This window comes from Cavia porcellus, unplaced genomic scaffold, assembly GCF_034190915.1.
Source record: "Cavia porcellus strain 051 isolate PalLab524CR breed Dunkin Hartley unplaced genomic scaffold, mCavPor4.1 scaffold_29, whole genome shotgun sequence".
Lineage (NCBI taxonomy): Eukaryota > Metazoa > Chordata > Mammalia > Rodentia > Caviidae > Cavia > Cavia porcellus.
In genome coordinates, this window is record NW_026947512.1 from 47,095,840 (window position 1) to 47,167,928 (window position 72,089).

Below are 72,089 nucleotides of genomic sequence, written 5' to 3' on the forward strand. Positions count from 1 at the left end.
ACAGCCTGAAAGAGACCAACACTGAAATCCTCTGGACATTTTCATAGAGGACATTTGTAACAAAGGTTGGAGCAAAACTAGAGGAAAAAACCAGAAATTAATGTATTATATTGGGTTAGCAAAAGCAAACCTTTATCATATCCTGGTGTGAAGCACTATGAAATGCAAGTGCCCAGAAGTTAAGAGTCAGTGAAGCTAAAGTGCTCATCTTTAGCCTTTGTGAGACATATAGCTATCAGCGATGCCTGGTATGGAGAGACCCGTGGAGCCCTTACCCCAAACTCACTTGCCCTGCCCCTCTCATCTGCTGATTCTGCTCCTTACCCCGGGGAAGAATCTATATGAGAGATGCAAGGCAAAGTGAGCCTTTCACGCAGCCTCGCATCAGCCCAGAGGATATGAGCAGATGGCGATGAGTGGAGCCTGGATCTGTAGTGGGCAGAAGGCATCCACCATAGCTCCGAAGAGGGGTCTTGGAAATCATTTCTAACCACAGTGACTCCAGGTCAAGGAGAGCATCCTGATATTTCTTTCCTTTTTTTCCTGAGTTTATTATCGTCATATTTGGTTCTTATCTCTCTTAGGAGTCTCCAAGGAACTGCTCTGCTGAATCTCTACTGAATATATTTTATACATATCTGGCCAAATATTCCTCACGTATCAAAGCTTAAATCAATACATACTCTTTTCAAGGGAACTTTACTAACTAACTAGAAATGGCTTTTAGTCTCAACTCTTTTTAAACACATAATCCCTAGACTGGTTTCCTAAGCTCTTAGATCACAGAGCCCCATGAGGAAAAAAAAGAACACACTTTTTAATCTGTCTTCATTCATTCGTTTACTTATTTACATGCATGAGCAGTCTTAATATTTATTTCTAAAAAGAACATATAAATAGATATTAAAATATTAAATTCATATAAATAGAAGTTGAAAAACTTTCCTTTTGTTCTCCTCATTGTTTGCTCCATGCTGGACACTCTGGGTCTCTAGCCCATGTCTACTGGAATTTTTCTGTTCTTTTGTGTTCATGATTGTGTTGCTCTGATTCCTGTTACTGTGACTAATGCCTAAGGTAAACACCTTACCAGAAGGATTAATTTTGGCTCACAGTTTGAAAGAGTCTAGTCCATGCATATTTGGCCTCATTGTTTCTCCGTCTGTGGTGAAGCAGAGTACATGGCTGCAGCCCGTGGTGGGATAAAGCTGCTCACCTCATGATGGCTGGAAGGAGAAGGTGCCAGGATTACAGGGTTCCCTCTAAGGGCACACCCCAGTGATCAGACTTCTTCCTTCTAGGCATCATCTAGGCAGCTTTCCAACACCTCCCAACACTGTCATCAGCTGGGGACCACACCTTCAGCACAAGAACCTCAGGGGAGCGTAGCAGACCCAGATTGTAACAATGATATTTTGATTTCACAATGAACAGTTGCAATATACAATGCACTGTTATAACCAGCTTTCTTAAAAAATAAATACAGTAGAATTATCGTTATGCTGTAGGGCTGGTCCGTTTTTCATGAATGTTTGAAACTTGTTTTTATTTGTGTGCGGGAAGAATGTGTGCCTCCATCTGCCTGCAGCATCCAGATGTGCGTACACTTGTTGTGGCGGTATGTGTGTGCACATAATTGCTATGTGAGGTATGTGTACATGCATCCTCCTGGTCTTGTGCACTTAGTTTCTGTGCAAAACTTACTTATCACTGCAGATGTTATTTAAAGATTGGAGAGATTCCACCTAAGCAGTGTCTGTCTGCCAAGATTCTGCAACTGGATCTACTGCACATCTCTAGGCCAGTACTGAGAGTTTGTTCTCCCCTCCAGGAGGAATCTCAGATTCTCTAAGATGCTCTGCTTCATTTTCTCCCTGATTAAAACACATAGCTCTTCACTGCTGCTTAGCTCAGAAGACTGTCCTGTGTTACTACACTGTTAAAAAATGAACTCCCATTTTTCAATTAGCGTGCAACCTTGTGTAAACATATTCTTTCTTCCCAAAATAAGAATCATAAAGTTTTCATGATTAAAGGCTTTTGAAGATCATTCTATTCCACTACCACTCCTTTTTTAGATAAATAAAATTCATGGTCTCCTTTAACTAACTCCAAAATAATTCACATAAAAATAGAAAAATAAACAGTAAAGACAAATATAAAAATCAAGAATATTTCCAAACCTAGAGACACTTGGTAATAAAATTTTAGCTTTCATTGCTAGATTTTTCCACAAATATCATTGTTATAACCAAATAAAAATTGTACTTAATTTTTGAAATCTTGTTTTTACATTTAATATATCATGAACATATTATTATATGCTAATTATAGTTTGAGAATATGATGTTAATCATTGTATCATAAACATCTTGTGTCCTATAACTTAATAATTCCCCTACAGTTAGAAAGCTAAATTGTTTCCAAATTCTCACCCTAATAAGCACTCATTTCCAACAGTATCTCTGAGTCTCTTTAAAATAGTACAAATTCTGAAAAGACTTACTTATATTTCAAAAATATAAAACTTTATAACACGACTCACTTCTAAACATATTGTTCTCAATTATTGTAAAATGAGAAGTTGAAAATTTATAAAATGGAGATTATATTATTTTTACACATTTGGTGATTAGGTAAGTAAAATTTGCTAAATATTTACAATCATTTCTTTGATTGTCAAAATGTATACTTTTTCAAAACATTCATTAAACTAGTTTCATTTGTCCTTTTGTAATGGCCTGCTTACATATAATTTACCCATTTTTCGGTTGGATAGAATGTTTTCATTTTAGAGTTCTTTATACTTTAAAAAATAATCATTTGCCTGTCTTATATGATCCAAGTATAAAATCCTGGGCTTCATAAGGACCTGAGTTAAAAATAGGCCTCATGAACTTTACGTGGTGAAATAATCCATCAATATTAAGGTAGATTTCTTTAGAAACCAGATCTTACCAAGACCTACAGGCCCTCTTAGAGACTATGTTTATAATATAAAGGTAACCAAATACATTGCTTATAGATGAGATTTACTTTATGTTTTGCTTTACTCAGATGTGGGGAAAGCATGATACTTTTGTACTAGTTTGCATTTGTCCCTTTCCAACCCTTCTCTATGTTTTTTTCTCCAAAAGTCAACAGAAGAAAATAATTTGTCCTGGAGTTGCATAGTAACCAAACAGTCTTCTTTGGTAGTTTATGATTCTGACACATTGTATTAACAACGAAGTTCCAACACTACAGAGAGACCAGGTTCTCTTAAAATGTTGAGACAATTATCCCAAGTAAATCACGCTAATCTGACATACAAAGTGTCTACTTAAATGTGATATAAAGTAAGCAACTTGGAATGTCTAAAACGGCTATTTATTTTGGAACAATTTCCTAGGAAATAACTTCTTAGTGATCTCTAGCTCATCTACCTTCACATAAAGAGGATGAGAAATGTTTGAAGCTCTTGACTTGGGCAATTGCCATTAGCATGGGGTTTGGACATCCCCCGAGGCTTGAGAGTGGAAGGCTGACTGAGATAGGGACCGGGAAGGGGCGGCACCAAGTTGGACATCTTTTTCCGGTCATCCGTCTTCTGATCATCATCATGGAGAGCATTCTCTTGAAATAGCATCGGAACACCAGCCCCTCTGCTCCCTCCTTCCCTCCAAGCCACAAGGCGGGGTTTCCTTTTCCCATCCCCACCTGCTTTGCCACAGGGCGCAGACCTCCAAAACTGAAAGCCAAAGGAAAACTTTCTTAAAAGTTGATTATCTTAGATATTTTGTTACAGTAATAGAAAGCTGGCTAACAGTACTGTGGCATTCTTGTTTTAACAAGATATTCCTTAGAACCTTGTTCAAATCATCCTCTTGGGCTTCAGTCATCTCAAATGTCAAACAGCAGTGAATTAACTAGCTAAAGAAAAGAAATTCCTTCTGAGGACCTGTTGAATTAACCCTTTTCTTCAAACCCTTCTATGGACAAGCCATTCCATGTTCTTGTGTTGGTCTTTGCTGCTCCACAATCCCAGCTGAGTATAACAAGCAATCCAGGAGGCTCCTCATGCCTTCCAACCAAAAGAGAACGCTTCTTAAGTATCTCTGCTACTTTTAATAACATGCAAAGTCATCATCTCATCCACTGTTATAAAGGTATAAATCTGCTTTTGCCTCTGGAAGGAATTTAAAATAAATCAAGCCTACACCGATACACAAATTCCAAAGCGTTTGACAGAAGTGCTCTGTGCTAGCTGCCACCAGGCAGTGGTAATAGTGGTTAACAGCATATGGTGAGCATCTGTATCCTGTAGTTGGAGGGCTCTACACTACCTCTGTCTCCATGTATTCTTCCAAAATTGAGGAGTTTTAGCATTTTCACAGAAGTTGTTTCTTTCACTATTGTACTACCTAGTTAGAGCAGCACTCAAGCCTACATTTTTATTTGACTTAAATTACAGAATTATGCCACGATTAGCCATTTTATTCTTTTGCCTACACATCTGAAAACTGAAAATGAGTGAAACACCTGATAACATTCTCTTCTACTTTCTTAAAGCATTTAATTTTTCAGAATATAAGAAGTTTTTCTTCAAATAAGCATAATCCCAACCTATATATTTTTCTCACTTCTAGATAACAGTGTTAAAACTTATGCAGAAAGTCCACCTCGTGAAGTTATTATGAAATATAATATAGTAACATTAATAAAAGTAGCTAAAATTATTGAATCCAGTTGCATAAGACATAAATTGACCAGTTTTTGTCCTTGGTTCCTGAAAAACAGATTCTAAATTTTTGGAATTTTCCAAGTGATAGGAGTATCTTTGTTATTAAAACATCACTAGGACCACAATTTGAGATCAGCCAAATCTCTGTCCCAATTTCTGAGAAGGGAAGAAGGCTCGATACAAAGTTGAATCATTTGGCCGGTGATTACATCAGTAGTGCCTAGGTAAACCTCAATAGAATCTCTGCAAACTGAAGTCTGATGGCGGTCACAGCAGAGTTCATGGTGATGTTCAGCAGAGATATTAATCCTGTAGTTCAGAGGAAAAAAAATGTAGATTGAAAACTTTGAAATAGGAATATTTTTCTCAACTTAATGAGACAATTCCTGTCTATGTTCTTTCCTCAGTCCTTATTCTCAAACTGAATCTTGTTTTAGAATCGGCAATTCAAATCATGTCTGTGAAAAGCACTTAATGACTATAAACTTTTCATCTTAAAATTTGCTTTGATGTGAGAACAAAACTCCCCAATATATGAATTATATGCAAACAATGAGGGGAATGTACAATTGAAAATTCAGAAACTTAAAGGTCACAGAAACATTCTCTAAATTAGAATGAAATAACTACTTTTTTCCACATTGAGAGACATTAGGTCCAGAGATTTGACCTGGTTATTGCTCAAATAACTGTACTTTGCAGTTAAAATCCTGGAATAATATTTCATATAGCAATACAATGAAAAGTATTTCAATTGAACTGGTGGCCATGAGCTGGAATACGTGAGTTCTTAATGGTATTTCCAAGTAACACTCAAAAGACTCAGTGGATGGGTAGCAAGAGAAATCTCATTGTCACATTGCTTTCAAAAATGACAGAAGAAAGTCAGATTTCAGCCCTGAGGAACACCACAGGAGCTAACCACTCGCTCAAATAAAGTAAATCCATCAAGTTTTACAAAAACTTGGAGAATAATTCATTGAGCCTAAAAACTAGTATTGTGCTAAGGAAAATTAAGGTGGACAGAAAGAAAAGGGAGGGAAAAGAAATGCACGTAAACTGAAGTTCAAGTTAGCAAATGGCTTTGAAAAAAATAAGCACTAAGTACAAACTTCAGAGCAACTGAGCTGGAAAATAAATGCTATGCACAAGCAGCAAGTTCAGTGTACAAGCAGCTTTTGAAAAGGACCCTCCTCTACACCGCTTTGCCAACGCACCAGAATTACAATGTAAAACCCGCTTACTAACCTCAACTATGAACAGCGTCGCTAATTCAGCCTTCTCTGCCAACATGCATTTGCCGAGATTATAGAGATTACACAATAGCACACAGTTCAGAGGAAAGTCTTCATCAAAGACATTAGAGGATTGAAAGAAATACCTTTAATCCCACCAATTTCATTATTCTATAATGAAATTCATCCTAATTTTCCTAAATAGATTAATTAATATCAGTGAATAGTTTGCCTTTTTAAGAAATTCTAAATATTTTTGCATTAAATTTTATTCATTTGTTTTATAAGTATTTTGTTAATAATTAATGTTTTTTCTTCCCAAACACTACTTCTGCCCTTTCTCCAGGTTCTCTGTGCCCAGCAGAACAATCTCAGCTATCTTCTACAATATCATTTCTGTACCATATTAGGTGAATTTCAATTCACTTTCAATTAGTCATTGTACCATATTAAGAAAACACTATGTAAATTGTCAGTGACTTACAATATCATAAAAGCTCGTAAACGCTCGTCCTACTGCGGGTTTAAGACAGAGTGTATTTTCAATACTTCTCTTTGTTTTCCCTTCTTTGTTTCAGAAATATTATTAACTTACTGTCTCTGGCACCCTATATCCAGTTAATTTCAGATTCCTCGCAGAATTGACCTTTTCATTCTTACCTCCTAATTATGAAGCCCTATAAACTCCAGCCCTTTAACATCTACTAATGTTTTTAGTGACTTTTCCCTTGCTTATATTCCATATAGATTCACATTCTGACCACTTCCTGGTCTTCACCTGAAGTTTGGGGATTGAAGAACAGTATAAACATTGAGTCACATTATCCCAAGATACTTGTCTTATTCTTGTCATTTACTTAAGTATGACTTAAAGTATTTTGTTCCCTCCTTGTAATTTGACGAGAATAGTATTGAGCGCCTGACATTATGTCACTAAGGACTTATATAGTATTTTCTTAATATGGTGCAATAAATAATTGACTATTATAGAGTCACATAATGTAATGAAAACCCAGAGATAAACTCCTCTGAGAACAGGGCATGAAAGGAGGGACCAGAGCTCACAGGTAGACGGCTTGCCAAGCTTGGGTAAAGCCCTGGCTTTAATCCCCAGCACAAAAACCAAACCAGACAACATGGATAACAAGAAAACACCGAGTGAACAGAGGTGATGGTCATGAGAAGGCTCACCACACTGCTACAGGACAGCGAAACATGCAGGCACACACAATGCCACCAAGTCTGCCAGTGACAAAGGAAAAACATCACGCCCTAAAGTTCCAGTGACATAATTGAGATCGCCTGGAACTTGGCACACTTACATCTGGAATAGTGGCACCAAGGCTCCAGCAGAACAATGACATCCCTTCCTCTCTCAAGCGAGATGAAAGCACAAGTCCCCTGCGAGGGAAATACAGGATTTCCCCGGCCAGGGATCAGGCCCGTGAGTCATCGGCGCTGCACTGAACAATGGACGGATTCACAGCCGGCGCGGCCTTCATCCTTCTCCTTTTATAGGTCTTTTCTCGGTAGCCCTGCTGATGTCTCTCCTACTGCCTCTGCTCACTGCTGTTTGTTAGCCATGGCACCTCTAGTTATCCAGCAAGTGTCAAGGCTCTGCTCTCAACCAAAATGAAGGGGAAAACATCTGAACACTCAGAAGCTGTGGGTGGCTAGGCTGGTGCCTAAAGTCAGCTGTGGATGAGCTGGTCATCTGCTCCAAGACAGGCTTAATTCATGCATGGAAGGGATGCGAATTTTATTAGGAGTTGGTGCCCCCGGATGGCTTCAATGCCTGTTTACCAAGGCTGTTTTCAACAGTGTTATCCAGAAGCAGATACACAGCTCTGAACCTGGGAAGCTCACCTGTTAGACAGGTGAGTTAGGCACGTGGGATGGATGCGTGTGATGCAGTGCTTGGGCTGCTTGACCTATTGCAGTCCTCTCTTGATGAGTTCTAAAATGCATATTCCTCACTGCCACTATCTGTTATCTTGCAAAAATGATCACACAAACCCAAAAAGTCTGAAGGAAGCCCCACATTTCACACTGGTTATCTGTTATGTTCTTATCCTAGGAAAATTCATACATCTTTGTGCAGTCTGAGAGTGACCTGATTACTCCTGAGCTTCATCAGGGATACTACCCTTGGTCTATCAGACAGGGATTGTATTGGCTGCAGGGATCAGAAATCGCAAGTCCAGTGCCCTAACCACAATAGAGTTTACTTTTCTCACCGGAGTAGACCGTCCAGGTTTAGTGTGGGGGCTTCAAAATCGCATAGGAAGTCAGTACTCTATGGCTTTGTGCTCCTCCATCAGCCTCCGCGTGACCCTCACCCACATCCTCCCGAGAGCTCTTGTGAAGGGAAGGTAGAAAACAGTGTGCCATCCTTTGTGCTGTTACAGGATATTTTATAGAATCATACTCAGTGATTTCCACTTAGAGATCTTGAATCAGTCATATGGCCACATTTTACCATAAGTGAGGCTCGGGGAATACGATGTCTGTCAAGCCTTGCTATGCTAGGAGAGGGAGAGGAGAGATAACCTGCAGGTCTTTACTGCAGTGGAGATGGTTAGCCTTCTGCCTCTCCCTGGTCAGCACCTGTCTAGACAAAGTGATCTCAAAACCTCCTCCATTTACCCAGCAATTACTGTTTAGTTATTAATGGGCCCACAATAATGAAGGCTGTTATATGTTGATCATCACATACTACTCACATATCCTATTTGTAATTTTTGCAACAATTCTTTATTTATATAGCACTGTTAACAATCCTCAAAACAACACAAATCATTTAATCATTAAATAAATATAAATATACCTATAATATATTTCTATTTTCTATGTTCTTTTTGTTTCTATGTTCAATTTCTATTGCTTTATATAGAGTTTCGGGTGGTGTTTTGTTACAAACTACTTGACCTAGCTATAAATTTCTGTACTGAAATTTACAGGGACTTTTAACATGCCTCTATATAGGCAGATCAATGTCTTTGGATATTTTGGTTGCATCCTAAAGAAAGATTCAAGTTCTCTGTTGTTTTACCCAATTAGATGTTAATTCTCTCTTTCAGAAAGGTATATAATGGTCACACCAGCCCAGGGACATTTCACATGTCATTAAAAGAGCACTGGGCACATCTTTCCTCCAGAAACTTCTTTTCTTTTTCCATTGGTCCTCATTTTATATTCTTCAGTTATACCATTCAATCTCCAACAGTATTGGCGTTATACTTAGGATTCCCATGAGCACATTAGGTAGATATGCTTCTCGACCATCACACCCTGAAAAAATAAATACGTTAGAAACTGTGTGTTAGAAAGCATTTGTTTTTGCTTTCACTGGTCCCACATTGATGCATAATATTTGTGATTACACAGCAGTGAAATCAGTTGGATTCCACTAGAAGGGCTATGATTTGCCTACTAATGCACAGGAAGCTAATTCTCATTCCTCAAATGTTCCACTTATAAATTTGCCTACTAGCTAATATTTACCTGGGGTTCCAAACCCAATACCTGTAGCACTTTGTGGTCATTTGCAGACATATACCCATCGCAATGCATATGTGCTACTTGATCTATGGGTTCCCTATTGGAGCCTAAGAAAACGGAATTCTACTTTGTGAATTATAATATAGTCATTTATCCTTTGGCCAATATGTTTAATGTCACATTTTCTACAATTTTTTGATAATGATTTTGCTATTTAAAATGACCCCATGATGCAGGAGTTAGAGTTCAGTGGTAGACTGCTGGCTTACCATTCATGAGACACTGGCTCCCATCCTCAGCATGTTCCCCCCCCCTCAATAAAAAGGCCCAAAGGTATGTGCTGTCCATTGCCCTGTAGCTCAAGAAAGCTATGATCTCCTGGGTGAAGAAAATGTGCTGCTAGACAAGCTTTGTTCAGGTACGATCTATAGAGCACTGTTGGCTGTGAAACACACATAAAATACTCATTAACTGATCAATGAAAATGCTAGGACCTAAACCTACAGCTCCCATAAGAGCAATGGTTACTTGTTTGCTGATTCAGTGTTGCCAGTGACTAATGGACTAAGTTCCACAGAACGAGAATCAACTGTGTTCTCCACCAGCCAGCCCCCCAGTGGCTCTTTCTCTGTGAGTCCTGTCAAAGTGCAGGAGCTGCTTTTCCTATTCAGACCTCCATCACCCCTGCTGCTCAGCTCAAGACTTCACTGTTACCATGGTGAAGAGAGAGCCAAAGAAGAGCAGAGACACTCTGACCACCTGATTTTGAATAACAGTGAAAGACTCAAGAGTGTGTACTTCTGGGCTCTTTTAGTGGCTCTTGGAGTCTGCATTTTTCCATCACTTTAATTTTAGTTTAGTTTTAGTATTTCCTAGTAGATGCATAGATGCACTGTGGTGGCTCAAGACCTCCCATAGTTCTAGCTGTCATTAGAAGCTGCAACCATACTAAAATAGCTCTCTCTTCTCTCTTCTCTCTCTTATCTCTCCTTTCTTTCAGACCACACACAGAGAGAAGCTCACGTGAGGTTCTGCTCTTTTAAAAATCATTCAACACCATTAATTTATATAATGAATGTTTATCTGGTGTTGATTACGAGCTACATAAATCATTCTTGGAGATAAAAGTTGATGGCAATTTCTTGGGAAACTCTGAATCTAACAGAGCAGGGAGGGATGAAGGAAGACAGTGGTGTGCATATTCCTGATGCCATTTACATTTTGCTTTTTGACCTAGATAAAGCTAAATATCTGTAAGCAGAACTCCTTGCAAATTCACAAGACAGGGAACACGTTTCCAAATGTGCATGTGTTTGCACGTGTGTGTGTGTGTGTGTGTGTGTGTGTGTGCACATGGGCATTTTTCCAGCCTTCAGCGTCTTTGTCCCTGTACAAAGCACAGGCAAGGAGCAAAATTTCCCATGGCAGTTCTCTGTGTGTGTGACCACAGTTGTGATTTTCTTCAGCTTTAATTGGGATCTGTTTCGTGTTGCCTTGTGAACACTTTGAATGTGTTACAAGTTTCAGCTTTGTTTACAAGGCTTGGCAACTGTAATTTACCTAAAGTCACTAATAATTTATCTTCTCTTGAACTGCACTATTAGGAACTCAGGAGATGGCACTGAACTTATGGGAAGTGTTGGACTATTAATTTTCAATGAGAATCCAAAATTCATCATATCATTTCCTTCCTGGTTTTGCATAATGAGATTAATCCACGCTTCTATCAGATAAGGAACAGCTGAGCACTGCCTAGCAAAATGGAAAATGGATCCATAGTGTTTCCTGGAGAAGCCATTCTATTAGAAGTCTTCCTTAAAGCTCTATTGATAGAAAGAACATTCTTAGATTTTGTGACTTTGAAAAGTCATATAGTAAAACCTGAACTTAATCCAACCTCTATTTCTCAGCTCTCAGAACTCAGTTTTAAATGTAAGATTAAAAGCTAAAACTAAAGCAAAACAAATGACAAACGCAAAAATAGAGATAAAGGGAAATAACAAATTATCAAGTAGACGGGGGGAGGGAAGGATGGAGGGAAGAGAGAGCCCTTGCTTGTTAGCCCAGCCTTGCAGTTAGCCCTGCTACCGCCACACATTCACAGCCTAACTGCTTTCAGGAATTGAGAGTCTATGAAATTAAATATTAATAATTAAAATAAAGATCAAGATCTTGAAAAGCAATAATGAAAGGAAAGCAGTTACAAAGTCAGGAAACACTGACCAAAGATATTTACAAAAATTTAATGTTGCAGTTTAATTATAAGGTCTATGCTGCAGAAGCAAAAGCTGAAAGTTCTTAGAACAGAAATTTCGTGTCACCCTGTTAGTAGAGACAAAACCATTGTCTGCAGAAATGTCGATGTGAGCAATGTGGTATGCTGAGGACACCTGGAAAATACCCTTGATCTGTGGAGCCTTTGCTCTTGTGGACTCCTTTGGAAAAACAGTTCTCAGGGTGTAAAAAGCTCATGGAGAGACTGACTGTTCTAAAGGCCCAATTACACTCCCAGCCAAGAGCATGATCTTCACCGTGTAAGCCAGCTATCATGTGCAACCTCCTTGAAATTTAGAGGAGTGTAGTTCTAACACCACCTGTCTGCAATTATATGCGGAACTGTAAGCTACCAGAGAAAAGCACTTTGCTGAGCAGGGCATCTCTTAGAATCATGGCATTTAACGACACTGCGAACACATTAGCATTCAAGGTCTTACAAATGTACATGTCCCTGTGTGTGTGTGCACTTGTGTGTGTGTGTGTGTGTGTGTGTGTTGATAAGAGAGACTTGAAGAAATGGTCTAAGCATCATCTGAAAGAAGATAAAAAGTATTGACAAAAATATTTATTTATTTTTGTACCAGTGATCGAACTCTTGACCTCGCACTTGCTATGCAGGAGCTTGTGCCCTGAGCTAAAACCTCTACCCCAAAAAATATTAACATAAAGATGAAGGTGCTTATTGTAATTGAAATATTTTAAAGGTACAATAGTTAAAATGCAATCATTGACATCAGAAAAAAATTAGGCAGGAAAAGAAAAAGATCGACTAAAGCAACCATAGTAGTTTATTTGCAGCTAACTATAAATTAAGGTGTAACAAGTGTAATTATAATATGACGTCTGTGGCTGCAGGCCTGGACAAATATGCTGTGCTCTCTCACTTTGGTGACAGCAACGGCCTCGTATTTGCTCGCTTGCTTTTTCTCTGGCCCAGCTCCAAATCTTTTTGATCTGAGTAGGCAGAGTGAACACATCGCTTTCACCTTTGGAAGCTGTTTTCAGCTTTGAAACCCATAGTGCCCCGCCTGCTCTCTCTGGGTCCAGGACAGCAGATCCTGTTTCCGCTCTGACGTCATTGCTGCATTGTCTGCCGTGATCCTGTCCCACAGGCCTTCCCCTGGGGCGAGCCCAGGGACTCACTCTCCTTTTAAAGCCTTTGAACTCACTGTTGCTCAACGTGCCTGAACTGGGGCTGCCAGGTACGTGGGCACCGCCTCTGACCATCTGGAGTCTTTCAATGCCCGGTATCCATCTCCCCCAAAATTAAAAGCAAACAGGCAGCCCCTAGTGCACATGGCCTTCACCTGTGCTGATTCATTCTACTCATAAACTAATCACTATCTCACAACTATTTATTTATTTACTTACTTGGTGGACCAGTTAGACTGAGCACTAGGAATGACTGCTGGTATCTTGTAAACCTCCAAGTGTTAGCAGTTCTGTTCCTGGCATTTTTATGGATGTGGCACCTAGACCTGTGTCCACCCTGTGCCAGGAATTCAACAAAAATTTTTGAGTTAGTGTATAGTACCAATATTCTTTCCAATGTACAAGCTTGACAAACCCATTATTATTCAAAAAGGACATTCAAACAATGAAATTCAGTTTTTACATAGCTAGAAAGGAGGCAGAGGACTTTATGTTGGGTGGAGACGGAAATGTACTTCTGGAAGGTGTGAAAAACTGGCACCAAATCCATGGAAACATATACTTAGGTCATAATTCCACATGTATTAGTTTACTCTTAAGAAAATTATCAAATGTAAGAAAAGATTTACAGACAACAATGTTTACTGATATTTCTAAATTAGCAATAGCCTATGTTTTCAATAGTAGAATGCTTGCTAAAGTCACATTCATAAAAATTCACATAGAATGACAGTGAAAGAAACCATATTTAAAGAGCTCCCAAAAGAAAACATGACACACAAACCATATGGTCTGAGCTTTTGATATAAATCTACCGCCATGCTAACAGTCCTTCTTAGAGGCTAGAAAAACTGACCAATTTATACTATCTACATTATATTTTTTGAGTTTTCTAAATTGTTATAGAACTACAATACTCTCATGTTAGCTTTAAAACTAGCATTAAAACAGTGACATTCAATACTCAGAAAATAAGAGTTCTTTAGTATTATTAAACAATATATCATGAAAGAGGCTGGATTTTGATTTACAAAACTTCAATTTTTCTCACTGAAATATATTTGATTTTTCTGTGTTGAGATTCATCTTATGAATCTTGCCATGTCTAAAACCGTTTATAGTTAGGAAACAAAAAGTAGTATCAACTCAAACTCAATGAAGCATATCACATGATGAATTATAGTATAAATCATCAGTTATTTAGTAGAAACCAAACTCAGATTTAAAAATCATATTTTTCCAAATTATATGGAGTACATCACAGTTACTTAGGGCCCTCTTATTCCATTTCCCAAGAAATGGGACCATGTAAAAGTAAATTAATAGAAGTGTTTTCACTTAATATATTTAGTTTAATTGGCATCGATTCTTTTTTAAATTAACTGTTGTTTCAAGTCTAGATGTAAACTGTAGGAATCACACTATTACTGTTACTTAAGTGATACCGAATCCCATCACAGAATTAATGCTAAAGAGCTTTGTTCAGAGATGATGTAAGTTCAGTTTCACTGCTCCAATCACCAAGTTCATGTTGTCACTCAGCAGACATTAATGTGGATCCAGTATAGTTGTGTAATGTCTAGGTGTTTGTTAAATCAAATGCACAATCTGTACCTTCCAATGCCCATGTATTATGTTGAAATATTTGTATTATAAATATAAAGATTTTGGTGTAAACATTATAAATTAATACATTTACTACATCCACAAATGCGTAAAAATTATTGCAGAGAATTATAAATACTATGCATAAAGTAGAAATATGGGATACTGAATCCATTGGGGGAGCACTGTTGATTGGATTCTGAATCACTTTCATACAAAATACCACAAAATGGGTGCACAAAGCAATGTAGAACGATTTGCTCATGGTCCTGCAGACCTGAGGTCTACGATCTGTGGTGCTGGCAGCCTGCACTCTCTCTCTCTCTCTGTTGTTCTCTCTCTCTCTCTCTCTCTCTCTCTCTCTCTCTCTCTGTTGTTCTCTCTCTCTCTCTCTCTCTGTTGTTCTCTCTCTCTCTCTCTCTCTCTCTCTCTCTCTCTCTCTCTCTAATACTCTTTGCTTCTTTTAGCCTCTGGTTGTTATTGGAAATCCCCGAATTCCTCATTTTATAAATGCCTTCCTCTAATATTGGCTTTCTCTGTCACCCCAACACATATCTGTGCCCCAAATTCCTTTTACTTCATAAAGACTCTATCAACCAATTAGAACCTACCCTGAACAGTATGATGTCAGTTTAACAGACTGTATTTTTAAAGGCACTATTTTCAAAGAAAGTAGTACACATGAGCAGGTGTTGTCAGAACTAAGATCTGAATGATGGGGGAAAGGGAAGCACAAGACAGCCCTGGAGGGAAAATACTCACACTAATGGAGAGTATAAAGGTCCTGCAGAGGCTCAGGAAAGAGGTGAAAGCTCAGCTTCACAGATGGAGGCAGGAATCCCAGCACGGCTAAAGAAGAGGCAGAGAGGAGGGAAAGCTGACCCTACACATGTGCAGGGCTACATGGATGTCAGCTCTATAATCCAACATAATTCAGAGTTTTGTTCACTATGAACATGCTGAACAAGTTTATTCAGAGAAAAAAAGATCTGTGCATTAGCAGGAAGATTTTGGCTGTTATGTGTGAAAGAGTGAAGAAACTTCTGCGTTAGTCCAGGTGAGGAAGAAGAGGGCCATGGCACGTAGGGGCCAGCTGAGTTAGTGAGACACATTCTCAGAGCTGGGCTTGCAGACTGCTGAGAAAGTAGAGAGAAGGAAGGAGGGAGAGAGGAAGAGAGGGACGGGGACAGGGACAGGGAGACCCGAACGGATACTGTGAGCACCAGCCAGTGCAGTCTTGTGGTTGTCGTTTCCTCCATCAGCATGAGTTCTTCAGTGGAGAAACTGTAGTGCCATGTGACACTGTAAGCACTTGGAAAACATTTGGGGGGCTGGGGTTGCTGCTCAGTAGTAGAGGTCGGACTAACAGTAGTGGTGAGGTTCTAGATTTCATCCCAGCATGGCAAAAGCAAACACAAAGTTTTAAATGCGTTTTCATCTCTCTGAAGTCTAGTAGACTTCTCATCTAATTCAGGACTCTCTTTGCATACTGACTTCATGTATATGTCATCTTTACCCATCGCAGAGCTCCTCCCACTTTATTCACTTGCCTCTAACACAGCTGGAAAATTTGCAGTATGCATAAAGCCCTCTTTCAGATGCCCCACAAGTGCTTGGTACTGTGGGGAAAGCAGAGACTGGAATCACACCGACTGGTATAATCATGCGTCCAAGCTATTTTCTGTTTTGTGTACTACATAACTTCCCTATGCTTTAGTTTTCTCAAGGCTTCAAGAAGTTGCTGTGAAACTTATTTTAGATAATATGCAAGAGGCAATCAAATATACAAAGAATAAGTTTTTAAAATTTGTTGTAAAGGACACATTGCCAAGTGAGATAAGTGTGTTCAAAGCAAGTTAGAGTATTTGGAACATCTTGAAAGGAGCTTGTTTTTTATTGTTATAAATGTTTTTAATTCAAAAATTCACAATATCTGTTGATCACACCTCACTGATGAACTTCTAATGGAAATTTTTTCAAAGAAAATTTTACAGTGTGCCTTCATTTATCTTATTCACTGGATCTAGTATCATATAACTTTTAGCACTTCCTCAATGTAAAAAATGACCATGAAAGGTAAAGGTTTTGAATAGATTCAGGACATTTAGGTAGCCAGGAGACTGTGACTAAAGGCACTCATGAAAGAGGACTTCCAGACTGCTTCAGAAAGTGGCCAGAATAAATGTGTTGACTGTGAGAGGGAGTAATTTGAGGGAGATTCATGGCAATGTGTCTCTTACTGTAGTAACTCTGAAAAATTTAAACATGCATTGATGTTTCTGATCTCTCTTTGTGTGTCTTGTAGATAAAATGCATCATGAATGCAGATATGGGAAGATAAGGGAAGGAGACACAAAAACCTCATCATGGTAACATCTGGTGATGAAATAGTTTGGTGAATACTCAGATAAAGCCGAACAGAAGCAAGGTTCTGGCTAGAGGGGTAGCTCAGCAGTAGGACACTTCCTGCCTTGGGGGAAGCCCTGAGCTCTGTTCCTGTCACTGAAGAATAAAATGGGACTATGCATTCACTCATTAACTGCATTTTAGTTTCCACAAATATCTATGCATCTCATAGGACTCTGACAATGACTTCTAAAATGTACAAAAGGCACCCCCAGTAGAGGAAGTAATATTTCCTTCTTTCCTCTGTAGACATAGGGAGAAACGCTGGCTCCAGTGCTATTTATTTATGATCATCATCATTCTCGAATTCAATTGTCCAGATTAACTTTTTCTCAATATGTTCCAAAAAAGAACATCCCATCACAAAAATAAAAGTATCTGCTAGGTCAACCGAGCACCAATCTTCAGGGTAGAAGAGAAATGAAGAGAACATTCAGCCTGCCTCCTTACAGTGATCTACGTGTGGTCTGAACCTATGACGCAGAGATGGCCCATTCTGTCCTACAGTTTCAGGGTCTCTGAAAACAGGAGTCTCATGGTGCTGCGCTTGGTGCTGCGCTTATGCAGATCTCAGAGAAGCCACCGAGAAGTAGTCTGGCTGATAAGGAGCATCGTGACTTCCCTTGTCCCCCTGTGAGTCTTTTACTGGATTTCTGCAATGCTGCAGCCCTCTCAGCTGTGCTGGCTCAGAGGCACTGACAGTGGCTGGTGTTTCAATGAAGGCAAGAGGCTCAGCCCCAAAACCCTTCTCCAGACAGGAAGCATGATGTCACGCTAGCTTTCTAGGCTTACTGGATTCTAGGCAAGCAGAAAACTATGATCTCAACTGGGATTTTTTAAAATTTTGTTTAGTTTTTTGAGATAGGGGATCACTCTGTAGCCCAGGCTGGCTGTGAACTCATAACAATCTTCCTGCCTCAGTCTCTTAAGTACTGGGATTACAGGTGTGCGCCACCACAGCTGGTGAGGTCTGTGTTGTTTCGTTTTGTTTTTGAGACAGTCTCATAATGTAGTTCAGGCTGGCCTGGAACTCAGAGTGATCCTCCTGCCTCAGCCTTCTCAAGTACTGGAATTATAGACATGCACCATGGCACCTGGCTGTGTTTTCCTTTAAGTGTATCATTCTGGATTTGTCTCCCATGTGGGGCATGTGTATATGTACACACGCTGGGTCTCTTGCATGCTAAGCATGCAGTCTATCACCTAGACACATCCTACCTTGAAGTGTCATTTTCCATTAGTAACTTTCTGCCAGGAGTATAAGGAGAAAGGCAAGTGAGGGGGCAAAACAGTCAAAGTCTGTTTTTGCAAGGGTGAGCCACTCTAGCATCCCCAGGGACTTGCGACCCTCCAGCAGAAGGGGCCCAGTGTGTGATACTTGGAGTTGCTCACGTGGCAGCCTCTGGCTTTCCCTGTGTCAGCCCGGGTAGGAACAAGTGTGCCAAGGACCCAAGTACACTGTGAACGCTGCGCCCAACTGCACAACAGGTGCCTCTGGAGCTCAGCGTTCTGAACAGTCTAAAGGTTAAACAAACAGAATGTGGGAAATGCAGTCAAAGCACCAGCCAGAGCTCAGGTGAGCTCCACTTGCCCGAATGCTGTCTACATCTCTTTGAAAGCCAAAAGAAGTGGACGTCCGAGCTAGACACGCAGCAGACCCTCTGCGGTCTTGCAGTTTATGGGCATCTGTCTGTCAGATGTTAAATCCAGAAAAGATCGATGAGGATGCATCTGAGAAACTGTGACCAGGAAGGAAAGCTGACCGTGTCCATCGACCAGGAAGCTGGAGTGTACGTGATGCGAGGAGGGAGACACAGCTCAAGTGCAAACAGTGCTCCAGAAGGTGCCCGGAGTTACTGTGGTGCGCCTGTGTACACAGGGCTGGCTCCAGCCACTGGCAGAACAGCTCGTGCCAAAGCAAGGCCGCTGGTACCTGGCCAAAGGCAGGAAGGCAAGGAAGCCAGGACACAGCCGATCCGGCTGTCCCTCTACCTGGATCTGCAGGAAATCAGCTACTGACTTGTCTGAGTTTTGCTAGGGCTCCAAAAACTAGGTTGTATCCTCAGAAAATTGCCTTATTTTCCTGAGTCTGGTCTGGTTAAGAGGATACAGTGCTGTCCTTCTGTTAAAAAAAAAAAATCCACACAATGGGACACATGGCAAAGCTGTGCCAACAGATCAGCTGAGTTCATGATTTTTTAATCACCGAAGAATTTACTTAACGTAAAGAATTCCTAAGTGAGTCTAAAGTGACATTTGGAATGCAATGAACTAGAAATAACATAACAAGATTTGAGAACATGTGTAGACTGTTATACCCTGAGAAGAAAAAGACAAAACAATAGAATAAGCCGATGTCAAGGATATTTTAAAAAGGAAATTACAGGAAAATAAATGAAGGTCAGAATACTCTAAAAGGCTCAGAAAACAGTCAAAATAATTTGGTGATTGTGGGAGGATTTTTTAACCTTTGAAACAAAGTTCCCCATGATACATTCCCTCTGCCTCTAAAACACAAAATCTGTAAATTCTTGAGTGCTTACCTCTACGCAATCCTGTCCTAGGACAGGATTTTTTGTCTGTCCTAGGACTTGGGCTTGACAAGCTTCAGTAGAAAAGCGAACTCATTTACAGAGATAGAGAATTAGGCTGTATAGCAGTTACCTATTTCGTCTGGCATGCTTGGGAATCTACGGTTCATATATCAACAGATAGTACATCAGAGGAGGTCAGCTTTTTACCCTGTGCACACTGACAACGTGGCCAGAGAGTGTGTGGGCTGTGACTGCGCCTTCCCCCCACAGCACCCGTGGCCTGCACCCTCATTCACTGTACCTGCTCGGTCCTTTTGGAGGCATGGCTAACAGAACTCACAAACACAGTGCTGTCTCCTCTACAGCAAAGTCGATGGGATGTACGTAAAACAACATAAAATTTTGCCAAAGAATGGACACATGATTTAAAAGGAAAGAACACCTGTATGAGTCTAAGCTATTGAGGCACAGTATGTGGCTCTACAGTTCACTGGTAGATTTTCAAATAACTAAAAATAATTAAAGACCCCCCTCAGCACTGGGAGTCTGCTATTCCCGAGTGAACTTGGTGGGGGTTTTAAACACAGTTATCAAAACAATGACAACAGCAGCAACCTCAGTAACTCATCCTGTGAAAGGTGACTGAAGAACATGATGACACTTCTCTGTTCGAATCACAAAAGTCATTAAGATTATCCAGCCCAGTGGTTTTTAAACTGTAATTTGTGGCCTGGAAGTGAATTGGGGCATCAGCTTAATGGGTTGTAAGCAGCCATTTTTAAAAGATGAGGAAGTAGAGGGGAAACAATGCAACATAGACCAGGGAAGTTGTGTTTAAGTTATAATTTTACCAATTACAAAAGCATGTTATTAGGCAAAGGCAGATATACATGTATATATTCTCATGCATAGTGATTGAAACAAAAATGTTATATTTTAATATGCGTGTGTCAATTGGTCATACAACTATAGATCATAAAAAATAATAAAAATGTACAACATCTAGTGCCATTAATCACATGCCTCTCAATATGCCTATTTGATAGTCATCTAATTTTACTTGAGTGCCCTCCCCACTTACTTGATTGTTAATTCTGTCTTTAATTTTATCAAGTGAGAGAGGAGCTAACCTACACACCTAGATTCTATCCATAGGTACTTTTCAGACAAGCCTAAACTTTCTCCTGTGTAATCCTTCCAACATCAAAAGAGGGATGTGTGGGCTGCTCAGACCATCGGACCAAACATTCCCCAGCTTCAGCCCCATGGATCTGGAGAACCTTTGCTGATTAGATTTCGCTCAGCCCCTCTCAAGCCTGGCCTGTGTATAGTTCTTAAAAAGTCAGACAGAATTGCCCTGCAGAGAGAGAAGCCAAATGTAAATACCCCATTTAGGAAAAGAAAATAAATAGATGAGGCTGTCCAGGAATGGCCGCAGTGTCATCTGCAAGCTTTGGGACACACAGGCAGGGAACTCTCATTTCTCTTAGTAGGTGCACTTTTGGAAAGGCTGGAGTCCTTGGAGGTCAGCGCTCAGGGAGGCACACAGGGAGTGGGTGGGCATCTGACGGGGAGAAGAGGGCTCACCAAGGCTTATTCTGGGTTTAGTCATAGATTCCTGAAACACACACGCTGCTATAAATATGTACAAATATCTCGTGCTCACTTCCTGAGAAAAGCATGTTAGTTTATGTTCACAACTGTTTTCTTTTTAAAGAAGCTATAAATACCAGTGGCTCAATATCTGAATCTGAACAGCTAATTAAAATCTTAAAGAGGAACAGCTTATCTTCAGCTCCATTTTTAGGAAACATTTCAAATATAGACTGATGGTTTAATCAAAGACAGCTGTTCCATTTCACATGCAAAAGCATAGTTTAAAAGGAAATTCTTTGTGAAAGTGGGTTTAGCTGTGAGTCTTTTCAATAAAATTGTGAACAACTCCCACTTCCAACGTTTGACAGAAAGGATGTTAAAGTGCATTTCTGTGGATTTGTTTTTTTTTTTTTTTAATTTTTGTTGCTTTGGAATTTATTATTTCCATTCTATAATTTAACTAAATGTCAGAATAAAAACTTCTAAATGAAACTACCACTCCTTTTTTATCAGCACCAGTTAAAACTTGATGATACATTTCACCAAGTTTACTGAGAAAGTTTGCTCATTAAATTTAAAGAGGGACGGGGGCAGAGGATTTAGCTTAGCGGCATAGGTGCCTGCCTTGCAAATGTGTGGTCATGAGTTCAATTTCCAGTACTGATAAAAAACAAAAAGACAAAAAAAATTTTTTAAAGAGGGATTAACTAAAACAATAGAAGAAACACATCTGGAATATGTCTTATACAAAAATAGAGAATATAATGAAGTCCCTCAAAAGAATTACAGAAGAGAATGATTATCTTTTTGAATGTTGAGTGTAAAAACACAGGAGAATCAACATCAAGAGAAAGGCACCAATATAGCCACTAACCAACTTCTCATCTTAGTGTGTTACTTGTGCCTCTGCGGGCTAAATATTAAATACTTTAATTGAATATTTTTATTACCTAAAATAATTCTGAACTATTTAAGGTCTATATCGTGCCATTCACTGTTTGGGTTCTGGATTTATATGCAGGTTAGGGAACAAAGCTATAGTCGATGATGATTTCTTCGGTTATTACCGGAAACTTAAAAGGAATTAAAATCACACACAGTTTTTCCTTGTGAACTGTGGCCCCGTGTACTGTCCTGTCTTCTGGGTTGGTCCCCAGGAATTTCGGGTTTGCTGCTGAATGAGTGAACTCAGGATCTCTCTCCCACACCCTCCTCCCCACACCGCTGTTCGCCTGCCCTTTCCCCAGCCTGGGATGTTCCTCACCGTGTTCTCGTGAGTTCCTTTCCACAGTACGCTTAGAATAATCTACTCTCTAAAACCACAATTATTCCCTGTAGTTGTCTTGATTGCTCAACACGTAAGTTTTTAAAAATCAAATTTGAAACCCTGAACAAGGCCCCATGCATGCATAAAGATGCTCTCTTGAGTTCTCCGACGGGACCATCAATATTCAACCTTCTCTCAAGTCTGTGCTTATAGACAACTTCTTCAGTGATGCTTTTCATGACTCAAAACAGTTTAAGGGAAACCTCATGTCATTATCTCTGTACATCATTTGATGTTTTCCATTCGGGGACTTATGCTTGTCTTCATGTGACTGGGTCCTTACTCATTTGTTTAAAGTATCTTTTTATTTTGAGAGCTCATGTTCCACAAGCTGGAAGACAGTGTCATGCAATGCTTGCGTGGCCCTCCAGCATACAGCGTTTTCCCTGTGCTTGGTGAGTGCTTCAGCAAATATTTGGGAATGAATCTGCAAATCACTGGATGAATGCACGAAAAGACAAATGGAAGAAAGGTGTGGTCACATTTTTAAACTACAGAAGATACATAAATCATTAATATAATCCAGAAAAAAAGGCAGATACAGTGCAAGATTCGGAATTAGAAAATGATAGTGTCAGGTTAATTGTATCATAAAACTCCAAGATTTGAGTAATTTTACTTAACTTCTGTAATATCCAGGTTTTTTAAGATATCTGTAAGATGAGGATAAGATAAGTGATGCTGGAAAAGTCAAATGAGATGATACATGTGAAAGCATTTTGTAAATTATAGCATACGATGAGACTTCTGTGTTAAAATCAAAACACACAAGGATAATGTGATTGAAATTTAAGGTATAGATTTTAGTTTGCTGGTTTCTAACCTCCACTCATAATCATGAATTACTGGCAAATTAATTATTACACAAATGCAATATTGAGATGAATTCACTGTGCTTACTTTCTTTTTCATAAATGAGCAACTCAGTTGCATATATGCTGTGTACCAATCGATATGCAAAACATGACAGGTAGACATGAGAATGGGCCATGACTTCTAATCTAAAAAAATAAACTGAGGGTACTGATGGGGTCAGGAGGAGAGTAAGTGAGCCGACCTATGGTCAGGAAAATCATCCTGCCAGAGATTTTGGAGATTAAAGAAATTTGGAGATGAATTCAAGTTTCACCCCTTATCGTGGGCCTCTTGCTTGTCTTCCCTGGGTCCAATTCTTTGACTCTATTTTTATCTTTTATATTTCCTTATTTTTTATTAAGTTTATTGGCACAGTTTAGGTATACCTAATGATCACATTCACCGTAGGGATTTTGTACCTGTATATGATAAACCCTCTCTCCTTTATATTTTTACAATTCCCTCCACTTCTTCAACCACCTTTCTGCTCCACGTTTATAAAGCTTTGTTTCCATTTTTCCTTCTTTCACTGTTTTTTCCTTCCTCCTTTCCCCCTCACCTCTTCCCGGTCCCCTTCCTTTTGTACCAGCTCTTCCTATTTCATTCTATCTACTGTAGTCTACGCTTAGGTCCTGATTTGCCTTTTCAGTTTCTCATACCAAAGAAACAGCGCAACCTTTGTACACCTGTGTCCGATCTTTCACTGTATTTAAAACAAAGGTCAGTAATACCAATCTCCAGTCTTATTCAGAAGAACGATTTAGATGTTCTATGTGTAAAACTGGGTACATTCATCCCTGTCCCTCAGTCAATGTTAATTTTCATCTTTACTTTTGTTTTCTCAAAACTCTTCACAGAGCATGTACTAACGGAGCCCCTTCATTGCTGGACGCTGCAGTCCATTCAATCTGTTCGTGTGGTCGTGTGGTGAGCAAACACTGAAAAACTAGATGTCTAGAAAGACATAAACCAGCAGTGAAGCTGCTGAATCCCCTGCATCATCTCCTAACTTAGTCTGTAAGGTATCCATCTGCAGTTGAGGAATCCCATTGTGGAAACTTTCAGATCTTGCTGCCGAAAGTATTTATGCAAAAGAAAGAAAGAGTGGGCCAAGTGGCTTTCCAAACACACTGTGTTACCTTTGGCAGAGGGCATCAGCAGCTCATAACCCGAAGGCTTATGTCATATTTCTGGGAAACAGAAACTGACATTGTTTCCCGTGAAGGGCTTGTCCTCTACAAGGTGCTAAACTCCTTAATCTCTCAAGTTCATCTCCGTGCTTCCCGGTGGTACTTCAGGAGGGAAGCTGAGTGTTCTGTAGAAACTCTGTAAATTTCACGAGCTCACAGCTGATTTGAGAGCAATCCAAGTGGACGGTGTTAGATCAAACGCTCCCGCCTCAGGTAGCTCTGGGTTGACCTTCTCTTATAGTGAAGGACTTGCGGAGTGTATTAGTTTTTCATTGCTGTTATGACAAATTGCCAAAACTTTAGTGCTTAGATAGAAGACTGCTATTGGCTTACAGTTTAGGAAGCCAGAGTTTAAAATAGGGCTGAGAGTAGAACCTTCTAGAGAACCTAAGGAGTTTGCCTGCCTTTTGCAGCTCTCAGTCGTACCATCCCATGGTGTTGCTTGGCCCATGGTCCCTCTACCATCCCCAGAGCCCACAGTGCAGCATCTTCTGCCTGTCTGGCACTCGCCTCCCTCTTACAGGGATCCCTGTGATTACCTTTGCCGACCCAGGATAAACCACACATAAGATTCCTTTCATTTATACTTCTGGTTTCAGGGATTAAAACATAGACATTTTAGATGTTCATTGGTCCACTTACTACAGTGAGTAGATTGCTCTGTATTTCTGCTCAGTTTTTGTCTGAGCCAAGGTCTACATTGGACCTAGAACCCCTGAGCTAAGGTGATCCCCCTAACTTTGCCTCTCTTCCCATAGTCAGGAATGAGGTATGTGCCATTGGGCCCGAGTCTTTCATTTTTAACATAAAAACTGCAGTAATTTTTATTCTACTGAGTTGTTGTGAAAATTAAATAAAATTGCATACACTGTTATATATCACTACTATAAAATCACTGCACTAAGTGATCAAGGAGCTTTGCACACATTCATGACAAAGATAGTCCTGATCTGCGCACAGAGAGAGAATTTAAATCAGTAATTGCAAAAATAAATGTGTGCTTGCAAGCTACGATTAGTCCTGGTAGAGAATAGTGAGGAGTACTTGGCAAACTCAGGACAGCCTGTCTGAGCAAGGAGCTTTTAATTCAGATTTTATGAATGACATGGAATTGCTTAGTTGAAATGAAAATGTATGAAAGAACATTTCAGAAAAAGAAAAACTATGCACAAAGTTGCACAGTAGGAATCAGTGTATTCCCCAAATCTGAAGGCGTGGGAAGAAGTCAGGAAAGGATGTGCTCACATATACACAGAGAGCGCGGCAGCTTGAACTCAGAAGGGTTCTGTGGAGATGCTGGGCCAATCCTAAGTGCAATGACGTGAGAGCTATCTGCTAGTTGAATAGACACAACTCGGGGTGCTCCATAGAGAATACCAGGAGGGATACCAGGAAGGAGAGTTGGTCTTAGTCCAGGAGAGAAAGGACAGAGCGTCACAGGCTGGCTCCTGCTGAGGAAGTCAGCAGGCAGGTGGTCAATGAGAACCTAGTGCCTGAGGACCAGCGCTCTGGGAGGAATGAAATGAGGTCAAACAGGGAGATCTCAGTTCATACTGCAGATGTTCCAAAGCCCAGTGGAGCCCTCAGAGTTGTGACAGGTGAAGAGGTGAGATTTTTGACCCTCATGTTTATCAGCCATTGAGCACAGATCTTCTAAGAAAGGGAGAGGGACATCAGCTCCTTTAGGGATGGTGGCCCCCAAAGGGGCTGACCACTGAGGACAGGGTGAACTCTGAAAGGGCATTTGGGATTGTGCATGTCAACATCCCACATATGGACGCAGGGCCCAAAGAGTGGTAGTTGAAATGGAGGGAAAGCAAACAACTTTGAGAAATATATTTTGTAGCTAGAATTACAAGAACTTTGTGATGGGTTACACACACGGGCAGGAAAAATAGGACACATCAAGAATAATAGCTAACATTTTACATCTACAAGAGAATAGAAATGTGCACCATGGTTTTGTACAGTTGTACCAATGGGCTAGATAAACAAATGAGTCTACGCCTCAGAGGACGGGTCTAGGCTGGGCACCAAAATCTGGGAGTAAACAGTGAGTAAGATGTAACCGAAGTGTAGCCTACATAATAATCACCTAAAGAAGACGCACCAAGGAAGCCTTGAGCTATCATGATTGTCACATTATGTACATTTCTTGTCATAGTGTTTGGTATGATAGTAAAACCCCAGTACATCTTTGTAACAGAATAATCACTTTTGCATTAGCTACAGAAGTGGGCCTTAAAAAGCTGTTAAATAAGCCAGTAAATTCATAGTCAGAGACCTCAGAGCACAGGTTCTTCCATGGAAAACCCGAGGCCTGCATCAGCTGTCATGGTTGCTGAGGCCAATGGCCGCCAAAGGAACCCACAGAAGCCGTCTTGGGAAGAAAGCTGGGCTTCAGTCCACCTTTCGTTCCTGGCCACTTGATGGTTCAGCAGTCTCCTGTCTTTACCTTCACGATAGACCCAGAATTGGAAGGGGACCAAAAGATGGAGGAGAAGGGAGGGAGAGAAAGGGAAGACAAGATGCGCTAAGAGGGATCATGTGCATGTACTAACTCCCCACGATGAATACAGTCCCCTGTATTATAAGCATGTACTAATAGAAGGTTTTTAAAATAGACTCAGAATTGTTACACTTTCATAAACATTCCTTGCCTGGATTGTCTATTGTAGTGTTGGAGGTGCAACCTAGGGCCTCTTCTAAGCAAGGGTTCTGCCACGGAGCCCTTGTACTATCTTAAAAATTTCCTGACTAATATTCTTTCTCCTTTCTCTCTGCTTGATTTCCCAATTTATTCTCTGCTAAGAAATAAGTTATTATTTAAAGTTGTAAGTGAAATGGTGCCATTTTTTGTCTTAATTCCACAGAGGCTGACCACCCCATGTAGAACAAGAGCCTAGCCCAGCACCAGAGTTGGGGCTACACGCTGGGGCCCGCCTCCCCATGCTGAGCTCTGGGCCTGGCGGCCACGCGCTCACCCCCCCCCCCACCTGCAGTGTGGCCCTGTGCTCACACTGTGTTCTTCCTCATGCACCCGTGCATGTGTTTGTCTCCAGCCCCCTCACTTACTGCGCCCTCTGCCTAACGTTCCCTGTGACAGGTCATCCCTCCCACAGTGCCGCACCAGAAAAGCCACCCCTCGCAGTCCGTAAAGATCTCAGCTCCCCTCTTCCTGTCCTGCGACACCCTCACCACCCCCCTCCACTCCTGCACAGCTGTCTCAGCATTTCCCTCTTTTCCCTGACAGCGCGGATTCTCTACATGTGTGTTTTCCTAGTGTCTCATTGCCCTGGGATATAAATTTCATTAAAGTAGGAATTCCTTGGCTTTGTTTTCTTTTATTTGATTTGCTTGATTTCTGCTGTACTTTCAGTGCCTAGAGAAGTGCAGACTGGTGCTATGGCTTTAGTAACATTACCTGAATACTGAGAGAGGACAAAGCAGTAAGCGGACGCGTGTGCAGAAGGCTCTTCCTCAGGCTCCTAGCGAGCATCTCCACACTGTCTCCCTTTATGCATATCCCAGATCGGACTTGAGTACGGGGGGTAAGAAATGAAGCTCTGTCCTCTCTTGGAGAGTGAGAAGGTTGTCTGGGCTTTGGCTTATTGAAGGACTCTCCAGTCTGTGTGGTCCTCCAAAGCACAGGGCATCTCCATGCCTCAGGGCACTGGCAGCCTAAATCTTGTGGAAAGCAATAATGATGACTTTAAATCCTTTTGAAAAAGCTATTGTGTTAAGTCTGGGTAATTCCAAAATCAACCTTAAAACAGAAGATGGACTCCTTACTTTTGAATATCGGACCCACTGAGCTGTGTGTAACTTTCCCTCCCTGCTCTTTTGATAGCTATGAGTGTTCATACCTGTGTAAACTGAAGGAGATATCCTCTGTTGGTATTATTACTAAGCTACAGTCTAGTTCAGTAATTACAGATCAGCACCTGCCAACAGTCGCTGCATGCGTGGCTCCGGGCTGCCCTGGGTCCCTGTCAGCGGGCTCAGGCTGCTCTGCTTGGTAGTGAAGCTTCCTCTCCGTAGCTCTGTCTGAGTGGGGCCGTCCAAAGGCCACAGGCTGAGCTGCAAACGTGTGGGCTGCATGTTTACAGCTTCTTAGGTAATTCAAACTTGCCTGAGGCTGGTAGATCTCGTTCCATTGTTATTTGGAAAGACTGTGAAAGAATCAGTTACCTGTTGCTGTTTTATCTTTGTATTCTCTCAGTTTTCACTCTTTTTAAAGGGGCCCAAGTCTGCATCATCTCCTGCTGCCCAGGATGTGAAAATTCCGACAGCCCTGGCTGTGATCTCCAAGCACAAGTCCTGGCAGCACTTTACCCCCGGAGAGCAGCACACTGGCATCTCAACTGTTAAAGCTGTTAGTGGCTGTCCTTCCTTGAGATCACTCTGATGTCACCAGTGTAATCTGATCCGGGAGCTTTTGTTCACACTTTAAATAGCAGTGCTGGAATGATTTTGCCACAGACTTTCTGGAGAGCTGGGAGCTGAATTCCAGGGGATCCCCACGTTGATGAGAGAGAAAGGGAGCCAGCAAGCCATCATGTCCATGTCGCTGCGAGTCAGCCCGTCCATCCGCGGCTACCACTTTGACACGGCCTCCCGCAAGAAAGCTGTGGGCAACATCTTTGAGAACATAGACCAGGAGTCACTACAGAGGCTCTTCAGAAACTCTGGAGACAAGAAAGCAGAGGAGAGAGCCAAGATCATCTTCGCCATAGATCAAGATTTGGAGGAAAAAACCCGGGCCCTGATGGCCCTGAAGAAGAGGACGAAGGACAAACTTCTCCAGTTCCTGAAGCTAAGGAAATACTCCATCAAAGTTCACTGAGGATACAGGATGGCGAGGACCGCATCCAAGAATGAGCACCCACCAAAGGACTCAGTAAGACTGAGATGCCCAGCGGGCAGCGTGCTGTGGCTGGCTGTATGCGTCTGTCCTGTCAGAGCTCCGAGTGCAAAGGGACAGAACTGACCAGCCACCTTCAGCCCGTGCTGTCAGTGGCGACAAAATGCCTTAGGAGGGATCTGAGAACTCTCCCTGTTGGCCAAGACTGGTGCTGGTGGAGGAGGCTGGCCCTGGCTGGGAGATCTGAGACCCTGGATGCTGGAGGACACATCTGTGGGGTCGTGCTCAGGCCCTGGGGCTCAGGCTCAAAAGGACTATTTTTCTTCTTCTTTTTCTCCTTTTCCTTCTCTTCCTCCTCCATTCTCTTTGTTTTTGTTTGTTGTTGTTTTGTTTTGTTTTAAAAACCGAACCAGGAAGGCAGAGGGAAAGGAAGAAGGGAATGAGAATATTAAGCATAAATTGTTTACTGAATTTTTTATCTGAATGTAGACGTGGCCGAACCTCAGTGTTATCTGTTGGTATCGATTTTGAGAGATCAGTTATGGGTTATTTATTTGCATCTATCACAGCGCCTAAAGAAGTGCTGCACAGAAGTGATCAGTGCAAACAGAAGGAATGTGGTGTCTTTTGTGGCTCAGTAAACCTAACGCCACCTCCTGGCTGGCTATAAAGTTATTTTTATACATTTTAAGCAGGTTGCACAAACCTAAGATAATGGGCTTCTTTTTCAATCTGAAGTACTGTGAAAAGTTTATACTTTTTTATCTTCCGCTAATGCTAAGGTATCATCTAATTACATGTCTCACATTACTGTAATAAGCATTAGGAAGTTAACATGGTATAGTTTATAAAGATGCTGTGGTTTCTATAATTTATTATACATGACAAGTGGTATGCAACTCTATAATAAATTATTATAAACTTAGCTGGTTTTGGTCTGCAATGCTTTATGTCAAAGAAAAACATAAGATGATAAATTTTGAGTGCAATACACTTTTCTGAAGAGCTGACTCTAAAAATAAAAGCCAACTTTGAAGTAGCTTTTATATTAATTACCAAACTTTTTCAAAATAAATTCTCATGCCAAATATCTTGGAAAATTTTTCTCTCCACTTTAAAACATAAGAAATAGATATATGAATTCATAAAATCACTCATCCTCATCGTTGTTTATGTAGGCATGAATGGTGAACTTTAAAAGGCTTTCTCTTTACATTTTGGAAATCTTTCCTCTGTGGCTATAGCAGTTATATACATGCATGCATTTATTTTTCCTTAAGCAGTATATCTTAGGAACAAAGTCTAAATTATTATTAAGATTTTGTAGGTTATCATTGTTTATTTAGTGTAAACTAGTATGGGTAAAATGAACCCTTTCTTTGTTTATTTTCTCATAAAATTATAAAAATTAAAAAGACACACATCAATGTCCCTGTGCTTTACCGACAAAGAAATAGTAATTCCCTAGCAATTAAACTTTTCAGAAATAATTGCAAAGTTTTTTTTAAATACCAAAGGCAATAAATCCAAACAAGTAAACTATTTAAAATCTCGTGGGAGGATTATAAGTCAGGATTTTAAGCATAATTTTTTTAAAAAAGAAAATGAATTTATAACACCTATATTCAACTTTTACCTCATTTACTGAAAAATGTTTAAAAATCACTACAGTAAAGATATTCTTTCCAAGAATACATCCTTGACAATCATGCATTGATAAGCAAAATGTGTGTGTGTATGCTCACGTGTGCGTATGCACACATATGGCAGGAAAGAGCCTCTCACCCCCGCATGCCACATCAATGAGAAGCTCCAGGCATTTCCTCCTGTGAACACAGTCCAGAGGTTACATTTGTTACTCACCTTTGTAACTACTCCTGGTGCCACTGTGGTTTCAGTGCCGGGCAATGCATAGCTGATTCTCTTTTCCCATCAGCATGGATCACAATTGTTGTCTTCCAATATTTCCAATATTGGAAGAGCAAAGCACGGGAAACAAGTTAGAAAGGCGGACGGCTATGATCCACAGCAGTGCAGAGGATGCACAGTCTTCAAGTGGATTGCTACAGACATGTTTTTTCACCCTGGTGACTAGCAAAGGGTGGCATCACTGTGAGAGAACAGCTGTGGCGTCAGCTTCATTATACATGTATTATTTAGTGCAGGTGAAAACAAGCAGCATTAAAACAGAGAGGACCAGTTCTGTTCCCTTCCATCAACAGCAGGGGGGTGGTCAGACAGATCTCAAGATGTCTCAGTTAACAGACAAGGTAAGAACAGTAGGGCTAAACATCTCACGAGAAACATTTGTCCTGTTAGAACCCTAACAATATTAATTAAATTTCACAGAGCATTTACTATTGGCCAATTTTCTAAATCCATGTGTGTTAAATCATGCGAGTGCTGAGACACAGAGCATAAGAGCACGCATGTGTAAACATGTGCACTGAAACACATGTATGTTTACATGCTGCAGGGGGAAGGTATCTGCCTTTGATAATATTAGTTGTATCAAGCGTTTCTCAGCTGCAACCTTTCCAGACTGCACCTACAGTAAGCCTGTGTTTGCTCCAGCCAAAGGCCATGCTCAAGTACTCCCCAGCAGCCTGTGGCCTAGGCACTGAGTCTGGACTGCCCGCTGGCACGGGAGAAGGCACGGGTTTGCTCCCCACTTTCCACTCACACAGCTCATCAGTGACCCCAGGAAAGAAGCTGAGCCTGTCAGATGTGATTTACTGAGAGCAAAGCCCGGGAGAGGCGTCCCACTCTTCTTTGCCCATAGTCAGAGGGTAATCAGAGGATGCCACCGATACTTTCCTGGAGAGTCTTACCTGCTAACAAACATGATTGAGCTGTGGGATGGAGCACTATGCCCTTTCAGGGTACCTCAGCCTTTGAGACTGCCCTTGGGGGGAACCCTTTGGTTCCCTGGAGTGGTGCGGTGTTCGTCACCTCTGTGCTCAGGCACGAGGAAGTGCAGGGTGCAAGCCACATTTGTGCTTTAACTCCATCCATGCACACAAGTCTGCCAACGACCTCAGAGTGTGAGTCAGGGTGGCAGAGGAGATCCTGGCTCTCCTTTGCACAGGTACTGGAAAGTGCCCTTACAAGATACAGTGCAATAGGAATTGAAATAGGGTGCTAGGAGAGAATGGGAGAGAAACCATGGGTATTATGGTGTATGTCCACGTCTGAGTGTGTCTGTGCGTGTGCCTATATGTCTGTGTGAGGGGCACACTCAGTCTGCATGTCTGTGTGGTTCTGTGTCTGTATGTGCATGTCTATGAGTGTGGATCTGTGTTTTTGTGTGAATGTCTATGCATCTATGCATGTGGCCATGTAGCTGTGTGATGTGTACTTGTTCACATGTGAGTGTGTGTCCAAGTGCATCTGTCGCTGTGTGTCTGAGTACCTGTGTCTGTGTGTGTGTGAGTGAGTGTGCAGCTGTGTGTGTGCTTGGGGATCAGCAGGAGAATGCATGAAGTTTTGCCCAACCTTGGGAGATTCTGGAAGATTCCACAAAAAATTCTCTCCGTTTCGATGTAAGAGCTGGCCACATAGATATGGCCTTTGCTAGGGGAAGAAGAGGCAGGAAGGAGTGGATGAGTTTAAGAATCTTCAGTTCATTATGACTGGGGGGCCAAGGGATTCTGAGGGATAATTAGATAACTAGGTCTTAAATGATGGGGCTGGGTAGTGAGTTTGTCCTGAAGGGAACATTAGGAACTTCAGCGAGAGGAGCAGCATTTACTGCCTCGCCTAGGAAAGGACGTGATTAATATTTGGAAAGACATTGCCACATCCAGACTGAACTCATGGTCAGACTCTATATGTTCCTTCCAGAACCTAGTGTACTGGGCCTTTGCAATTCAGTCACAGTGCACAGCTTTGTGGCAGCTAGAGATGAGACGGAAAAGATTATGAAGGCTGGGTCAGACTGGAGAAACAGCAAACTAACAGATTCAATGTCAAATGTTTAAGAAATTGTGACTATGCCTAAGCTTTATGATGAGTCCTAGAATTTAAAGAGTTTATGAATCAAAGAGCTACTAAACTTTTTCCTCACTTGGAAAACTCTTCTGCAAGTAAAGTCTGCTAATATTTTAATGATTATCACAGGAGCACGCTGCTGTGCTCTACTCCAGCGTGTACACTAAAGGTGGTGGTGGGTCAGCAAAAATTGTCCTCCAGAATCTGGAAGATTCCACTCTGATAAAGTTTCATAGGGGTTTAGGAAACGGGAATCACTGGGCATGGTAGCACACACCTATAATCCCAGATTGCCAAGAGTTTGAGATCAGCATGGGCTCCATAGTAAGTTCAAGGCCAGCCTGAATTGTAGATCGAGACCTTATCTCAAATACATAAATGAAAATCAAAATAAAAAAGGGAATGAGTAGGCAGAACACTTTGTTGTAGCCATCACTGCTACTACTACCACCACACACACACACACACACACACACACATACTCACTCCCATGCACAAGTGATCACACACACATACTCTCGGACACATCCATACAGGCACACTATGCTATCATACATTCACATGTATGCGCACACAGCCACACACTGCCCCAGTCACAGGCACGTGGTGGGCACACGTCCTGTGGGAGCACAGCCTGGCCCTCCCCGACTCTCTGCTTCCTCCTCGGTGGCCAGAAGGAGCGTGGAGAGCAGACACCACCAGACTGAACCCGGGATTTTGGGGTTTTTCCAGACTCTGACTTGGGCAAATTCCTATTTTATCTCTGGTTTCCATCTGTAAGAGAAAAACATTCGACTCGATGACAATCATGACCTCTTTTTGTTCTCCTCGCCTGTACCAACAGAAACCATAACTTCCATAACCCAGCCTTTCACGAGAGGACCTCTGTGATGACTTGGCATTCCACGTACCGCAGGAATTTCTGTTCACTGCAGCAAAGAGCAGGGCAAAGCTTTTGATCATTGGCAGTGGCTGCCAGAGGCATCGGCCAAGGGGAGGGCAGTCACTTTCCGAAGACACCTGTGTTCTGGCCAGCATCCCTGGTCTGCACGGTGAGGGCCACTTGCATTTTCCACAGCCATCAGTCACAGAGGCCCCGTGGCGATCTCCTCTGGTGGTGAGAAAGGTAGTCATCTGTGATGTTTTAAAAATACGCATTTTGAGTTCCAGACTCTTTGGGCCTCAAGCCCATGTCTATTTTTATAAAGCTCTACAGTCACTGGTAGAGAACACCCGATCGAGCAAAACACTTTATCGTAACACTGGGTCTCCCATTACTGGCAATTTCTGATGTAAGACCAAGAAAAGAACTTGGTTTCATGCCATTAGTGTTTTTCTTAACATAGTAATTCTGTCATTCATTGAAAATTAACCAAAAAGATCATACTTTGAGAAATATACAATTACTTTTGATTTTAATAACTGCAACCTGTGCAGATCAGTGTTCCTGGTACTCTACTGGGATGTGTCTTCCTTCAGTTTCTGCCTGATAGAAATCAATTTGGATATATATATGATTTAAGAGAAAAGTCCTCTTTTGACCACTGCCTTTTTTTAGCCTCCTGTAATCTGTCTGTTCATAAAGAAAGCCCAGATTTGCTCAGCAGAAAGGTTTCAGAGAATCCTGAGGATGCTGTACAATTCTGGAAGCTACAGTACCTGAAATGCTGTTTTTGAGGAGTATCTTCCTCCATGGAGACTTGGGATGCCTGGGGCAATGCACTTGTTCCTGCTCCTACTTATCAGAGTCTCCCAAGGAGCACTTTGAAATCCAGACCTCTGGGTTTAAGGATTCTAAGTTTCTGGGGCTGAGCACCCGCTATCTGCTTTCTGCACGCTCTCCCCAGGTGAGGCTGCTGCTCGGTCAGGCTGGGAACCACTGACCTGGATTAGTCACAAACTGAGCTCAATGTGAGGACCTGACTTATTCTAATTCATCCGCATCAAACTGTGCACATTGTACACATTGATGCTGTGCATCAAACTCAGCACCATTTGTATTAAATGGCTGACCTAGAGGTGACTGGTCCTTTATCATAGAACACATCATTCTTATCATCACTAATCCAAATAATGCCATTAGTTTTACTTTGCTTTAAATTCTATTTGTTCTAGGAGCTCTGACCCCATCATAGCAACCCAGAGTGATTGCACTAGTAACAAAATTTCCATAACACATTTATCTTAGCAATCACAAAATATTTTCCAAAAGAATGAAAAGCTTAAAAGCTTGTCTCTGCTTTAATGTATGTACCACTGCCTGAATCTAAAGATTCATTTCTTAGACCAAGCGATTTAGTCTTTTATAAAGGAAGATTTAGCATTCATTGCTAGGACTTGCTTATTCAAGTGTATCAGCCCTAAACAAAGCACTTTCCTCCTAGTGGCGATGATCTGCCACTGAGGTAACATGGATTCAGTCTAAGTGGGAGTAGCGGAAAAGGAAGATGGAAACCAGGACGGCAAACATTTGCTCTGGGTAAGGGAGGAACAACAAGGTGGCAGGAGTGGGGGTGCCCTGAAGGAATCATCTGCTCTGATTTTTCTTAGTCCTGGTCTTGGCTGTTAGACAGCTACACAGAGCGATGCATGTTAAAAAGATGAATGCAGCAGGATACAGGGTTTATGAAGTCCTGAGTTCAAATCCCGCCTGGTAACACCCAAGTCTTTAGTGAATAATTTAATCTCAAGCTCTCTTACTCATCCGCAAAATAGAGATAATAATACTAACTATACTCATTTTTTAGGGATTCAAAAACAAAACACCACTGACCTCATCGCTCAAACTACAGATTTTTCTCTTGGTTCTGGAGGTAAAGAGTTTGAGATCATGGTTGGCTCCTCCTGAGGCCTCTCTCTGTGGCTCATAGACAGAGGATTCCCTTGTGCCTCACACACTCTTTTCGCTGTGCATGTCTGTACTTAATCTGTTTCTCTAAATCGAAGTGTTCAAAAAATACAGTAAATGTTTGAATTTTTACATTTCTACTACAGCAAAAGATACATTAATACCCATGAGTGTTATCCCCCTCGGTTTAAGCACATTCATCCCATCACTCTTCCTCGTCACTTTCTGGAAGGAGTTCTAGCCGTCCTCTCTCATGACTTTACAAGTGCAGGAAAATTACGGTGAATGCTACTGTTGACGGCCACCAGCAGGAAAGGATGTTTGTAAAAACACCACAGTGTACCCTCGTCTACCTTACTCTCTGGACCTGTACTGTGGCCTCTGGCTCTTCCAACCCAGCACACTGAGACAGCTATGACAGTGAACTAGAGACCCTTGTGACTGCCAGCACTGCTTCAGAAAGTGACTAGAATGATCAGTAAGGATGTCAAGGCGAGGGGAATTACCCAGCTTTGAGGGGCACCCATGGTAATGTGCCTTTCACTGTAAGTTTTCTTTAGTTAAAAGCACACCTTATTTTTTAAGCACACCTTGTGTAACAGTTACATTTGATTAATGTTCCCTTTGGCAATCTTATTTTAACTTTATGATCCTTCTTTTTCAAAATCTGGCTCCAAATACAGTTACATCCTTGGGGGTAAAAACATGAATTTTGCTTGGGAGCACAATTCTCACATAGCCTCTGTGCCTATCTCTCCTCATCCATGTCAGCATAACATAAAATAGTATGTGTGAAAAGGCTCAGAGGTATTCTTTGTTCCTAGTTCGGCATTACAAAGCTTCTAACCCAGAGCTAAATGTGGGATGGGCACTTCATAAGTGTTTGCGAGGGTTTTTAAGGTACTCATACATAGCACTTAAGCACAAGGCATTCGTTTGAAGTATTGACTTGGTTCAATCTGCCTACGTTTTGCTTCCCTTCGGTTTTGGTCTCTTCAGCATCTCAAAGCGGGGCTCCCTCCGCAGTCACGGGGAAGAAGCCTTGTGGATGCCAGCGTCCTGCCAGGGCTCATTTCTGCCACTGAGCTCTTCCTTGGCTTTCCATTACATGAATGGCCTCAAAAAGTGCTGTGGACTGAAGGACTTCTCTGAACACACGGGAATCGAGTTTGCTGATAGCACCTCGCCCTGTTCTGGTTAGTTCCTGCACCTTAATTAGAAATCAAAGACTGAGGACTCCTATCCTCCTTCCAGACTCTGAGCACCACTCTACTGGTCACTGCCACCACGTGGGCATTTCATTTCATGTTGGGCCACATGATCCACAAAGCAAAAGATGGCAGTGGTGGTCACAGAAGTAACTTTATATCTCTCACCGCTATGGCAAGGACTTCAGAATAAACAAAATGGCTTAGGGAGTTCTATAATCTGTGCTTGAGAAGTGTGGGAAACTGGGCTAAAGCCTCACTCTGTGGTTAGAGCTGGATGCTGCTGGGTATTATCTAATCTTAATCAGTAAAAAAGCTAAGTGTGTATCATACTCACTATTAATGTGTCACTGAATAATTATGTAATGAAATCAATTGACTAAAATAAATCAACCAAGCAGCTGTAAGATATTTTATGAACAAAGTAACCATCTGAATGGTTTTTAGCTTTAAACATTGCACAGGTATGAGCTAATGTTCTGATTTTCTTACTACATTTAGAAGAAGAGGACACTGGTATATGCACCTTGCTTGTGGGATCAAAAAGAGCAAATGATTTTCTAGTGAGTATCTGGCCTGCCTTATGGATTCCGCTTTAGAAAGACAGCATAAATTGAATTTTGTTCCCCACTGAACAGATTGGATACCTATCTCAATACCTATTCCTTTGTAGCTATTTATTTATTAGTATAAACTGATACAAGAAACTGATTTTAATTTAAATAGTTAAAAGCATGTTGCCATTAGACAGACTTGCAAAACTTCTAGACAAATGAGACCTGCTGGGTGCTTGGCCAAGCCCAGCACATCTAGATGTAACTCCACTAGAAACTTTGTCTTTTTATGAAGGACAACCAGAAACTCAGTCTTTCGGGTACCAGGTTGAGAGATGTTAACCTGGCATGTAGTACAAAGACTTTACAGAAGTACCAAATATAAGTGAATAAAAAGAGAGATCCAGGGTTCTGAGGACGGCTTTAGCCTGGTCTTGATAAAGCTGGAGGAACCACAGACCTCCCTCAGCTGCCGATTCCAAAACATTTAGCTGGGCCGCATAGCAAACCACCCCAATACTCTGTGACCTACAGTGACCACCACTCTGTGTAGCTCAGGACTCTGTGGGTGGTATGTGTGTCCTGACTGGGCTAATCTGCCTGTCTTGGGAAGAGCTCTGCTGTCACCCATGGACACTGGAAGTTCAGGTAGAGGCTAAGTGATGTAAGAGGAACTCCTGTGTTTTGTGATTGACAAGCTCTTGGCCAGGGCATCTTGACAGGTTTCTGCTATTTTATGCAATCCATCCCCTGTGCTCTTAATCCCTGTGCTAGAGAATCATTTGTCAAATCCCACCTTTTTCTCCACCCCATGTAGAGACATAATGTGAAGGTCCACCTGCTCTGCAGTAGCGACCTTCTTAGGAATCAGTGTGCCAAGTTACCTTATTCCGAGAGGACTCTCACTCCAGGCCATTATTCCTGGGACCAAACCTAGATTAGTTCATCAAACTCAATCTTTTTTTTTTTTTTTTAGAATGTTTTATGTTTAGCTAAGTCCATCTACAAAATTCAGTCACTTTTGCAGATATGCTAGCTACTTTCTTCCATAAAGTATGAGAATTAAAAATGTAATAATCAAAAAATATTCGTGATTGTTTTTCTGGGATTCCTTGAGACTTCATTCTCAGTGTCACGTACCAAAGACAGAGCCAAGTCTTCTCGTGCCACTGGCGCTGAGATGCATAGGCTGAAATGCATATCTGAAAATGCTCCTCTGATTAACCTCACCCTGTAGACAGGCTTTAAAAATAACTGCCTGTTCTGTTCTCTGGAGGAGTGGACACTGAGGGACCCTGGCCTGAGGGAGACAGGCTGACTCAGGGAGAAGAATTAATGGAAGCCCAGGGCTCCTGCAGGGAGGAAATGCTTTGATAGGCCTTTTCCTCTTTTTGTTACCCAGAGAGCCTTGACAATAGGCTCCACTGCGGAGCAGAGGCCGTCCTCCATGTGATGATCACAGCACATTTTCCCGTTGTCGGACAGGGAGTCTGCAGTGAGCAGTGCTCAGGAAGGGACAGGCACCAGGTCAGGACCCGCCCTTGAGGCTCTGGTCAGGGAGAGGGTGGAGACCTCGCGTCCAAAACGCACACAGATTCCCCGCGGCCCACATCTCAGGAAGGCCATCTGCTTCTGCCGTTCCTTTGACCTTTTGTTAGAACCCACCCTCCTTGGCTCGAAAATGCCACTAAAACATCTGGGACCTGCAGCAGTTTTACACCCTGGTCTGAAAGCAAGTGAAATCAGGTTAGTAGTAGAGCTTTTAGGGGAGTTTCTCCTAGGCGCCCAGTGTTAGGCTGGATGTTGGTGGGAGAGGTTAATCTTTTCAGTCAATAGTGTCAGGACTGCAAAAAGATAATTTCACTTAATGTTTTCAAAGTTTCTGAAAGACAAATAATAGTATCTCCACTTCGCTGGTAAGGACCTCGGCTCTGGGAGATCCACCAGTTGTTTTGATGCAGCTTGACTTCCTAAAAAGGAAGACAGAATAGAAACTGAGTCTTAATAATGTATGTATGAGTTGATTTTAGTTCTTCTGTACACCTTGCTTTAGAAGTTCTTACTGTGTATTTCTGTATCAGTATCTGAGATTCCAAGAAACACTGGAGCTGTGGACACCTGGCTTTTGGCCTGTTCAGATATGTGACATGGAATAAACCACTGAATTTACTAGATTCAACTTCCTCTGTAACATAAGAGATAAGAACTAAATGAACTTACAGCCTTTCTTATTCCTAAATTGGTAATTGTTTTAAAATTTGGTATGCATTTCATTGCCATTAGGATAACTACTTTAAAAAAATAGAATAACACTAGTAACTCAGGAGCCAATTGTAAGAGTACGTCGGGAGATGGAGACCCTTGTAGACTACTGGTTGGAATATCAAATGAAGAGACAGTGTAGGGACCAAAGTGGTAGTTACTCAAAAGATTCAACACAGAACTGACAAAGGACCCAGTAATCCCCCTGTTGGTTCTGTCCACTAAGGACTAGAAATCAGAGACTTGAACAATTATTTGTATACTCGTGATCATAGTAGCATTGTTTGCCTTAGCCTAAAGTGGGAACAATCCGAATGCTTTTCAGTGAATGAATGTATTAAAACATATTCTTGATATGCACATTGGAATAGGATTCAACCCAGGAAAGGGAAGGAATTCTGACCTTTGCCATGTCTGTGTGACGCTTGAAGACCATCAATCAGTCCCAAAAGGACACACAGCGTCCCAGTCAACTCTACAGGGTGCCAAGCCAGAGCTGTAATCTGTATAGAGATTAGGACTGGTGGAGGGGAAAGAGAAGTGGTGTTTCACAGGTGCAGAGCCTTGGTTTGGAAAGAGAAGAGTTTTTGCAGTTGGGTAATGGTCACCCAGCAATCTGAATATATTTTATGTTTCCAAATTCTATGAGTAAACATGGTTAATATGATAAACAAAACTGTGATTTGATAAAAAACAAAGATGCTAAAAATGTGATATGGGTTGTGGTAGCAAATTTTAAACGTGATCCATTCTCCAGTTTCCTAAGTGTTTTGAGGGATCTCCAAAGCTGAATTTACACTCTGGAACTGTCCTGAGATACTCCCTTGCTGCAGTGAACAGGGTAAGAAGTTACCTGGGAGGAAGAAGCGCTTTGAAGAAGGTGGTACTCGTTTATAATACAATTCTGCATTGGCAAGAGTGCAGCGTGGCCAGGAAAATGAGAGCTGGATAATGTGGCCAAATCTAACAACAAGGAAAATAGAGGCCCGTGCTGGCACTGGAGACCAAGGCGGGCGGGAACCTTTATGCCTCTGCAGAGTTGGTGCTGGGTCACACTGCAGTGCCAGTGCCCTTGGAGCTTTGGAGCTGGAGGATGGCAATGCTCTGATTTGTGCTTTTAAAGATTCCCCCCGCAGCATTTGTGGAGAGAACCAGAAGGCGGCAAGAGCCTATAGTGTGCTTGTGACAGGTGGTTGCCATACTCAGCAACACTGAAGTCAGAGAGGAGGTAGAGCGTGGTTAGGAGGCAGGAGAATCAGCAGAACTGGAGGTGCGTTAGCCCAGTCCTCTGCATTTATGTATCAAACTGATCATGTTTCCCCATGCTGCAGTCACACCCCACCTGGAACTCTGTCACCTTGTCGGAGAGTTCTGCAGCCGTTTCTCGATTCACAGCCTTCTGTTCTTGCTCCTGAAGGCGTCTTTTACTTAGCAGCTAGATTTAGCTTTTTAAAATGCCATTTTATACATATAATTTCATTACTCAAGACATCGACAAAGTTTACCCACTGACTACACAATTAAACCCACATTCTTTAACCCAGCATCAGAGGCCCTTTGAGATCTGGTCTTTCTACACTTCAGAGCTTTGTTCTTTTAATATGGGGTCCATGGATCAAAAGTATTTCTCCAGGACCCTGACCACTAGCCACTTTTGGTGCCTCACCCCTCACCATTCCGTCACTTGTGTAAATGTCGCTTCTCCTCTATCCCGTGGCAGAACTCATTTCTTGGGATCCTTTCTTGTGCCTACAGTGCATGAGAAGCACCGTTGGCATTGTCTCTGCCTCTGAGAATGCTGGGATGCTCTGCCATCAATTGCTTGCAAGTTTTTACGTGTCAGTGAAAGCAGGAATCTTATTTCCTGTGGAGAGGATTCTCACGGTGCAGAATTTCTTGCTGATGATGTTGTCAATCACCTTGCACTTGCCCTGCTCAGAATGCTAACGAGGAAGCCTGAGAGACAGGGAGGCTGAAAAGGCAGGGTTGGGGAAAGTTCTCAAGCAGAGAGGGAAGGTCAGAAATGACTGGCATGCAACTGTTAGTGATAAGTGATTGTCAGCTTCATCTAACTTACAGCAGCAAATTATGAGTTCCTCAGGGACAGGCTCCCTTACGTCTTGGAAAGATTGCATGGTCACAAGATAGTTCAGGTCAGGGGATGCAGAGTCTGTTTTAAGGTATGGACTGTGGGATAAGCAACGGCGGGATGAAGACCGACAGGTTAGCAGGTCATTGTAGCACAGGAGAGCAAGTATGGTGAAACAAAGCTACGCAGTAGCTCAGAAAAAGGTGCATTCATGCTGCCCAGAGCAGTTCATTGCTACACAGCGGATCAGGCCGTGATTTGAGGGAGGGGCACTTCTCTCACCCCAGCACACCTCTGCATACATTGCTTTTCCTGGCGTCAGCTCCTTACATCTTGTTCCAAAGGCCTGGGCTCCAGCCACATGAACCCAGACTGTACTTTCCAAGCCAATCCTCTCACCTTGTGTTCTCACAGAGAGTTGTAGTTGCCCGGTCATCTTTAACATGCAGATAAAACACTGCAGGATCTCTGGGTCTGCTTCAGGAGGTCCCGGGAGATGCCAGCCCTGCTACCTCAGCCACAAGCCAAATTTCGAGTTGCAAGATTGCTGCGACTTCCCTGAAATACCTCCAGCCATATTCAAGCCCTCTATGATTTAGGAAAGGAGTGGTGTCTCCCCTTTAGGCTGCCCGTCAAGCTAGGACTGACTGTTCTCAGTGCTTCTGGTCTCTGCCTGCCAAGCAAGACTTCTTTCCCAATCTTCCCTTTCAGCCAATCATAGGTTCATTGCCAAAGGGGCTTGGTGCATTTCATGTCTGCCCCGAGTGGCATCTGTCACTGAGTGGAGCTGTAATAAATATTTGCTTGATTGAATTTGAACTGAACTTAACTATTATTGCATATGGGTGAAATATGTGTGCATTTTGTGCTTGTACACTTGTGTATGTGAGTGTGTGTATATAGATATATTAGCCCCATTTGATGCAGGCTGACCAAATCAGAATACACTGAAAACTATATCACTGTGTCACTACAAATTAAAATAAATTACAGATTATAGTTGTTGTGGTGGCAGAAATCACCTATGCTTGCTTGTAAGTTTGATGAGAACACTTTTTTACTTGTTGATCACTGAACCTCCAGAGCATAAGCCTGTGTGTTGCACTTAGCATGTGATCAATAAATATCATTTGAAAGTAAAACAAATGAAGAACATACTGAAATTTTGATTCTGTGAATAAAAGAATCCCTCAGAAATGGAGTCGTTAAAATCATGTTAAAATGCAGCTCAGTGGCAGAACAGTTGCCAAACATGCACAAGGCCCTGGATTTGAGTCCCAGCACCAGAAAACAAACCATCACCACCACCAAAAAAAAAAAAAAAAAAAAAAAAAAAAAAAAAAAAAAATCTGCATTTTGCTGCAATAAGACAAAAACATGCAAACCAATGAACGATGACCTGGGTATTTCCACACAAGAAAAGTAGGACCAAAAACATCTGAAATTCCTTGCCCTATAATGAAAGCATTCTTTTTTTTTTTTCATTTTAAGAGCATTTTCATATTTAGAAACAAAACAAAATCTAAGATATTTTTCCGTGTGACTTGTCCTTTTCCCTCACATACCACATTGTTTTAGATCAACAAAGATTTTATTTGGTTGTTATTAAATATCAAAAGGGGCCTTCTTAATTGCAAACATACAAGCCTTTGCCTTGCCGTTCCCTGTTTCTGCTGATGAGGGAGGTTTGCAGCCTTATTTGGTACGAAAATAGCTCTGCTTCCTGACCATTATCATCTTTGTAGGGTGGGCCAGGGATAGTGCCTTTAAAACACAGGAAGTTTAGCACTTCACAGTCTTCAAACAGAACTTCTGGTTACAAAGACGCTCCTTTTACAGAGGAAAACTTGCTAGAATGTTTATCTTCTTCGGTCAGTTGACATTGCAATACTATATTAGTGCATTAGGACTTCCATATAGTTAACAGCACAGAAGTGTCGCTTGGTTCTGTTTCTTTTATTGAATGATGTTTTTCAGAACAATCCATACTTTTCTGTTGCTGAGTCAGCGTCACAGTCATTACGGCATAGGTGACTCCCATGATCAGTAAAAAACCTTTTACAAGCTCATCTTTTCCCTATCAAGAATTATGGCGTAACTTGAGTATTTTTAAGCGGTAACTTAATAGCAGTGTTAAGCACTGGGAATAGTCTGCTAAGCACTGTACCTACCATTAAGTTCATCCAGTATAAAGACGATCTCCACTCTGCAGGCTCACAGAGTAATCCTTTCACCATTTCCACTTGTGCTGGACCTTATGGTGCAAGGATTAGTGACTTGTTCAGGTTTTGCATAGTCAGAACTGGAGGTGAAACTCTGATTGCCTTCTTGGCTTAAAAGCCCACACTTACTTCTAAAGAAGCTTTTTTAAGAAAACTAACACTACTCGGTTAAAATGTAATGACTCTGTGCAAAACATGCCACACTAGGATTGCCTGCATTTTAGGCAATAGAATTTTAATTTGTTCATTTATTCAATAAACATTTACTGGGCTTCTGCTATGTACTTGATGGTATGCCAACTGCTAAAAATAGAGATATTGGGGCGAGGAGAAAAAGACAATTACAAGACAAATGCAATTTAAAATTGCCAACATTCTGCTGGTTTTGAGCTACAAAAATGCCAGTTCATGGGAGTTAAACTAAACACGTTACCCAATAAAGAGAGCAGCAAGGTTTACTCCAAATAGTCTGGCTTAGTCTTTTAGGAAAGGCAAGATCCCAGTATTATTTCTCTAAATTTTAATGATGACAGATATGCAGACAAAGAGTGTTTCTTTTGGAGCAATAGGATCCTGGAGTTTTCTGGGATTCTCCTGGCACAAAGACCCAGAATGGAGCTGGGCCTTGGGGAGACAGGCCTGAATCCTCAACCATGCTCTGTCCTCAAGGGAGCTCTGTGGCAACTGGGATCATCTCATCTCTCAGCTACATCCCCCTTATGTGGAATAACACAGAGAATTAACAGGCTATTTCAGAGGCTCATTCTTCAGTAAATGAACATATCAGGAACTTGCCCAGTAATTGCCATTCCTCTGGCACAGAGCCCCTTCATTTTTACTGAAAGTTGAAGATGTTGGGCCAGAAACAATTAACATTTCAGATTCCAACTGGACTCGAGTTGTCATCTGTCATTATGATTTCAATTCCTTCTAACTAAATTTATGTTTTGGATTTCACAGTTTCTCTGGGGGCCAGGATGGCAGTTTGTCAACGTGCAGGATATTTTTTGGAGTCTGTCTTTGGTAACACTGTTCTTGTTAATCTCCATATCCCAGATTCAAGGGCTTCCTGAGAAATACCTTGGCTCTGGTCTTCTCTCTAACACAGAAGTGACAGACCAAACACCAAACCAACCTGGTAAATTCTGAGGTCACTCAAACTGGCACTGCACTCCAGGAGTGGCCAGAGCCAGTGGGAAATGATTCAGGATCACGGTACTCCAGCACAAGTATGTGCCTGTCCTTTGCACAGGCCATAATGAGGGGCTTGCCTTGCTGACCTTCCTGAACAACTTACTCTGGTTCAACAGTTTCCAGAGAAGAGATATCTTTTGCTTGGAGTCTTTACCAGTCTCTGAACCCATGGGGGTACCTAGGACTGGACATCACTCTCCATCCTACGCTCGCCACTAGATTCAAGTGAAATGAACTAAATTCAAATTAACTAAATATATATAGTTCTTGCTGTTTGCTGGGCTCTCTGCTAGGCTGTGGGTATAAAATGACAAGCTAAGTAGAATTGATTTCTGAAGTTTTGACCCTTACAGCAGTGTCTTTCAGAGGAAACACTAGTTTCAAGTGAAACTAAAGCTGTGACAGTTGAATGTAATCGTGGATCTGAATACACAGTGTTGTGAGGGAGTATTGAGGAAGATCTGATTTACATGTGTCCTCACCGAGAAAAAGTCAGAAAGGCAGAGAATGAGAAGAAGGGGCAGAAAGGGCAGAAGCAGAGAGCAGGAGCTTGGCACTCCGTCAGGGAAGATGAGCCCAGTGCCTGGGGGCAGCTCCCACAGCCCAGACCCTGCTCTTAGGAGGGGCACGGTGGGTGAAGCCTTTCAAAGAGATGAAGAGCAAAATGAATCTGTGTCTTTATTATTTTAATTTTATTTTATTACTATATGTTTGCAACCCACAGGGTTATGCTTGAGTTTTTCCCCTTCCTTTCCTCTCCTCTCCTCCTCCTTCCTCCTGCTCTGGCTCCCCTCCCTTTTTGATACTTGTTCATATTTGTCTTAGCTCATGTTATGGCTACACCTGGAATCTGCATCTTTAAAAGCTCACCCTGGTTTCCGTGTGCATAGTAGCTAGAAAAAGGGGTGTAATGATCCCACTGCTATGACAAGACATGCGAGGAAAGCAGCGTACATGAGGAAAGGCTTGTTTGGGTCTCAGGCTTAGATATTTCAGTGCGTGGCCGTCGGTACTGCTTTTTCTGGGCCTTGGTGAGAGAGCACCATGGACAAAAGTGCGACAGCTCCAAGCTGCTCACCTCATGGCAGCCAGAAGGCAGAGAAGGATAAAGACCCCGAGAGAAGGGGATGGAGGATGAAACGCAGTCCCCATGGTCAAGCCCCAGCCCACTTTCTTGGATCAAACCCCACCTCTTATTTCATCATCTTCCAGTAATGCTCTAAAATTATGGTCTGGTCAATGGATTGATTCATCTGATGAATCCAGTTGCCCCCCTCAAAAGCCCAGTGCTGGCAGCTAGGCCTCTAGCACAGGAGGTTTCAGGAAAAGGCTGTTTCAAATCCCAACCATAAGAAGGTGACAGTGGAAACACTGAACAGCGGTGCCAATCAGATTAAAAGAGTGATGTGATAAGGAGAAGAGTTACAATGGGGTGGCGAGAAGAGCAAAATGGCAAAGTGTACCCACAAAACATGCCATATGCAAAGTCCTTGGGATACAGAGCAAAAAGGCAGGTCACCACAAGGCAGTGTAGGAAACAACCTGTAATAGTGGCAGGGTGAGGGTGGTAGGAAGTGGGTTTGCGGGTTTATTTCTGAGCCTCTGATATTCCCTGAGGGATGCCAAGAGATGGAAGGGATCTTGGATTCCTTCCTGACCCTACCCCTGACCCACTGTCCAAGAACCCAGCCTGATCAGCGGCACTGACCTCAGCCTACAAACACGGATCCTACTGGCCTCCCATGCCCTGTGGACTGCAGCCATCAGCTACCACATCCACAGGCAAAGCAGTGGCATGCAGTGTGCTGGCGTGCTCTGGAGGGCTCCCCCGTGGACAGGAGGCCGTGGGGTAAGTAGCCCTTGCTCCTTGCAAAGGACTGGTTGTGTGTCTTGCGTGGCTCCTTCGGAGAACCCTCTTCCTGCGGAACACTTCGCCCTTTGAGCCCAATTACTAAGCCAGAAATGACTCCATGCTTTAAAGGTCTCCCGGTGACCAAATTTGGCTCTGAGAACTGGACCGAAACATTTTGTGTGAGTCATGTCTATCTGCCTCATTGTCGGTGATTAGTTGTTATGGAAACTACACAGCAGAGTCCAAGGGTTCAGAATTTCTGGAGTTAGCCTCAAATTTACCAAAGTTTACTCAGCAAACAAGTTTGCTTACTTTGTTAATCATTAGTTATTTCCTGAGCTGTTCAAATTGCAAGCTGAAGAACTCTCCTTGCCTAAAGCCTACCCTGGTCTTTTCTCATGAATCAGAACAATCAGCTGCCCTCATGTTCTGCCCTTTGTGTGGCACTGATATTTAGAAGGATTCCAAAACACTTCCGGGCTTATCTGACTGTAGGATCAAAGCTGCTCCCTGGCTCATGGAGCAAGCACACATGTGAAAGAAATTTAAAAGAGGTCTTCACCCTATCTTTTCTGGGCTCATCCCAATCTTGTGACAAAATCTCCAGTCACATCTGGCCACTGGGGTTGCTCTGGGAAATATGCACATCACAAAGATGTTTGAGTTTTGCCACTTGAACTTCTTTGATGATATCTACAAATCTCTGAAATTTGGACACAAGAAAATCTGATGTCGATGAACGTCCTGCTTATTCAAAGATTAGAATGAGTTTTGTGACATTTCAAGCAAGGAATCCGACGCAGGCAGACCTAGCTTTGTAGACTGGCTTTCCACCTCAGAGCTGCTTCGTGCCTTTGTTTACCTAGCTATGATAATGACTCCACAGTGCTTGTAGTTTGTCATTAATACTATGCAATATTTGAAAGCGAGAGCGTATTGTTTTAATTTTTATTTTTATTAGTACTTGCTCACCCCGTCCCCCTTTACCTCTATGTTGACATTCAGTATACAGATTATTTAGATCAGGTCTAGGCAGATGCTTATCAAATGCTACTTACTTTTCCTTTTTAATTAACATAGCTGCTCTGTGGCTACTTTTGGTGCATTTCAGTAGGATGACAACCGATGAACCAACAAATTTGAGAGGAAAGAGTCTTAACTGAGGGAGTGGGAGTCCATTTTAGGTGTGTCATCTAACTTCAGCCATGTGATTTAACTTGGTTGAGCAAATCGATGAGCTCTGACCAAAACTGAGGTGACCGGAATAAACATTCCTGAACCCAGACATTTTTGCTGATGAAAAGGAAGCAGCATGTATGACTGCTAACTCAGATGAATTTATAATTTAATTTTTTAAAGTTGCACAGAAGAAAGAATAACAATGTGAGGAAGAGTGTGGAGTGGAGTGACAGATAAGTCAGGTGGAATTCAAATCATAATTCAGTGTCTTTGGTCTTCTGCAGCCTGTGCACGCTCACAGATGACATTCACAATAATAAATTCAATTTGATTCCCTAGCGCCTTCTCCCTCCACAGGACCTGTGCACCCTGAGGAATCTCGCTCTGATATTCCTGTGGACCAGCAGGTGCAGTCTCACCACGTCCTCTTGGTCATCAGCTCAGGCTTTCTTGTTGATCCTGTGACCCGTGCAGTCAGTGAGCGGAAGCCACACATCACTACCAGGGAAGTTGATGCTCTCGGGAGGGCCCGGCCCCATGCAAGGTGGGATGCTTTCTCCTGATACGATGCATGATGCATCCTGGCCCTGCTTGCTTCCATCCGGAGTCCACGCGCATGCTCTGTTCTGCATGGTGGTGAGACCACGCCTCTACCAGGTTCATTCCATGTCACAGTCTAGCGCGGGACCTCGCGCTTGAGCTCTGAATGCCGCGGCTTCATCAGAACAACGCTTGCCAGCTTCACGCGCGGGGCCATTGGCACAGAGTTCAGCCCTGATCCAGGGCGGCACACGGACCATGTAGTCTCTGCACCATCTACTTCGTTTGCCCTCCCTCAGCCCAGCCTTCAGGAAAATGGAGATGGAAGTCTTGAAGACAGTAAAACTAGGGCGAAATTAGCATCTGGTGCTCAACTTTCCTGTTATACTGCATCTCACAGGCTCTGTGTAGAGCCAACACAGACGGGAAAATAGGAAGAGCTGAAGCTCAAATCAAATTTATAGTCTTATTTTGTAAATGTAATGACATAATTACATCCAAATATATATTTTCTAAGCTTCAGTTTATTCTTTTGTGGAACAGAGATAATTTCACCTTTGTGAAGAGTTGCTAAAATAGTAAATCAGATGATGAATACACAATCAGTGTGGAGCCTAGTACATGGTAGGAACTAAACACAGAAGTTTTTTTTTTTTTTCTTACTAGAACATTAAGGTGAACTTAAACTATTTCCAAATAACTGTGGTTGAGAATTAGCTATTTAGTACTCACCAGGTGACGCTCGCACCCCATCGCATCCAGGGTCTGTGCCCTGTCCCTGGCCCGGGGAGAAATCCGGGGACTGAACACACAAGCATACACCAGGGGCTACTCCTGAGGCCTCCTCAGCTCAGCAGAACGGAGGTGACAACCAGCTTACCAGACTGAAGAAGAGTCCCTACTACTCAGGAGGAGAGTTTCAGGATGGAAGTGTGACCCTTCATGCAGCCTAAGTGAGAGAATGCTTGGGTCATAGGCTTGGGGATGCAGGGGGAGCTACATAGAATGTCCTGGCATCCTCTGGGAGACTTGAGGTTACACAAGGGCTGTTTTCTGTTGAAGGAGGTCAGGCTTGGAGGGTGCTAGGCTGGTTCTTTTAACGATCTTGGGATGGTTGCCACGTTTGCAGAAATCACAGCTAGCAAAGATAGTTTTTACAAGAGCAACTTTTAAAAAAGAAATTTAGTAAAAACCTTCCTAAATCACCACCCTAAAGGCATAAACAAACTGGACTTTTGCAACAGAGAAGAAAGGAGCATAGATATGGTAGGTGAAAAGTAGCAGTTTTGTCACTGGTGCTGATGAGAATCAAAAAGTTTGTTTTTTGAAAGAATAAACAAACTAGGAAAGCCTTTAGCGAGACTTACCAAGAGAAAGGGAGAAAAGATTCGTATTGATGCAATTAGAAATGAAAATAGGCAAAATCATAACAGACACTCTCAAGATACATAGAAGGTAGCAACTACTTTGAACATTGCACTCCAACAAATTGACAAATATTTTGCTGAGCATAGTTAGCTGGGCCTGAGGTCCAGGATATACCATACCACCGTGTTCTTTAGGGCCACTCCCTCTACAACTTTCCCATCCAAAGCTGGCTCAGAATCCCAGGAAACAGTCCCATAAAACACAGGCTGAAATCTCAAAAGATCAAAATACTTAACATTTAAATTCACTAAAGACAAATCCACCAAATCACATTCCTGAACGATCAATTATCTCAAATATTGAAATTCTAAAATCTGAGATCTCAAAAACTGAAATTCTCTTCAAAATAAAATTGCAATTCCCTTCCCATGAAGGAAGGACACAAGCTAGATTCTGGGAAAAGACTTCGTTTTGTGCTGTATGCAGGATCATTGCATCCTGTTACTAGAATGGATACTTAATGATGAAAGATGAAAATGTAAAAGTCATTTAACTATTGGTGCTGCTAAAACAAAGAAAATTTAATCACACTAAATTGCAATGACCTAGCAACAACCAGACTATCAAAGGGACAGTATGTACTCACAAAATGTATAAACCACACCATCCTTTAAATACTACTGCTATGTGTGATTGGAAAATCAGAGAAGTAAAATGTAGGCAAAACCACAAAATATCTCCCTTGAATCAGTTGCTACTTCTGCCTCTCCAACCATGGCACCATATGTAGTTTAAAAAGACGCTTCGTCAATGTGTAGTGGTGCACACCTGCAGTGCCAGCCCTTGGAAGACAGAGACAAGAGGATAGCGAAGAGTTTGAGGTCAGTGGGGCTACATAAGTAAGTTCAAGGCCAGCCTGAACTATATAGCAAGACCTGTTTCCAAAATAGTAACAATAATAATAAATAGTACAAAAAGACCCTCTGCCACAAAATAAAAAGAATTTAATAAGCTCATCACCTACTGCATCAAAGACGTTTGCTGATACAGTTTTCTCTATTGCTACTAAACACATTGAATGGAGAGCTATTCTTTGTTAGGGATTTGCCTGAGAAGATAGCTGTAATGGTTTGTATCAGGTTCTATCCTAGATCCCCAATCTCCCAAATGAGTATATGGCAGAGGTTAAATAAAAAGAGACAAATTGTATGATTTTTAGGGCTCCAGGAGGTTCAAAACCATTTAATTAAGCTCGAGGCTTTGAGGGTAAAGACAAAGGGTTCTCTGGATCAGCCCACTTATATTAGGACCAAGGATAAAGGGAAGAGAAACTGAGGAAAGTGCAGGCGATGAGCAGGACCTTGGGAGTCACTTCAGGGACATCTCCAAGTCATGAATCAAGTAATTTAGTAGCACTGTCATATCATGAAGACATGATAGAAGTGACCATGTAGGAGTAATCTTTGCAGCTGCAGTCTCCACCTTGTTAATTGGGGTTGGAGCCAGAGTGTCCGCAGTTGTGGCCTTATCGTGCCCTTTGAGGTATCTCTGGCCTCACAGGCCACTACAGGTCTCAGCCAGGACCAGTGATTCATAGAGGTTCACTTACTATGAATCAACTCCCGTCGCCAGGAAAGGGGCATAGGCCTAGGACAGACTCACAGATAAACATAGAAAGCCAATTAGTAAAATTTAAATCCTCCTCAGGGTCGCTTCGTAGTGTTCTCCAACAGGTTTGTACAATGTGTCAACTTGAGAAGTCTAGAAGCTTCAATAGGTAACTCAGGTGTACTACATCCTAGTGTGTAGAGGGCACGCCCTGACCTTCTAGGATGGTGTTTATTGCAGGCACTTGAGAAGTTCAGAAGTTTAAGTGATTGAGCAGGGGGCCAAGGTCCTAACTTTGTACACATCCTGAGCCTGTGCCAGAGGAGGCATGGGGATGGTTTGAGTGCTACACGCACCAGAGGGCAGGTAACCTGCAAACAATGTAAGGAAAGAAAAACACTGTTCTCCCGATTTTGCTGTTGTGTTCTGCCACCACAAACTGTTGCCTCTCTGCTTTGGAGCCTGCTGATTGTGGACAGAAACCTCTGCGAACTGTGAGCTAAAAAAGTGTTTTTTTCCTTAATGCTGCATATTGGTTATTTTATCCCAGCGATGAGAGAAAAGTCACCAACACAGTAATTTTCCTATATTTACCATTAAATCTAACATGGACAAATTAATCCACATCCATTTTGGCTAATACGTGCCATGCTCAGAACTGTCCCCACTATTTTTCAGTAATCAGCAAACTAGGTCCTTATTTGATCCAAAAATTCTAGAATATATCCACTCAGCTATGTATCAGTGACTGGGAAGAGGGAGCACTTGATAAATGCTTATTTGAAGACTTGATGGACTTTGAAGATGGAGTTCAATGGAATCCCCAAATTATAATGACGTAATTTTGTACAGGACTACTAAAAGTAAATTTGAAGTTATACCATTGAAGTTTGATTTTCATATTCACCCTAATTCTTTTGGTGAAAAATTCAAATGAGTGAATTAGCAGAGCAAGATGGCAACAATGAAAACTTCAATTGAAAAATACGTCATTTGTCTGCATTGGCATTCTTTGTACCTGATGACCCTCCAGGGGCTTTTAATGAATAAAAGTCAAATTTTATATAAAAAAGCCCATGAAATTATTGATTGGAAAATAGTGTTGTATACAGTAGGATGAGAAGACACACAGAACTCTTGACAGTATGGTTTCTGCTCAATTGAAACAGGAAATACTCATGCCAGTGTACACTACATAATCAAAGAGATTTAAAAGAGCAACAATTTTACAGAAATTTAAAAGTTATTTTCCCATAATTACAGTTTTCAGATTCTTATCTTTGAATATTTTATCATTTTAGGATTATGACACTCTAGAATGTGTCTTTGGCTTTGTGGGATTAAAAAGTTTGTCTTTGATTATACAGCATGTATACAGAGAGGTGTGATGTATACATGGGTTTGTTTTTCTCCCAAAGCATATGTTCTTTGGGAATATTGTCTGCTGGGTAGTGCAGAGAAAATATGTGACTTGAGTCACAGTTCCTACAGTTATAAGATTTACAGGTTTCTTAACATCCTTGGGAGCTGTGTTTTGCTGTTTGCTTTTTATTATAACAGGACTGACAATACTCTTTGCCATTGTTTATAAAAATTAAGACTGCATAACTTCTAGGTCATTAACAAGGTAGAGAGTTGCACTACAAGTAAAATCTCTTACATTTCAATTATTACTATTTTATTTGTATTTTCTGTGACAAATATGTAATATTACCAAACAGTTTTCCTGACAGTAGATATAACTGTGTGGCAGTAGATATAACTGTGTAGACAGTAGATATAACTGTGTGTCTGTTTACATATATGTCCAAAGTAGAGTGATTTATCTGCCAGTCAGCATGAAAATAGAGAGTAAGGAGAGAGGGGATCTAAGCACTCTGTTAATCACCTGCCAAATCAGTTGTGCAGTCTGTCCAGCAACTCTTACGAGCACCTCCCAGATAAGGTCACAGGTAGGCACTGCACACTTGACTCAGATCCTCTGAGAATACTAGTTTAGCTACATAGCTACTAAAGCTCCTCTTATTATGGTTTTGGGTGAGAAGCTTCCTCAGCTATTCATGAGGACATGATTGAAATAATCTCTCATTTTCAGCCAGATCTTTCTTCTAAGCTCCGTATTCTCATATGAACCTGAAAAGTTGAGTTATGCTTCACATCACACAGTGATATGACCCTTATTCTAACTCAGGTTCTTAGTCTTAGTTAGGACTGTACCAGATCCACTTTTCCCTTGGTCCCCAGGTTCATTTTCCCCTACTTTGTCCTCGTCCATGTGAAGTCTGTTGCACACACTTTCTCCCCTCTATTATGCTGCATGTCATATGTTCACTCATGCGCTCCTTGTTTAGCACCAGAAACATCATGATGCATACACAGCAGGAGAGCAGGGACCACACATCTCTTTTTTCTCCTTACCAGTGCCTGATATGGTGCTTAGCAGGTGCCAGTGAGGCTCTGAGGGATTAACGAAGAGCAACGTATTGTATCTCGGATGTTTAGAGATGCTACATTACTATTTCTAAAGAGGCTGGAAATCTTCTAAAAGAAATTGCTGGGATGCTTTAATATAGGAAACATTCCTTTTAAAGTGACTTGTTTGCTGAATGAATTCCGAGATAGAATAGCTGACAGTGAGGAAATACTATGCTGTTTTTAATTTCTGAATAAAAAAATGATATATTAGGAGATCAGAATAACAGTGGAAAAATGCTAAACAACACAAAGAACACTTTCTTAATATTTATTTATCATGAGGTATAGGATTGGGAACTAGACTCAACGTCCATTAAGCATGGTAGAGATCTGTAATCCCCTTATTTGATAAAGCAGCAAGTCTGCACAGTTGATGGATTGTGATACTTACCAACATAGTCACATTTTTGTTGCTGAGACAAAATATATGACATACCAAATTAGGAAGATACCAGGTTTATTTTGACTTGTGGCTCCAGAGGCTTCATCTATGGCCAGCTAGTTCCAAGATGGTAATAACAAGGCCAGAGGGCGCAGTGGAGGAAAAATGTTCATCTCAAGGGATCCGGAAAGCAAAGACCCGGAGCAGAGCTTGAGAGGGAGGTTTAGGGGCTGATGTAGTGCCTAAGGTCACACCTCATGAACTATCCAGACACAGTGGGACTGTGCTGTGCTAAACTCTCAGGTATTTTAAAACCAGTTAAACTGACAGCCAGGATTAATCACTAATCTACTAATGTCTAGTTCTAAAAGGAATATTAATGCCCGACTCCCAATTCTTGATGCAGTGTTTATTTCATTTTATTACAAGTTTTTTGAAAAGTTGTATAGACTTTATTATCTTGTGTTATATTTCAACATAAAGGGCAGAAGCAACAAAATTTAATGAACTTATTGTTAAACTGTTAAAATTTTAAAAAGTGATTTATTTTCAGTAAAATTTCCTCTACTTCACAATAGAGAAAATTATCTATTTTTAAACCTATACATACATGTATATTCACAAAAAGGAATAATTTTAAGCATTATAAATGAGCTTGCTTTGCTGTGCTTTTTAATGTGATGTAATCCTATCATATTAGTGGGATGTGAAGTTTTTAAGATGATATAATCCCATCTGTTGATTGTTGATATTATGGGGCAAAGGAAGCAATCAAGAGATGGCCTACAGAAGGGGAAACATTTTTGTCAGCTATGCTTCTGATATCTATACTATATAAAGAACTCAAAAATTTAACACTCCCCCCACTAAATGACCAATCAAAAACTGGGCAAATGAGCTGGCTTCTCAAAAGAAGAAAAATAAATGGTCAATAAATACACACAAAATGTTCAAGTTCAGCAGACTCATTAGGGAACTCAGATTCCATCTCACCCAGTCAGAATGCCTATCACTGAAAACACAGAAAGAAGCAAATGATGAGGATGTGTGGAAATAAGAATTCTTTTACACTGCTGGTGAGAATGCAAACTAGTTACCACCTCTATGAAAACCAGTATAGAAATTCTTCAAAAACCAAAAATAGTAATTCCGTCTGACTGCTCCTTGGTGTACCCCAAAGGACTTGATAACATAGTATACAGTGATAATGCATAGCCATATTTATAACTGCACAATTCACAGTGGCTAAGATCTGGAAATAGTCTAGATGCCTGTCGCAATATGTCACTAGATAAAGAAAATGTGGTGTGTAAATGCACAATGGAATGTTATTTATCCAGAAAGAAAAATAAATTCATGTTTTATGCAGGAAACTTGAGACCATATGCTAAGCAAAATTAGTGAGACAGAAAGTTAAATATCCTATGCCTTATTTTATATGAGAAAAATGAAATATAAATAAACGAGTCAAATAAAAGAGATGATAGGAAACAGGAAGGCAGACTCTTAGAAATGGGACTAAAGATCAAGGGCTAGGGAAGAGAGGTAAAGGGACTGAGAATGACCACGGGGTGTTACATACATGCCCTGTTCCCCAAAATAAATATCATTATCCTATATTGCAAACATACAGTAAAAGAAAAAGAAAACATTAATTATTTAGTGACTCTATTTTGGAGTTTCTGAAATAGCAACCTAACTTGGATATAATAAATTCTAAACTATTTAGCTAAATGAAAAGTTACTAAAAAGAGCATGTGGTATGATATAATTTTTTCAGTGAGGTGATTATATGAAATAGCAAAATTATACTAGAACAAGAAAGAAAGGAGCTACCAATCTACAAAAAGATACAGAGGAGACAAGTGTATATTTTCATGTAAAGCTCAATGATGATGGTTCCAATCGACGATGGTTTGGAAAAGGCAAAACTGTGGAGACAGTGAAAAGGTCAGTGGTGGCCACGGAAGAGGAGGAATGCATAAGTGGAGTACAAGGGATTTTTTAAATAGGAAGTAAATGCATAATATATTTACAGATAACCAAGAGTTAACTCTGTAGGAAATGCTGTGTTGAGAATTTCCTAGATCATTGCAAAAGATATGGCAGGATGATCTTGGCAAAAGATACAGGGATAAGGTCTCAAACTCTTTTATAAAGGAAAGGAAAATTTAGCTCAGAAGAATTTGAGAGCTCATCAAATCTTTACTGATTCCCAGGAAGCAAGAAGAATATTAACGTTAGTCAAAATCATGATTCTTGGCAAGCAAAATCCTTTCCTGCTTTAATTTATAGATGCGTTTTGACAATAAATATATTATTAAAGTCATTCATCCAATTAACAAGTGTTTTTTACTCTATCATATACAATTGTGTGAGGAATTGAAACAGTTAATGATTAAGGAAAACTCAAACTTTCAGTATTTAGAAAAGTAAGTGTAAAAATGGTTATGAAGTTAATAAGTAACTAAAGTTCCTTAATTTAATGAGTGTCCTTCCTGACACTCTGAACTTTCTGAAATTTAAGTGATCAGAGGAAGCTGGGATATAAAGGAATTATTTGGAGTGAAAAAATGATTTTAAAGACACGTTGCAAGATGATTTCATGCAATTCTGCAAGTCCCTGGAGGAGTGTTCTGTAGAGTGGTATCATTTGAATCGTCTTCTTGAAGACTCATGGAAACACAGGCTCTTGAGTGTCATCTTCAGAAATTCTGATTTACTGGCGTTGAGTAGGATTTTTATTTTAACATATTTCCAGAAGCTGATCTTGCTGCTGGCTTTGGTCCATACTTTGAGTAGTACTATTACAAACAAAATGCTTTTTATTAACAAACTGCAGAGAGAAGGAAAGAGAAAAAGACTGAGAGATACAGGGAGACACAGAGAGAGGGAGAACAAAATCAAGGTTACTTACACATGTGTTACTACAGCATAAAAGCATTGTGTAGAATGTAGCCCATTTGTTCTGTCAAGCTAACATACCGAGGTGATTTTACCGGGGTTATTCACTTAGGTATTCAATCATTTGATACATATGTGTAGGAAATCTAAGAAGGCAATTGTCATGATCTAATGTGTGCTGAAGTCATAATGATGCACAAAATGACCATGGAACTTACACTCCACACAGTCAGAGGTCACACCCATAGTCATGCAGCACACACAGTCATCCGAAGCTACATACAAGGATCACGTCCTATATGGCAAGCGGCATTCAAAATGTACCAGGTGAAAATACAGCAGGAGAAGGCTGTTTTCTGTTCGAAAGGCCAGGATGCCTCTCTGAAACTGCCAAGATGATACATTCCTGAGTGAGAAAGCTGTGACAACCTCCAAATCCATTGTGTTGTCTCTCAGAATGCACAAGGTCAGGAGGTCACTAAGTCAGGGAAAGGAAGAGGCACCAGGAAGCACCACAGCCTGGGGCCAGCTCTAAGGAAGACCCCACCCAGGGGTGGGGATGGGGCGGTCTGGCTGTGGGAAGCTGGAGATACCTTATCAGGACACACTCAGTCAAAAGATCTTCAAAACAGGCAGGAAAGGAGCCTGCTGTTTTCACATATTAGACATCTGTCCACCTCTGCTGGCACTTATTATTCCTTTCTTACAAGTGGGTGAACTCACACTCACAGAGATTAAATAACAAAGCCAAGATCACATGTCTTGGCAGAAATGGGTGAAAATCCATCTCAGTGTGACAGCAAAAATCTGATCAGTAGTTCAGAGCCAAGTAGACTCAGAGTTCTAGAGAAATTTCAGCAGTTTGCAGGAGACCAGGGCTTTGAAGCGTACTCTTGAGTCCCACGGGGACAGAGAAGTCCAAGTTTTTCCAAGTTAGAAGTGAACAGAATCGAACATGCTTAAAATACACACAGGCACCCATGCTGAAAGACTGATTCTGCAAGACCGGGCTATGGCCTGATTTATGTACACAGACTTACAGACATACAGACATACAGAGTTTTTACTAGCTTCCCAGAACATTTTGAAGACAAGTGAGGTTTTTTCTATAAGTTTTATAAGTTTTTCTATAAGTTAGCTATTTTCAAGTCTTTTTAGGAAAATAGTATCGTGTCTGGAACCAGAACAGAAATATTTCAACATTTTCAGGGGGGATTATTAGGTCATTCTATACAACCCATTTGCTCAAAAATTCTAGGTTATCAGACATAAAGGTTCTAAGAATTGTGATGCTGAAAAGACAGTGCTAGGTAACACACCGCCCTCCTACTATATTTTGACAGAGCTGCCTGTACAAATGGGTGTGTAATGAGCGCTCCCCTTTGGACTTTGCTCCTTGAGTTTCTCGCTATTCTTGAATTTGTGTTGCCAAAGGCCCCATGCAGGGTGATAGTCACTATCATATGGGGCATGGTGGTCATATAGGTTTACTAAAGTTTCAGTAACACACTCCTGCCCATACCAAGGCCACGAAATAAGAACACGTTGCCAAGTAGAGAATCATTCCATGATAAGGATGAGTTCTTGAAAATAAAATACCTGACTGTACAAAATAAGAAAAGTTTATGGAAGAATTACAACAAAAAAAAAAAAAAAAAAAGAAAAGAAAAAAAACGAGAAAATTTCTCAGGAAAGAGAATAAACAACACAATAAAAAAGATAAAAAATAGGTGTAGTGGAGGTTAGTTAGTGTACTGAGTCCCTAATCAGTGGGTACTGAGACGCTCTGAGTCCCTGATCAGTGGGTACTGAGACGCTCTGAGTCCCTGATCAGTGGGTACTGAGACGCTCTGAGTCCCTGATCAGAGGGTACTGAGACGCTCTGAGTCCCTGATCAGTGGGTACTGAGACGCTCTGAGTCCCTGATCAGAGGGTACTGAGACGCTCTGAGTCCCTGATCAGAGGGTACTGAGACGCTCTGAGTCCCTGATCAGTGGGTACTGAGACGCTCTGAGTCCCTGATCAGTGGGTACTGAGACGCTCTGAGTCCCTGATCAGTGGGTACTGAGACGCTCTGAGTCCCTGATCAGAGGGTACTGAGACGCTCTGAGTCCCTGATCAGTGGGTACTGAGACGCTCTGAGTCCCTGATCAGTGGGTACTGAGACGCTCTGAGTCCCTGATCAGTGGGTACTGAGACGCTCTGAGTCCCTAATCAGTGGGTACTGAGACGCTCTGAGTCCCTGATCAGTGGGTACTGAGACGCTCTGGTGTGCTATTGCATGGAAAGTGAAGATGGGTAACAGTAATGTAGTGCATACTTCAAAAACCTAAAAGAAAGTCTTGAAAATTTTCAGATTAAAAAAATTTTAAGTGTTTGAGAAGGTAATGCTCAACCTGATTTAAAATTACATAATGTAATATGTTGAAACATTACATGGTACTCCATTTATATGTACGATTTTATGTTTTATGCATCAGTTAAAATAATTTTAATCAAAATTTTGAAAAATTAAAAATAAGTGCAAACGCTTATTATATAACTCATTAAAGTAATGGAAAATTTGAGGAAATATATTGAATAATTCATGAAGATTTTCTAGAATTAAAGAATATTTGTTTTTAAATGTAAAAGATCACCAAATATCAAGCAAAATGAATTAAAAACATGAAATGTCAGAATTATAAAAATTCATTTGAGGATAAAAATTTCACAAGATTTCAAAAGAATAAGAACAAGGTTGAAAATAATTATTCTTCTCCAAAGCCAGAAAATATCACCCTAAATATTTGGAAGCAATGTTGTATCTAGAATTCTGCAGAGTCCAAGTTTTCAGTCAAGTAGAATAATAGAATAAAGACGATTTCACACAGGCATCATGTCAAAAGGTGACTTCCATGAGAATTTTCTGTTTAAGGTGCTAGAATATATGCTCCCATAACGAGGAAATTAAAAAGAAAGAAGACATAAGAATCTCCAAGCTGGAATCCCAGATGTTCCCCTTACAAGGCTGTCCAGAAGGAGCACTTGGCCAAAGTGATTTTCAGTTTTGTGTGTGTGTGTGTGTGTGTGTGTGTAAAGGGACACTGGTTTTAAAAATGTGCCTTTGTGATTCATTTTTTACATATGCATCTTTCGAATACTAAGTATAGAGGGTGAGAAAATGAAAAAATAAAGGTGTACAAATTTTGGGGTGGGGAGTGTTAGAGAAAACACCAAAATACTTGGTTGATAAAATGTAATTGTAAGATTCACAGAGCTGAACATTTATAAACAGTTTTATATCATAAAAACACAATCACACACTAGAAAGTTACCTGAAAATGTGGCTCTGGGGTGAAGGGACCATAAGGTAAGTCCATGTATAACAGATCCCCTTAGCCACGTTCCAAGGCGCCAGTGTAGGCCTCAAATTAGGGCTGATCCCATACTATGCTTTTTCATGCACATACATATCTGTGATAAATTATATATCAGGTGCAATAGAGATAACAATTGCTAATAAGAAAATAAACGATTGCAATAATATACTATAATAAAATGGTCTGCATTACCCCTGAGCTTCAAGACTATTTTTAAAGTAATCTTATGGTTCTTTAAACACAGGCACTGAGATACTACTGCACAGCTGATCTGTTAGCCAGGCCAGCTAATAGTGTGAGACCAGTAGGGAGCAGGACACACAGATGAATCGTGGCCCTGGCTGGATGGATTTGGGTAGTGTGAGATTCCATCGCGTCACTCATAATAGAGCTCAATTTAAAATGTAAGTGGTTTACGTTTCAGATTTTCCATTTCCTATTTCCAGGCTATGGTTGATTACAGGTGACACAAAGTGTGAAAGCGTGAACTGTGGGTAAGGACAGACACCGCTAAGCCCTCACCTAAAAGGAGCTGTGTGTGCGGAGCGCTCAGAGCCCACGGGAGCTGCTCCAGGTATACGACGGTCTCCTCATTTAATCCTCGCAATGACCCAGTGGGCGGGCGTAGCCCCGGTGCCGTGACACACACAGGGAACCTGAGAGGCAGGGAAAAAGTAATGTGTTTAAAGCCACGCAGCCGAGGAGGAGGGGTCCCAGGCAGCTGACCTTCTCTTTAGCTCCTTCAATTGTCCCTCAAGTCAGCAGTTGCAGCCAGCAAGTGATGGATTGCATCCATAAATGGAAATCAGGAAATTACTGTGTAAATATAACACAAAAGGCATATACGAAAAGAAATAGCTGTCCAGGGACTGTCTTCGTCTCAGGGACATGGCTGTGAGCTGGGGCAGGGAGGCCTGAGGAAGCTATTTTAGCTTAATGGCCTTTGTAAACTTTTAATGTGATATGCCCAGATTACTTTGATTACAAATAAAAGCTATTATTAACAGAGAGTCTTCAGCCAGGATTTAGAAGTTTTGCATCCAAGGCTTAATAGCCTTTATAACTGTGGTTACTAAAACTATTTCCACTTAGATCTACCCATGCAGAAAACTACATAGGCTTTTCTAAGCCTACCTAGCTCTGATCCTCCCCTAGTCATGGAAAACGCTAAATACTGTGAGAACAAGTGACCATCCCAAGAGTAGGGACAGAGAAATTCACCTCATGGGATAAAATTGATATGTCCAGAAATATCATGAAGATGAAGGTTGGCAGTAATTAAGGTCATTTCCTCCACACTCTCAGTCTCGGTTGCTTTCCTGCCTCTGACAAAAAATGCCTGACACCTGCAATTTAAAGCAGGAGACGTTTATTTTGGTTTCAGTTAGTCCCTAGCAGTCTGTAAGGCAGAAACAGCATAGCAGGGGGCACAGTGAAGGAACACTACCCAGGCAGTGCTCTCTGCTGGGAAGCAGAGGGCCATACAGAGCAGGGCACACCCCAGTGACCACCTGCGACCGGGCCCACGCTCCTGCTAATGTTGGGCTACTGAGCTCACTTGGGGACACAGCCACGGATGAGTGCAGTGCTCCACGACTTCATCATAGCCCCCACACAGGAGACTTTGGGGGCACATCTTAGACCTCAGACACAACACCCCATGACCTATAACTCTCCCTCCCCTTCCCAGCCTCTGTGTCGCCCTGTTTCCATTTCAAGGTTCTCGGGGCCACGGTCAATGGCAGGAAGTGAAGCAGGAGGGACCTTTGGCATCGCTTGAAGAGGGAATTCTATAGTCCTTGAGCTGACCACCCAACTAAAATTAGAGCTCTGATACGAGGGGTGAGGCGAGGCATTGGAGAACTATTTTGGGTAAAGAATCCAGTTGAAAGGATTTTTCATGTTTGAAACATGAACAGTTAATCTGCTGATAATTTAGAAAAATATAGACAAGACTAGCCATTTGCCTGTTTTTTTTAAATCTTGAGATAAAAGGAATTTTTCTTAGATTCTTACCGATGATTTATTTAAGCCTCAAGCATATTTTTAAGCATGAAAGTACTCAAGAAAGTTCATGCATTTTGATGGAGCAGCCTTGACTAAGTGGATTGTAAGAGAAGAACCTTAAGGAAGAACAACGGTCTTGGATAATTCAGAATTATTTAAATGGCTAAGACTGGAATGGAGCTGAAGCTGAATTGGAATGATGGGCTTAAGACACTTTTTTTTTTTATCAGAAAAAAATAACATAATGAAATTTTCCCATCAAGTGTTGCAAAATCACTTTTCCCTTATTGTATGTGCAATGTGGTAACATACAGTTTCGGTGCTTCACAATATTCCTTTTTTTCTTTAATAAAGGATATTTATTTGAATTAAAAAAAATAGGGATGTAGCTCAGTGGTAAAGCACTGGCTTGTAATCTGTGAGGTCCTTGAGTTGATCCATAGCACTACAAACAATGCACAAACACAAGCACTTTCTAGGACAAATCCAAGAGCACCTGCCTTTGAAATCAAAGAAGCCTGAGGACTTGCTTAGAGGAGCAGTAGAGATGCCAGCTTGTTGGGGGAAAAGAGATCCAGAGAGAGACTCATTTTCTAGCCTCAACACAGTCACAGCAGGGGCCCAGGTTCATCGGGGCTCACTGATCACTGAACAAACACACCACGCTGGACACTCACAGAGGGAAGACTCCAAGGCCTCGGTGCTCTTGGGTGGTGGCAGGTCCAGCGGGTGTTGAGAGTTTGGGTAAAGAATCCAGTTGAAAGGAGTTTTAGGTGTTGACTTCCGGAAGCGGGTGAGCTGGAATCCAGAAAGCACATACGAGCAAGCATGTCTGCAAAACAGCAACAGATACTAAGAGAAAGGGGCGTGAACTTGAAACACTGCGATAATTTGTTCAAATTCATTATTAATAAGTGTATAATTTATACTTTATAATACTTTTTCTTAAAGTGATCATATGCAATCATACATGCTTAAGGCCTAACGAAATCTCGAACCACAGAACCACTTGGATAGAGACCTGATTGAGAATCATTATAAGTTTCAATTGAACAAACTGTAACAATGGAACTTCAGAAATCGCAACAGTTTATAGATAATATTATTTAAATGTCTACATATTACCTAACAATTATCTAAATATACTTGAAGGTTAAGCATCTTGAACAATCATTTACATCATAAAATGATTTTTTAATCTTTTGCAAAAGACGGAGTAATAAACATTAGTCCAAGTAGGGTGAAAACAGCCACACACAATCTCTAGATGAATAAGGATAGTTGTCCATCAATAAAACTTTATTTACAGAAACAGACTGTGGGGTTGATTTCACCCACAGGTGTCCGTGACCAACCCCTGAGCTGAAGTTCCTGTTTCTCAACCTCAGGGCTGGTGACAGTTCTGGCCATATATCCACAGCTGTGCGTAGTGTTGCTGGCAGCGCTCCTGTCCACTTGGTCACTAAATGTTGACAGTGCTCGCCTCTGACTTTCCACACATTGCCAAATGTCCCCCGGGGAGACAGTCAGCCTTGGTTGAAGACTGTTGATTTAAACAATGTGTGTTTGGGCCACGGCGGGGGATGGCGTGAGGGGGGGTGGCAGGAGTTGGGACATTCATTTGAGTAAATCCCAGGGCTTTGTGTCTACTGCACATTCTCTATCTCTGAACATCCTGCCCGCATCCCCTCCTCTCCGAAGGAGATTCCGGATCCGCATTGAGAAAGTCTGGCCTGTGACTCAGAAATGCAAACCTACCTTCATCTGTCTAGGATAACTTCAGTTTTATTTACAAACCCAAGATGCATAACAACAGTTTAATGTTTGTATTATGTAAACTGAGACTCCATAGCTACCACATCTGACTGCTGAGTCTAATACTTTATATGACCAATCACCTCTAAAGACCTAAAGAGTAGCTTAGGTGTATTTACTGAGGGCACATATTGTATACAGTCCGGCTTTTAAAAATTCAAGGACCTATCATCATAAATTTTGGGAGTGCATGTGGAATACCTCAAATTCCATTACCATTGATCCACTGATTATAATATCTAATTCAATATTCTCTTTGATTTTGCACCATTAAAGAAACAGGAGGATACAAATGTATTTGCCAGAATCATCCACTGTATTGGAGGACTATAAAGCATGTATGTGAGAAATAACTCAAAGTCACACAATAGGTTTCTTGTTGCTATAGTGTCCCAAAGGCTGGTGACATGGATCATTTCTATGCTCCTTAGAAATGCAGGGAGCGAAGCAGATGTAATGGAGTGTCTTGCCTATTTCTATTACAAGAGGAAAAAGGTGCTTTTGTTTGCTTTTCATTCTTGGTAGGTACAAGAAAGTTTGGGGCAGTAACTTTTGAAGGTGATTCTGCCATGGTGTACCATAGTTTGGCACAAAAAGGCAACTTTATCACTGCTTTCTAAATTAGGTTGGCTTTTAACAAGTCTGCTGTTTAGAGGCATTTCTGGTGCAGAAAACTTAAAAGCTTTGTTCTTCTCACCCTTAAAATGTCCTTTCCTAATAAATCTTTGCACACTTGATTGTGGAACTCAGAGCTTTCGATTCTCTAAGTAAATAAATTAGACATAATCCAATCTTTGATTATAAGATTTACAGTTCTGTTCCAGTTTCTCAGGTGAGTGCTCCATAATTCAGCTCAGGTAAACAGCTCCATTAATTCTGATCTTGATGCAAAACGGGCCCTAAAAGCTGGAGGGTGGTACTGCAGATACAGGAGAGCTAAAGGGACAACAGTCCTTTGCCAAGACCTCTAGGCCCTGCTCCACAGCTAGGCTTTCCTAGCTGTTAGTGTCTCTATCTCTGGAGAAATCAGGCCTTCTGAGTAGCAAAGTCAGCTCAGCATTTGTTTCTAGTTTGGGCCCACCCTGTCCAGATAAATGGACCATTTGTCATCTAAAGTGCATCTAGAAGGACCCAAGAAAGAAAGTCTCCAGTGAGCGTGACCTTAGAAGAACCTTTGCTTTCTCTGCCACATTCTTGAGATAAACCAATATGCGTTATGCAGAACTCAACAGCTTTATCAAACAGGGCAAAGCAGCTTGTACCAGGATTACGTGGCACGCTTGAGACATCTGGGAAACTCTGAGGCTCTTATTTGTTTTTCCAGAAGACTGTATTCCTTGACATACGTGGTTACAGCATTGGTTCACACTCACTGCCAGGACCGTGTGACTAATTGCCCTTGCCAGGGTGGAACTTCAGAAAAGGAAAAGGCAGACTCACCAGAATCACGCTACAGGAGGAAAAGCTCCTTGTTCTATTCCCGGGACCTGGTAACAGAGGTTAGGTTCTTTTTAGCTCTGATATTATATTAAGCCTGTTTTTACACAACCTGCCTCTTTACTGCCATTAATAAGAAAGAACTCATAATTAGAACCAGGTACTAGGACGAGGCAAAGGCATTTCTCACTGGGCAGGTTTTGTACCTCCAAAAAAAAAAAATGTTCAAAAGAAGCCTCATGGAGGAATCTGGCCTTTGAAAGGGTATGTTCTCTAAGTAATCATATTGGTGATTGGCTTCTGTGGAAGTCAGAAGGTGAGAAGCACAAGTTTGGCATCACGGCTCTTACTGAGTGAGGCCCATTTGACAGGCGTGTACTACACAGGAACTCTATTTCCTATGAACTCAGTGACTCATGGTTTACAGTTTCTTCCTTATCCATGTACAGAGGGAACCCAGAGGACGAAGTAACCATCTACACTCAACTCCTCCTGTATCAGAAAGCAAATAACTTGCTGGCACCTTGGCATGGGGTGGGGGCAGCTGGATTTTTCACTCACTGACTTTTGTTTATTTTTTAGTAATTATGCCATCTACGTTTTAGCCACTGCTCAATCTCAACAACTGGAGTAAGGTAGGCAAGGGCGCTCCCTGGAAGAGCACAGAAAGAGGAAAAAAGGGATGAAAATTCAGGAGCAGGAGTGCAAGTTCCACTGGTCCACTGCACACCCCGATGAGGCCCGCACAGGTCAGAGACGGTCACTGGTGCCATTTTACCTGTCAGGCAGGAAAGGAAAATGAACCAAAAAAACCCTTTTAACACTACCTTACACTCTCAAACTCTTATACACAGGCCGCTGTGCATACAAGGATATTTATAAAATATTGAACATCAGACGAAGCAAGGGGCAAAGCATGCTCTTCTGAAAACCCTGTTCTCACCCCTGCTGATCACCTCCTGGCTGGCCTCCCCACCCACTTTCGAGTCCTGCTTGGTCAGGCTTTCAGAGCTTCTACAGAGATCTCTCCAAATCATTCATTTCACCATTCTTCCCTCCTCCTGAAATGCAGCATCTTTAACATAAGCTGGCGAGCAGTTCAAACTGGGACCACAGACTTCTTGGGGTTTATAACCCCTGATTCACCATGCTGTCCTGTCTGGTCCTGCCTTCCCTTGAATTTTGAGCTTCAACAGGCCAAACAATTCCAGTTTCCCAAAGCACTTCTGCTGTCAGGTCTGTGCAGCTGCAAACTTCTTTCTGGCCTGGGGCCCTGGAGCCCTAACCCTTCCCCAGAGCACCTCTAATCATCATCTACTTGACACCAGTGTCCCCTCTGGTTACTCCTCCTGCGAGCCACAACTGCCTCAACTCATTTTCTCTCATTTTTCTTTGCTTACCAGTTTACTGTCTTATCTAGATCTGAACGATCTTGAAACCAGGAAACACATCTCTTCAGCCTTGATACGAAGTGGCTCTGCATCCCTGTCATATAGAAAATGCACGGTATTGGCTACAAGAGTGAATGAATGGGGCAGGAAACATTCACTCCCGAGAGCTGGGCCTCTGTCTGCCCCTAAGATCTTCGTCACTCTCCACCTGCATCTTTCCCTTTTCTACGAAAGAACCCATGCTTAACACTCACGATAGCCCCATATTAACTTCTATCTTTCATCCCACAAAACCACTAAAACCACTTCTGCAATTGCCAGAAAAATTACCCACTGAGCCCTCATCCTTTCTTAGCCCTTCCTGTTGCCAGATTCCTCACAGGGGCATTCGGGACATTTTGCTTATCAAAGGTTCTTCTGCCTCCTAGAAGGATCCAAACTTCCCAGCACCTAAGATGGAGAGAAGAGAGCTGAGGACGATGACAGGAGGAGAAAACTGTCCTCACGGCTCAAAGCTCAGTGGGAGCGGGGCGGGGGGTGAACCCCAAGGCCAGGGACCGACTGGGCCAACACAGGAAGTGGTTCTTCCCTACGTCACAGCAGCGCACTGTCTACCCTCTAATTAAAGAGTCATCAGTAAGCCCTTAAATGGTATCTTTACTCTAGTGAAATTGTATTTACTGCTGTAAATACAGACAGCTAAAGAATACCGTCTAAAAAAGACCAAAAAAAAAAAAACAAACAAACAAACAAAAACTCCAAAAAGATAGCCATCAGCTCTCCCTTCAATAGAAAAGAAAGAAGCATGCATAGAAGCAAACAAAGAAGGAATCCACAAACAGAAAGCAAAATCCTCTTGGTCAGTTAAACCAACACATTAATCAAAAAGATTAAGTAATGTCTTCATGTATTTACAGACCTAACGTGAGCCATCAAAACTGAATCACCTTAAGACCGCATGGGTAATGTAGTAGTGCAGAAAATCTCAACTATTTAGACCTGAAAGGGATGGGTGTGTGTGCCTCCTGCTGACAGCCAAGACACTGCACCCTACCATGTCCAGTGTTCCAGGAACATTTTCAGTAATATACCAATAACTATGTCCACTGGATAACTTTATCCTAAATAGGTGTCAAGGATCAAGTAAAACTATGATAGTTTATCCTCTTATTCTACAGACTGAGAAAGTAAAGAAGATGGTTAATTATGTAAAGTGGTGCAAAGGGAGAAGCAGAATGAAGTTTAGATTTCCAGATAATTCCCCTTACATCAGCATGCACACACAGGGCACCTGAAATGCTAGACTAAGCGGTACAGTTTTTGCATGCACACGTGCCCCTCCCCCGAGTGTATATCCAGATACAGGTACACATACAGATCCATCTACTGTCAAAATTAACTCAAGTTGTTGCTTTGGACACGAAAGAACGAGATTCTAGAATACTTCTATCAGATAAAATCTTCATATATTTCTTGACAAATCATATATCACATAACAATTTTTGCTCTGCATTCCTTTTAATTTAAAAAGGCAAAACGTGTCTTTGGAGGGGTTGGGGAAGAGCTCTTCATCTCCAAAATTGGGTGCAAAGACTCCCTCTGGTGTTCCTGCAGGGGAATAGATTCTTCCGCCTTCCAAGCTGCCCTCTTTGCTAAAGAATTCCCTCCTCCTCTCCAGGGAAATAGGAGTCTGGAACAGAAAATAACTGTCTTGTCACTTGCCTCTGCCTGCCTGCTATGTGTGCGGAAGACAGATCGATGCATTAGTATAAATAGTGAGCTTTTGTATTTTATCCCCGGCTTTGTTTGCTGCATGCAGCATGGTAATTCATTACTTTTCCATCCAAAGTTCACAGAAATTGAAATTTAAGAAAAGAAGAAAAGAAAGAGTGCTTTCTGTCAGACTCAGTGCCCAAATGCACTATTTAACTGGGGTTTCTTTTAGGAGCTTTTCAGGTCAAGCTTGCTCTGTTCTTCAATGGCCCAACATGAATTATTTCATTAATTAGTGCATTAACACAGACAACAATCCTTACGAAACTTCTAATTTTTATGACCCTTCTAATTTTATTTTTATGGAGTCATGTGTCAGTAACACGAGGGTCCTTGTCCTCAAGGTGCATAGGTAGCATACGTGGGAAAACACCAGAGGAGCTTGGTGAAATAATGCAGGGCATACAGGACCACCTCGGGAACCAAAGTACTGCCAGGTCCTGAGCTCGCAGCGGACAGGCTCAGCGGACAGGCTTGCTGCTGGGGCCCAGGGTTGTCCTTGGGTGCATGTGTCATGTCACCCGTACCTGGAGTGAGAAGTAGGATTTCAGTAGCCAAACATGGAGTTTGCAAAAGGATGCCTTGGATGAGAGAGGAAGGTGGGACACCGGAGGCAGTGTGGGAGAGTGGTTTGTCCAGAGCAGCCACTGGCAGGAGGTGGGGGGCTTAAGATCTCTACATTCTCAGTGTACGAGTGACAAACCCATGAACTCAGTTTTATCCCTGGCACCACACTTTTCAAACCAGCTAATCAAACACACCAGAAAAAGGAACCGACAGTGAAAAGATGGGGACTCATAGACGCAGGACTGGAGCACTCTCCGTGACATTTTAGCTACAGTGCCTGGAGGCTAATCTGTTGATCTATCTGCTCTTGATTCTGCTTGAATGTCAGTTTTTCCAAATATCATTTTTAAATTACATTCAAATGTTAGTTATCTGTGTTGAGGAAATTGAACTGGGAAGAGATAATCCAACTGTCTTTTCTTTTAGTTTTTGCAATGTGTTGCAATGGAAATGTGAAGAAGAAAATTCATGCTTTTCAATTCATTTTTAGATAGATATATTAAAAATTAATCTGCTGTCCCTTAAAATCACAGCAACCATTTGGTGCCCAAGTTTGTTCCCAAGTAACCTGCAGAGGGAAGGACCTACTACTGTTAATACACTTCCCTGGCTTGCTGTCACATGCATTTAATTGCATTTCCACAGGAGCTTCAGGGCAAGAAATGCCATCCTCCTTCAAGTCGTCAGCTTGGTTGTATGCAAAACCCACTAGGATGGAACTTCAGCTTAACAAGTTCCATGAGTCCTTGTTGGTGTCCTGCAACAACCTCTTCATCAAAGTCACTTTCTCGTTTATGGCGATGGATGCAGTTCAATTCCCTGCATATCAGTATTTAAGACTTTTCAGGTAATTTGACATGCCCCTACGTCCTCCCTCATCCTTTTAGTGACTCTGCCATATCCCCTCCCCTCCCTAGAGGAGAATCTTCAGGGATTGCCACATAAACACAAGTTTAAAGGGCAGGTTGGGCTAGTAGTGCTGAGAGGCAAAGTGGAGAAAATTTTAGATACAAGGCAAATGTATGATCACTTATCTTATAATAGGGGAAGTGCTACAAAGCAAAATGCCTCAGTCACTGATCAGCCATCATCACCTGCAGACATCAAAAGGAATCAGTTTCCTTTTTAAAGGCCACTGACAGAAATTGCTTCATGGCAAGGTCTCCAGATCAAGCTACTTGGAATTCAGGTGCAAGATGCTCTGCGATGTTGTGACCCCCAGCGCCGGCATGAAGACTAAGGAAAAGAGATTTCCACCCTCAGAGTCAGCTTCGGAGAGGCAAGAAGGCTGCAGGAGAGCAGGAGAAGGAATGGTGCAGATTGGCCTCTGCTCATCCTGCTGTCATCAGCCCCAGGACTTCCTGCCGCTGACCCAATCAGAGGAGGCCATTCATTTGGGTAAAAAGGAACAAAGGATTCACTCAGAGGGAGCTCCAGGGGGACAGACTTGCCCATTTGCCTCATATCACCGTCTCTCCCTGTGCAGGAGGTGAGGCAGGCCTTCCAGAGTGCAGATCAGGGAGAAGAAGGATGCGAGATAACGCACAGCTCCTCTCCTGCTTTGTTCCTCAGCCATCGTCAATTCATCCTTCCTTTCTTGCGGAAAAGGCACTAGGCCCCAACCTCCTGGGACCAGCATCTCTATCCTCTCATTTCCTCCGGACAGGGAGAAAAAGAGGGAGAACTGGTTATGTACTCAGCAGGAGAAAGTTTGGAGAAGTTGCTTATCTCTAAAAAGAAAAAAGTCTAATTTTAAAGTCCCATTTTATGGTGCCTGAGAGTCGTACTGTCTACAAA

General features: G+C 41.6%; 1 protein-coding gene and 1 long non-coding RNA gene across 2 annotated transcripts; both read left to right on the top strand.

The window, feature by feature from the left end:
- The first annotated feature begins 28,861 nt into the window (after nucleotides 1-28,861).
- On the top strand, nucleotides 28,862-30,190 carry Tcim (transcriptional and immune response regulator). Its single transcript, XM_005001295.4, has one exon. The coding sequence runs from the start codon at nucleotides 28,930-28,932 to the stop codon at nucleotides 29,245-29,247; it is 318 nt and encodes a 105-aa protein (XP_005001352.1). The 5' UTR covers nucleotides 28,862-28,929; the 3' UTR covers nucleotides 29,248-30,190.
- A 9,208-nt stretch (nucleotides 30,191-39,398) lies between these two features.
- On the top strand, nucleotides 39,399-49,900 carry LOC134473907 (uncharacterized). The gene is made up of 2 exons (XR_010044389.1): nucleotides 39,399-47,481; nucleotides 49,021-49,900. It is a non-coding gene; the product is annotated as an uncharacterized LOC134473907 (long non-coding RNA).
- Nucleotides 49,901-72,089: the final 22,189 nt, after the last annotated feature.

Excerpts from the sequence above, each read along its gene's own strand:
- Tcim (XM_005001295.4), top strand. The coding sequence starts at position 28,930 with ATGAGAGAGAAAGGGAGCCAGCAAGCCATCATGTCCATGTCGCTGCGA.